The sequence below is a fragment of the Petromyzon marinus genome, unplaced genomic scaffold (genome assembly GCF_048934315.1).
Source record: "Petromyzon marinus isolate PM22_M1 ecotype Great Lakes invasive population unplaced genomic scaffold, UKy_Petmar_22M1.pri1.0 PM_G_Scaffold_14, whole genome shotgun sequence".
Taxonomy (NCBI): domain Eukaryota; kingdom Metazoa; phylum Chordata; class Hyperoartia; order Petromyzontiformes; family Petromyzontidae; genus Petromyzon; species Petromyzon marinus.
This window is the reverse complement of record NW_027422695.1, coordinates 2,079,550-2,151,638: the sequence shown is the minus strand read 5'-3', so window position 1 is coordinate 2,151,638 and position 72,089 is coordinate 2,079,550. Positions and strand designations below refer to the sequence as shown.

The window sequence follows — 72,089 nt, the reverse complement described above, 5'->3', positions numbered from 1 at the left end:
CAGAAGCAATATATACATGAACCAGAAGCCATATATACATGAACCAGAAGCCATATATACATGAACCAGAAGCCATAAATACATGAACCAGAAGCCATATATACATGAACCAGAAGCCATATATACATGAACAAGAAGCCATATATACATGAACCAGAAGCCATATATACATGATCCAGAAGCCATTTATACATGAACCAGAAGCCACATATATACATGATCCAGAAGCGATATATACATGAACCAGAAGCCATATATACATGATCCAGAAGCCATATATACATGAACCAGAAGCCATGTATACATGATCCAGAAGCCATATATACATGAACCAAGAAGCCATATATTCATGAACCAGAAGCCATATATACATGAACCAGAAGCCATATATACATGAACAAGAAACCATATATACATGATCCAGAAGCCATATATACATGAACCAGAAGCAATATGTACATGATCCAGAAGCCATATATACATGAACCAGAAGCCATATACACATGAACCAGAAGCCATATATACATGAACCAGAAGCCATATATACATGAACCAGAAGCCATAAATGCATGAACCAGAAGCCATATATACATGAACCAGAAGCCATATATACATGATCCAGAAGCCATTTATACATGAACCAGAAGCCACATATATACATGATCCAGAAGCGATATATACATGAACCAGAAGCCATATATACATGATCCAGAAGCCATATATACATGAACCAGAAGCCATGTATACATGATCCAGAAGCCATATATACATGAACCAAGAAGCCATATATTCATGAACCAGAAGCCATATATACATGAACCAGAAGCCATATATACATGAACAAGAAACCATATATACATGATCCAGAAGCCATATATACATGAACCAGAAGCAATATGTACATGATCCAGAAGCCATATATACATGAACCAGAAGCCATATACACATGAACCAGAAGCCATATATACATGAACCAGAAGCCATATATACATGAACCAGAAGCCATATATACATGAACCAGAAGCCATATATACATGAACCAGAAGCCATATACACATGAACCAGAAGCCATATATACATGAACCAGAAGCCATATATACATGAACCAGAAGCCATATATACATGAACCAGAAGCCATGTATACATGAACCAGAAGCCATATATACATGAACCAGAAGCCATATATACATGATCCAGAAGCCATATATACATGAACCAGAAGCCATATATACATGATCCAGAAGCCATATATACATGAACCAGAAGCCATATATACATGAACCAGAAGCCATTTATACATGAACCAGAAGCCATATATACATGAACCAGAAGCCATATATACATGAACCAGAAGCCATATATACATGAACCAGAAGCCATATACACATGAACCAGAAGCCATCTATACATGAACCTAGAAGCAATATATACATGAACCAGAAGCCATATATACATGAACCAGAAGCCATCTATACATGAACCTAGAAGCAATATATACATGAACCAGAAGCCATATATACATGGACCAGAAGCCATATATACATGAACCAGAAGCCATATATACATGAACCAGAAGCCAGATATACATGATCCAGAAGCCATATATACATGAACCAGAAGCCACATATATACATGATCCAGAAGCCATATATACATGAACCAGAAGCCGTTTATACATGTTCCAGAAGCCATATATACATGAACCAGAAGCCATGTATACATGATCCAGAAGCCATATATACATGAACCAGAAGCCATATATACATGAACCAGAAGCCATATATATACATGAACCAGAAGCCATATATACATGAACCAGAAGCCATATATACATGATCCAGAAGCCATATATACATGAACCAGAAGCAATATGTACATGATCCAGAAGCCATATATACATGAACCAGAAGCCATATACACATGAACCAGAAGCCATATACACATGAACCAGAAGCCATATATACATGAACCAGAAGCCATATATACATGAACCAGAAGCCATATATACATGAACCAGAAGCCATATATACCTGAACCAGAAGCCATATACACATAAACCAGAAGCCATATATACATGAACCAGAAGCCATATATACATGAACCAGAAGCCATATATACATGAACCAGAAGCCATGTATACATGAACCAGAAGCCATATATACATGAACCAGAAGCCATATATACATGATCCAGAAGCCATATATACATGAACCAGAAGCCATATATACATGATCCAGAAGCCATATATACATGAACCAGAAGCCATATATACATGAACCAGAAGCCATTTATACATGAACCAGAAGCCATATATACATGAACCAGAAGCAATATATACATAAACCAGAAGCCATATATACATGAACCAGAAGCCATATATACATGAACCAGAAGCCATATATACATGAACCAGAAGCCATATATACATGAACCAGAAGCCACATATACATGAACCAGAAGCCATATATACATGAACCAGAAGCCACATATACATGAACCAGAAGCCATATATACATGAACCAGAAGCCATATATACATGAACCAGAAGCCATATATACATGAACTAGAAGCCATATATACATGATCCAGAAGCCATATATACATGAACCAGAAGCAATATATACATGAACCAGAAGCAATATATACATGAACCAGAAGCCATATATACATGAACCAGAAGCCACATATACATGAACAAGAAGCCATATATACATGAACCAAAAGCCACATATACATGAACCAGAAGCCATATATACATGAACCAGAAGCCATATATACATGATCCAGAAGCCATATATACATGAACAAGAAGCCACATATATACATGAACCAGAAGCCACATATACATGAACCAGAAGCCATATATACATGAACCAGAAGCCATATACATGAACCAGAAGCCATATATACATGAACCAGAAGCCACATATATACATGATCCAGAAGCCATATATACATGAACCAGAAGCCATATATACATGATCCAGAAGCCATATATACATGAACCAGAAGCCATGTATACATGATCCAGAAGCCATATATACATGAACCAGAAGCCATATATACATGTTAACCAGAAGCCATATATACATGAACCAGAAGCCATATATACATGAACCAGAAGCCATATATACATGATCCAGAAGCCATATATACATGAACCAGAAGCAATATGTACATGATCCAGAAGCCATATATACATGAACCAGAAGCCATATACACATGAACCAGAAGCCATATACACATGAACCAGAAGCCATATATACATGAACCAGAAGCCATATATACATGAACCAGAAGCCATATACACATGAACCAGAAGCCATATATACATGAACCAGAAGCCATATATACATGAACCAGAAGCCATATATACATGAACCAGAAGCCATGTATACATGCACCAGAAGCCATATATACATGAACCAGAAGCCATATATACATGATCCAGAAGCCATATATACATGAACCAGAAGCCATATATACATGATCCAGAAGCCATATATACATGAACCAGAAGCCATATATACATGAACCAGAAGCCATTTATACATGAACCAGAAGCCATATATACATGAACCAGAAGCAATATATACATGAACCAGAAGCCATATATACATGAACCAGAAGCCATATATACATGAACCAGAAGCCATATATACATGAACCAGAAGCCATATATACATGAACCAGAAGCCATATATACATGAACCAGAAGCCATATATACATGAACCAGAAGCCACATATACATGAACCAGAAGCCATATATACATGAACCAGAAGCCATATATACATGAACTAGAAGCCATATATACATGATCCAGAAGCCATATATACATGAACCAGAAGCCATATATACATGAACCAGAAGCCATATATACATGAACCAGAAGCCATATATACATGAACCAGAAGCCACATATACATGAACCAGAAGCCATATATACATGAACCAGAAGCCATATATACATGAACTAGAAGCCATATATACATGAACCAGAAGCCATATACACATGAACCAGAAGCCATATATACATGAACCAGAAGCCATATATACATGAACCAGAAGCCATATATACATGAACCAGAAGCCATATATACCTGAACCAGAAGCCATATACACATGAACCAGAAGCCATATATACATGAACCAGAAGCCATATATACATGAACCAGAAGCCATATATACATGAACCAGAAGCCATGTATACATGAACCAGAAGCCATATATACATGAACCAGAAGCCATATATACATGATCCAGAAGCCATATATACATGAACCAGAAGCCATATATACATGATCCAGAAGCCATATATACATGAACCAGAAGCCATATATACATGAACCAGAAGCCATTTATACATGAACCAGAAGCCATATATACATGATCCAGAAGCAATATATACATAAACCAGAAGCCATATATACATGAACCAGAAGCCATATATACATGAACCAGAAGCCATATATACATGAACCAGAAGCCATATATACATGAACCAGAAGCCACATATACATGAACCAGAAGCCATATATACATGAACCAGAAGCCACATATACATGAACCAGAAGCCATATATACATGAACCAGAAGCCATATATACATGAACCAGAAGCCATATATACATGAACTAGAAGCCATATATACCTGAACCAGAAGCCATATATACATGAACCAGAAGCCATATACACATGAACCAGAAGCCATATATACATGAACCAGAAGCCATATATACATGAACCAGAAGCCATATATACATGAACCAGAAGCCATGTATACATGCACCAGAAGCCATATATACATGAACCAGAAGCCATATATACATGATCCAGAAGCCATATATACATGAATCAGAAGCCATATATACATGATCCAGAAGCCATATATACATGAACCAGAAGCCATATATACATGAACCAGAAGCCATTTATACATGAACCAGAAGCCATATATACATGAACCAGAAGCAATATATACATGAACCAGAAGCCATATATACATGAACCAGAAGCCATATATACATGAACCAGAAGCCATATATACATGAACCAGAAGCCATATATACATGAACCAGAAGCCATATATACATGAACCAGAAGCCATATATACATGAACCAGAAGCCACATATACATGAACCAGAAGCCATATATACATGAACCAGAAGCCATATATACATGAACTAGAAGCCATATATACATGATCCAGAAGCCATATATACATGAACCAGAAGCCATATATACATGAACCAGAAGCCATATATACATGAACCAGAAGCCATATATACATGAACCAGAAGCCACATATACATGAACCAGAAGCCATATATACATGAACCAGAAGCCATATATACATGAACTAGAAGCCATATATACATGAACCTGAAGCCATATACACATGAACCAGAAGCCATATATACATGAACCAGAAGCCATATATACATGAACCAGAAGCCATATATACATGAACCAGAAGCCATATATACCTGAACCAGAAGCCATATACACATGAACCAGAAGCCATATATACATGAACCAGAAGCCATATATACATGAACCAGAAGCCATATATACATGAACCAGAAGCCATGTATACATGAACCAGAAGCCATATATACATGAACCAGAAGCCATATATACATGATCCAGAAGCCATATATACATGAACCAGAAGCCATATATACATGATCCAGAAGTCATATATACATGAACCAGAAGCCATATATACATGAACCAGAAGCCATTTATACATGAACCAGAAGCCATATATACATGAACCAGAAGCAATATATACATAAACCAGAAGCCATATATACATGAACCAGAAGCCATATATACATGAACCAGAAGCCATATATACATGAACCAGAAGCCATATATACATGAACCAGAAGCCACATATACATGAACCAGAAGCCATATATACATGAACCAGAAGCCACATATACATGAACCAGAAGCCATATATACATGAACTAGAAGCCATATATACATGATCCAGAAGCCATATATACATGAACCAGAAGCAATATATACATGAACCAGAAGCAATATATACATGAACCAGAAGCCATATATACATGAACCAGAAGCCACATATACATGAACCAGAAGCCATATATACATGAACCAAAAGCCACATATACATGAACCAGAAGCCATATATACATGAACCAGAAGCCATATATACATGATCCAGAAGCCATATATACATGAACAAGAAGCCACATATATACATGAACCAGAAGCCATATATACATGAACAAGAAGCCACATATATACATGAACCAGAAGCCATATATACATGAACCAGAAGCCACATATACATGAACCAGAAGCCATATATACATTAACCAGAAGCCATATACATGAACCAGAAGCCATATATACATGAACCAGAAGCCACATATATACATGATCCAGAAGCCATATATACATGAACCAGAAGCCATATATACATGATCCAGAAGCCATATATACATGAACCAGAAGCCATGTATACATGATCCAGAAGCCATATATACATGAACCAGAAGCCATATATACATGAACCAGAAGCCATATATACATGAACCAGAAGCCATATATACATGAACCAGAAGCCATTTATACATGAACCAGAAGCCATATATACATGAACCAGAAGCAATATATACATGAACCAGAAGCCATATATACATGAACCAGAAGCCATATATACATGAACCAGAAGCCATATATACATGAACCAGAAGCCATATATACATGAACCAGAAGCCATAAATGCATGAACCAGAAGCCATATATACATGAACCAGAAGCCATATATACATGATCCAGAAGCCATTTATACATGAACCAGAAGCCACATATATACATGATCCAGAAGCGATATATACATGAACCAGAAGCCATATATACATGATCCAGAAGCCATATATACATGAACCAGAAGCCATGTATACATGATCCAGAAGCCATATATACATGAACCAAGAAGCCATATATTCATGAACCAGAAGCCATATATACATGAACCAGAAGCCATATATACATGAACAAGAAACCATATATACATGATCCAGAAGCCATATATACATGAACCAGAAGCAATATGTACATGATCCAGAAGCCATATATACATGAACCAGAAGCCATATACACATGAACCAGAAGCCATATATACATGAACCAGAAGCCATATATACATGAACCAAAAGCCATATATACATGAACCAGAAGCCATATATACATGAACCAGAAGCCATATACACATGAACCAGAAGCCATATATACATGAACCAGAAGCCATATATACATGAACCAGAAGCCATATATACATGAACCAGAAGCCATGTATACATGAACCAGAAGCCATATATACATGAACCAGAAGCCATATATACATGATCCAGAAGCCATATATACATGAACCAGAAGCCATATATACATGATCCAGAAGCCATATATACATGAACCAGAAGCCATATATACATGAACCAGAAGCCATTTATACATGAACCAGAAGCCATATATACATGAACCAGAAGCCATATATACATGAACCAGAAGCCATATATACATGAACCAGAAGCCATATACACATGAACCAGAAGCCATCTATACATGAACCTAGAAGCAATATATACATGAACCAGAAGCCATATATACATGAACCAGAAGCCATCTATACATGAACCTAGAAGCAATATATACATGAACCAGAAGCCATATATACATGGACCAGAAGCCATATATACATGAACCAGAAGCCATATATACATGAACCAGAAGCCAGATATACATGATCCAGAAGCCATATATACATGAACCAGAAGCCACATATATACATGATCCAGAAGCCATATATACATGAACCAGAAGCCGTTTATACATGTTCCAGAAGCCATATATACATGAACCAGAAGCCATGTATACATGATCCAGAAGCCATATATACATGAACCAGAAGCCATATATACATGCACCAGAAGCCATATATATACATGAACCAGAAGCCATATATACATGAACCAGAAGCCATATATACATGATCCAGAAGCCATATATACATGAACCAGAAGCAATATGTACATGATCCAGAAGCCATATATACATGAACCAGAAGCCATATACACATGAACCAGAAGCCATATACACATGAACCAGAAGCCATATATACATGAACCAGAAGCCATATATACATGAACCAGAAGCCATATATACATGAACCAGAAGCCATATATACCTGAACCAGAAGCCATATACACATGAACCAGAAGCCATATATACATGAACCAGAAGCCATATATACATGAACCAGAAGCCATATATACATGAACCAGAAGCCATGTATACATGAACCAGAAGCCATATATACATGAACCAGAAGCCATATATACATGATCCAGAAGCCATATATACATGAACCAGAAGCCATATATACATGATCCAGAAGCCATATATACATGAACCAGAAGCCATATATACATGAACCAGAAGCCATTTATACATGAACCAGAAGCCATATATACATGAACCAGAAGCAATATATACATAAACCAGAAGCCATATATACATGAACCAGAAGCCATATATACATGAACCAGAAGCCATATATACATGAACCAGAAGCCATATATACATGAACCAGAAGCCACATATACATGAACCAGAAGCCATATATACATGAACCAGAAGCCACATATACATGAACCAGAAGCCATATATACATGAACCAGAAGCCATATATACATGAACCAGAAGCCATATATACATGAACTAGAAGCCATATATACATGATCCAGAAGCCATATATACATGAACCAAAAGCCACATATACATGAACCAGAAGCCATATATACATGAACCAGAAGCCATATATACATGATCCAGAAGCCATATATACATGAACAAGAAGCCACATATATACATGAACCAGAAGCCACATATACATGAACCAGAAGCCATATATACATGAACCAGAAGCCATATACATGAACCAGAAGCCATATATACATGAACCAGAAGCCACATATATACATGATCCAGAAGCCATATATACATGAACCAGAAGCCATATATACATGATCCAGAAGCCATATATACATGAACCAGAAGCCATGTATACATGATCCAGAAGCCATATATACATGAACCAGAAGCAATATGTACATGATCCAGAAGCCATATATACATGAACCAGAAGCCATATACACATGAACCAGAAGCCATATACACATGAACCAGAAGCCATATATACATGAACCAGAAGCCATATATACATGAACCAGAAGCCATATATACATGAACCAGAAGCCATATACACATGAACCAGAAGCCATATATACATGAACCAGAAGCCATATATACATGAACCAGAAGCCATATATACATGAACCAGAAGCCATGTATACATGAACCAGAAGCCATATATACATGAACCAGAAGCCATATATACATGATCCAGAAGCCATATATACATGAACCAGAAGCCATATATACATGATCCAGAAGCCATATATACATGAACCAGAAGCCATATATACATGAACCAGAAGCCATTTATACATGAACCAGAAGCCATATATACATGAACCAGAAGCCATATATACATGAACCAGAAGCCATATATACATGAACCAGAAGCCATATACACATGAACCAGAAGCCATCTATACATGAACCTAGAAGCAATATATACATGAACCAGAAGCCATATATACATGAACCAGAAGCCATCTATACATGAACCTAGAAGCAATATATACATGAACCAGAAGCCATATATACATGGACCAGAAGCCATATATACATGAACCAGAAGCCATATATACATGAACCAGAAGCCAGATATACATGATCCAGAAGCCATATATACATGAACCAGAAGCCACATATATACATGATCCAGAAGCCATATATACATGAACCAGAAGCCGTTTATACATGTTCCAGAAGCCATATATACATGAACCAGAAGCCATGTATACATGATCCAGAAGCCATATATACATGAACCAGAAGCCATATATACATGAACCAGAAGCCATATATATACATGAACCAGAAGCCATATATACATGAACCAGAAGCCATATATACATGATCCAGAAGCCATATATACATGAACCAGAAGCAATATGTACATGATCCAGAAGCCATATATACATGAACCAGAAGCCATATACACATGAACCAGAAGCCATATACACATGAACCAGAAGCCATATATACATGAACCAGAAGCCATATATACATGAACCAGAAGCCATATATACATGAACCAGAAGCCATATATACCTGAACCAGAAGCCATATACACATGAACCAGAAGCCATATATACATGAACCAGAAGCCATATATACATGAACCAGAAGCCATATATACATGAACCAGAAGCCATGTATACATGAACCAGAAGCCATATATACATGAACCAGAAGCCATATATACATGATCCAGAAGCCATATATACATGAACCAGAAGCCATATATACATGATCCAGAAGCCATATATACATGAACCAGAAGCCATATATACATGAACCAGAAGCCATTTATACATGAACCAGAAGCCATATATACATGAACCAGAAGCAATATATACATAAACCAGAAGCCATATATACATGAACCAGAAGCCATATATACATGAACCAGAAGCCATATATACATGAACCAGAAGCCATATATACATGAACCAGAAGCCACATATACATGAACCAGAAGCCATATATACATGAACCAGAAGCCACATATACATGAACCAGAAGCCATATATACATGAACCAGAAGCCATATATACATGAACCAGAAGCCATATATACATGAACTAGAAGCCATATATACATGATCCAGAAGCCATATATACATGAACCAGAAGCAATATATACATGAACCAGAAGCAATATATACATGAACCAGAAGCCATATATACATGAACCAGAAGCCACATATACATGAACAAGAAGCCATATATACATGAACCAAAAGCCACATATACATGAACCAGAAGCCATATATACATGAACCAGAAGCCATATATACATGATCCAGAAGCCATATATACATGAACAAGAAGCCACATATATACATGAACCAGAAGCCACATATACATGAACCAGAAGCCATATATACATGAACCAGAAGCCATATACATGAACCAGAAGCCATATATACATGAACCAGAAGCCACATATATACATGATCCAGAAGCCATATATACATGAACCAGAAGCCATATATACATGATCCAGAAGCCATATATACATGAACCAGAAGCCATGTATACATGATCCAGAAGCCATATATACATGAACCAGAAGCCATATATACATGTTAACCAGAAGCCATATATACATGAACCAGAAGCCATATATACATGAACCAGAAGCCATATATACATGATCCAGAAGCCATATATACATGAACCAGAAGCAATATGTACATGATCCAGAAGCCATATATACATGAACCAGAAGCCATATACACATGAACCAGAAGCCATATACACATGAACCAGAAGCCATATATACATGAACCAGAAGCCATATATACATGAACCAGAAGCCATATACACATGAACCAGAAGCCATATATACATGAACCAGAAGCCATATATACATGAACCAGAAGCCATATATACATGAACCAGAAGCCATGTATACATGCACCAGAAGCCATATATACATGAACCAGAAGCCATATATACATGATCCAGAAGCCATATATACATGAACCAGAAGCCATATATACATGATCCAGAAGCCATATATACATGAACCAGAAGCCATATATACATGAACCAGAAGCCATTTATACATGAACCAGAAGCCATATATACATGAACCAGAAGCAATATATACATGAACCAGAAGCCATATATACATGAACCAGAAGCCATATATACATGAACCAGAAGCCATATATACATGAACCAGAAGCCATATATACATGAACCAGAAGCCATATATACATGAACCAGAAGCCATATATACATGAACCAGAAGCCACATATACATGAACCAGAAGCCATATATACATGAACCAGAAGCCATATATACATGAACTAGAAGCCATATATACATGATCCAGAAGCCATATATACATGAACCAGAAGCCATATATACATGAACCAGAAGCCATATATACATGAACCAGAAGCCATATATACATGAACCAGAAGCCACATATACATGAACCAGAAGCCATATATACATGAACCAGAAGCCATATATACATGAACTAGAAGCCATATATACATGAACCAGAAGCCATATACACATGAACCAGAAGCCATATATACATGAACCAGAAGCCATATATACATGAACCAGAAGCCATATATACATGAACCAGAAGCCATATATACCTGAACCAGAAGCCATATACACATGAACCAGAAGCCATATATACATGAACCAGAAGCCATATATACATGAACCAGAAGCCATATATACATGAACCAGAAGCCATGTATACATGAACCAGAAGCCATATATACATGAACCAGAAGCCATATATACATGATCCAGAAGCCATATATACATGAACCAGAAGCCATATATACATGATCCAGAAGCCATATATACATGAACCAGAAGCCATATATACATGAACCAGAAGCCATTTATACATGAACCAGAAGCCATATATACATGATCCAGAAGCAATATATACATAAACCAGAAGCCATATATACATGAACCAGAAGCCATATATACATGAACCAGAAGCCATATATACATGAACCAGAAGCCATATATACATGAACCAGAAGCCACATATACATGAACCAGAAGCCATATATACATGAACCAGAAGCCACATATACATGAACCAGAAGCCATATATACATGAACCAGAAGCCATATATACATGAACCAGAAGCCATATATACATGAACTAGAAGCCATATATACCTGAACCAGAAGCCATATATACATGAACCAGAAGCCATATACACATGAACCAGAAGCCATATATACATGAACCAGAAGCCATATATACATGAACCAGAAGCCATATATACATGAACCAGAAGCCATGTATACATGCACGAGAAGCCATATATACATGAACCAGAAGCCATATATACATGATCCAGAAGCCATATATACATGAATCAGAAGCCATATATACATGATCCAGAAGCCATATATACATGAACCAGAAGCCATATATACATGAACCAGAAGCCATTTATACATGAACCAGAAGCCATATATACATGAACCAGAAGCAATATATACATGAACCAGAAGCCATATATACATGAACCAGAAGCCATATATACATGAACCAGAAGCCATATATACATGAACCAGAAGCCATATATACATGAACCAGAAGCCATATATACATGAACCAGAAGCCATATATACATGAACCAGAAGCCACATATACATGAACCAGAAGCCATATATACATGAACCAGAAGCCATATATACATGAACTAGAAGCCATATATACATGATCCAGAAGCCATATATACATGAACCAGAAGCCATATATACATGAACCAGAAGCCATATATACATGAACCAGAAGCCATATATACATGAACCAGAAGCCACATATACATGAACCAGAAGCCATATATACATGAACCAGAAGCCATATATACATGAACTAGAAGCCATATATACATGAACCTGAAGCCATATACACATGAACCAGAAGCCATATATACATGAACCAGAAGCCATATATACATGAACCAGAAGCCATATATACATGAACCAGAAGCCATATATACCTGAACCAGAAGCCATATACACATGAACCAGAAGCCATATATACATGAACCAGAAGCCATATATACATGAACCAGAAGCCATATATACATGAACCAGAAGCCATGTATACATGAACCAGAAGCCATATATACATGAACCAGAAGCCATATATACATGATCCAGAAGCCATATATACATGAACCAGAAGCCATATATACATGATCCAGAAGCCATATATACATGAACCAGAAGCCATATATACATGAACCAGAAGCCATTTATACATGAACCAGAAGCCATATATACATGAACCAGAAGCAATATATACATAAACCAGAAGCCATATATACATGAACCAGAAGCCATATATACATGAACCAGAAGCCATATATACATGAACCAGAAGCCATATATACATGAACCAGAAGCCACATATACATGAACCAGAAGCCATATATACATGAACCAGAAGCCACATATACATGAACCAGAAGCCATATATACATGAACTAGAAGCCATATATACATGATCCAGAAGCCATATATACATGAACCAGAAGCAATATATACATGAACCAGAAGCAATATATACATGAACCAGAAGCCATATATACATGAACCAGAAGCCACATATACATGAACCAGAAGCCATATATACATGAACCAAAAGCCACATATACATGAACCAGAAGCCATATATACATGAACCAGAAGCCATATATACATGATCCAGAAGCCATATATACATGAACAAGAAGCCACATATATACATGAACCAGAAGCCATATATACATGAACAAGAAGCCACATATATACATGAACCAGAAGCCATATATACATGAACCAGAAGCCACATATACATGAACCAGAAGCCATATATACATTAACCAGAAGCCATATACATGAACCAGAAGCCATATATACATGAACCAGAAGCCACATATATACATGATCCAGAAGCCATATATACATGAACCAGAAGCCATATATACATGATCCAGAAGCCATATATACATGAACCAGAAGCCATGTATACATGATCCAGAAGCCATATATACATGAACCAGAAGCCATATATACATGAACCAGAAGCCATATATACATGAACCAGAAGCCATATATACATGAACCAGAAGCCATTTATACATGAACCAGAAGCCATATATACATGAACCAGAAGCAATATATACATGAACCAGAAGCCATATATACATGAACCAGAAGCCATATATACATGAACCAGAAGCCATATATACATGAACCAGAAGCCATATATACATGAACCAGAAGCCATATATACATGAACCAGAAGCCATATATACATGAACCAGAAGCCACATATACATGAACCAGAAGCCATATATACATGAACCAGAAGCCATATATACATGAACTAGAAGCCATATATACATGATCCAGAAGCCATATATACATGAACCAGAAGCCATATATACATGAACCAGAAGCCATATATACATGAACCAGAAGCCATATATACATGAACCAGAAGCCACATATACATGAACCAGAAGCCATATATACATGAACCAGAAGCCATATATACATGAACTAGAAGCCATATATACATGAACCAGAAGCCATATACACATGAACCAGAAGCCATATATACATGAACCAGAAGCCATATATACATGAACCAGAAGCCATATATACATGAACCAGAAGCCATATATACCTGAACCAGAAGCCATATACACATGAACCAGAAGCCATATATACATGAACCAGAAGCCATATATACATGAATCAGAAGCCATATATACATGAACCAGAAGCCATGTATACATGAACCAGAAGCCATATATACATGAACCAGAAGCCATATATACATGATCCAGAAGCCATATATACATGAACCAGAAGCCATATATACATGATCCAGAAGCCATATATACATGAACCAGAAGCCATATATACATGAACCAGAAGCCATTTATACATGAACCAGAAGCCATATATACATGAACCAGAAGCAATATATACATAAACCAGAAGCCATATATACATGAACCAGAAGCCATATATACATGAACCAGAAGCCATATATACATGAACCAGAAGCCATATATACATGAACCAGAAGCCACATATACATGAACCAGAAGCCATATATACATGAACCAGAAGCCACATATACATGAACCAGAAGCCATATATACATGAACCAGAAGACATATATACATGAACCAGAAGCCATATATACATGAACTAGAAGCCATATATACATGATCCAGAAGCCATATATACATGAACCAGAAGCAATATATACATGAACCAGAAGCAATATATACATGAACCAGAAGCCATATATACATGAACCAGAAGCCACATATACATGAACCAGAAGCCATATATACATGAACCAAAAGCCACATATACATGAACCAGAAGCCATATATACATGAACCAGAAGCCATATATACATGATCCAGAAGCCATATATACATGAACAAGAAGCCACATATATACATGAACCAGAAGCCATATATACATGAACAAGAAGCCACATATATACATGAACCAGAAGCCATATATACATGAACCAGAAGCCACATATACATGAACCAGAAGCCATATATACATGAACCAGAAGCCATATACATGAACCAGAAGCCATATATACATGAACCAGAAGCCACATATATACATGATCCAGAAGCCATATATACATGAACCAGAAGCCATATATACATGATCCAGAAGCCATATATACATGAACCAGAAGCCATGTATACATGATCCAGAAGCCATATATACATGAACCAGAAGCCATATATACATGAACCAGAAGCCATATATACATGAACCAGAAGCCATATATACATGAACCAGAAGCCATATATACATGATCCAGAAGCCATATATACATGAACCAGAAGCAATATGTACATGATCCAGAAGCCATATATACATGAACCAGAAGCCATATACACATGAACCAGAAGCCATATACACATGAACCAGAAGCCATATATACATGAACCAGAAGCCATATATACATGAACCAGAAGCCATATACACATGAACCAGAAGCCATATATACATGAACCAGAAGCCATATATACATGAACCAGAAGCCATATATACATGAACCAGAAGCCATGTATACATGCACCAGAAGCCATATATACATGAACCAGAAGCCATATACACATGAACCAGAAGCCATATATACATGAACCAGAAGCCATATATACATGAACCAGAAGCAATATATACATCAACCAGAAGCAATATATACATGAACCAGAAGCCATATACACATGAACCAGAAACCATATATACATGAACCAGAAGCCATATATACATGAACCAGAAGCCATATACACATGAACCAGAAGCCATATATACATGAACCAGAAGCCATATATACATGAACCAGAAGCCATATATACATGAACCAGAAGCCATGTATACATGCACCAGAAGCCATATATACATGAACCAGAAGCCATATATACATGATCCAGAAGCCATATATACATGAACCAGAAGCCATATATACATGATCCAGAAGCCATATATACATGAACCAGAAGCCATATATACATGAACCAGAAGCCATTTATACATGAACCAGAAGCCATATATACATGAACCAGAAGCAATATATACATGAACCAGAAGCCATATATACATGAACCAGAAGCCATATATACATGAACCAGAAGCCATATATACATGAACCAGAAGCCATATATACATGAACCAGAAGCCATATATACATGAACCAGAAGCCATATATACATGAACCAGAAGCCATTTATACATGAACCAGAAGCCATATATACATGAACCAGAAGCAATATATACATGAACCAGAAGCCATATATACATGAACCAGAAGCCATATATACATGAACCAGAAGCCATATATACATGAACCAGAAGCCATATATACATGAACCAGAAGCCATATATACATGAACCAGAAGCCATATATACATGAACCAGAAGCCACATATACATGAACCAGAAGCCATATATACATGAACCAGAAGCCATATATACATGAACTAGAAGCCATATATACATGATCCAGAAGCCATATATACATGAACCAGAAGCAATATATACATCAACCAGAAGCAATATATACATGAACCAGAAGCCATATACACATGAACCAGAAGCCATATATACATGAACCAGAAGCCATATATACATGAACCAGAAGCCATATACACATGAACCAGAAGCCATATATACATGAACCAGAAGCCATATATACATGAACCAGAAGCCATATATACATGAACCAGAAGCCATGTATACATGCACCAGAAGCCATATATACATGAACCAGAAGCCATATATACATGATCCAGAAGCCATATATACATGAACCAGAAGCCATATATACATGATCCAGAAGCCATATATACATGAACCAGAAGCCATATATACATGAACCAGAAGCCATTTATACATGAACCAGAAGCCATATATACATGAACCAGAAGCAATATATACATGAACCAGAAGCCATATATACATGAACCAGAAGCCATATATACATGAACCAGAAGCCATATATACATGAACCAGAAGCCATATATACATGAACCAGAAGCCATATATACATGAACCAGAAGCCATATATACATGAACCAGAAGCCACATATACATGAACCAGAAGCCATATATACATGAACCAGAAGCCATATATACATGAACTAGAAGCCATATATACATGATCCAGAAGCCATATATACATGAACCAGACGCAATATATACATCAACCAGAAGCAATATATACATGAACCAGAAGCCATATATACATGAACCAGAAGCCACATATACATGAACCAGAAGCCATATATACATGTGTAGTGTTGTAAGGACGAGCAGACTTCTTATGGAGGCACACTCTGTTTATTGTATTATTTCCTTATACAATGCTTAACACACACAGAGGGATATTCGGTCCCCTCACCCGATACCCTAGGGAGGTACAGCCTCCGGACCTGGCGGGACTCACACGTCTACCGCTAACCTCCTTGATACCTAAGGAGGTACAACCTCCGGACTTGGCGGGACTCACACGTCTACCGCTATCCTAGTCCTCCGGCTAGGACCTAGGGGAGGCTATCTGACCCACCGCTGGCCCGGTGGGTCCTGACCACTGGGTATGCCGAGCCCTAGCCCTTAGAAGGGCTGAAAGGCTGGTCCAGGGTCCTAGCTAGGCTTCAGCCCAGTCTTCTGTCTTCGTGCAGGGAGAGAACTCCTCGAGGTCCGTTGGGTCACCCGTCTTATACCCCTTCGTGGCCAGGTAGAACCAATCATACATTCCCACGTGGAACTGTCTGATTGGTTTGCACCAAACCCTGGCCACGATCCGTTTCACCTTGACTGACCCCAACCGTTGTACCCAGGGGTAATGCTGCACCGCCCTGGTGGCAACGCGGGTTACGCAACAGCGCATAGTTAACACCTCTACATCACCCCCTCCTTCGGAAGCTCCAGCCGTCCCGGCTGCAACAATGGGAAACTCCGAAATTACCAATGGTAGAAGAATTGTGAGTGTGCCTCACGAACAACAAGAACAATTAAACCCCTATAAATACCCCCCTTAACAACATAACGTATGTACAAGGCACTAGACATGCCAAAAAAACATTATAACAACCGGCGAGATTTCGCGTGCGTGCGTTTCGCGGGACCATCGTAGGGGATTGCAGGCTTTGTCGGCGGCACAAGGGAAGGAGGAGGATGAGCCAGAGCATCCGGTGGGCCTTTATGCATCTCCACGGGGACACCTGCTGCTCCACGGTCCATTGAGGCCGAACGTGGCCTGCATGGAGCCGTCACTCCCGCGTCATCTGCAGGAGGAATGACACGCCTGCGCTGCGGGTTAGGCACCAACGGGGCAACATCCGGCTCGTCGGACGCGTCGCACACTCGGCCCCCATGTCGTGTGTGTTGTGGAGGGACGCGTGGCGTGACGAAGGGTTTTAACCGAGAGGGGTGAACGCACCAGTGACGCCGTCCCCAGCTAATTTTAACACATTGGGGACGCAGGACTTCCACTACCTCAACCGGGCCTCGCCATGGTCTGAGGAGTTTGGCCGACGTGGACACCGGCACCTGGGGGCAGTGGAGCCATGCCCTGTCCCCCGGTGCCCACCGATGCGTGTACGACCGAGGGTCCCGCAGTCGCAAATTCGCCCTTTGGCGGGAAGCCGAATTTTCAATGGCGGCCTCCCGTGCCTCGGCCAACTTACGGAGGTTGAATCGCAAGTGGTCAACGAGCTTTGACTTTTGCGGTGGCTGTTCGATTTCCAGCCGAACGTCGGCGGGAGGAAAGGCATCCCTGCCGTACATTAGAAAGAACGGGGAAAATCCCGTCGCCGCGTGAGGTGCCATACGGTATGCGGCGAGGACCCCCGGAACCTGCAAGTCCCAATCGAGGTGGGATTCATCGACCTGATGGCATAACATAGCGGTGAGAGTTCTATGAAGGCGTTCCACCATGCCGTCGGTCTGGGGATGGTAGGGCGAAGTGCGCACTTTCTTAGTGCCCAACAGGCGGCACACATCAGTCAGCAAGGCTCCTGAAAAATGTCTTCCCTGATCGGTCAGCAACCGTTCTGGTGCGCCCTTGTCCAGGACGTAGCCTTGAACAAAGGCGTCCACAACGGCCGCCGCCGACTGGTTGGGGAGGGCCCAGGCCATAGGCCACCGTGTAAAATACTCTACCCCAACCAGAAGGTACTTATTACCCCGTGGCGTAGTAGGAAAAGGGCCCAAAATATCGAGAGCCACCAACTCATTTATACGAGAGACCGAAATGGGTTGCAGGGGTGGACATGCCGGTTTAGCCGGCGGTTTACGTTGCGCACACTGGGTGCATCCCAGCAAAATGTCAGTGACGTCGCGCAGCATGCCCGGCCAGAAAAATTGCAACCGCAACAACCCAATGGTCTTATGAACACCCAGGTGCAATAAACGCTCATGCGCCGCCCATACGGCCTTGCATCGCAAGGCGGATGGCACGACGATTTTATGTTGACACGAGTCAGCATCCCAATGCATCAACAAGCCACGCTTCATGACAAATGAATTAAATTTGCCCTGTCTTGGAACCGCATTATTCGCGTGGCGACGCAACCTCAATAATGACATGTCCTCGCCCTGGTGCCGACCCCATTTGGCCAAAGTTAGCCCCAGCAAATCGTCACTGGCCATTGGATCTGCATGATCCAACATCGGCGCTGAGGTGGCGGGAAGTGCGGCTGACACCGTTGTGAGAGGCGCGACCTGCGCAGGCAGTGGCGGCTTACAACGGCCCGAGCCCAAAAAACACGCACATTTTTGAGCCGGCGGAAGGCGAGACAACGCATCGGCATTCGTGTGTTGTGCACCCCTACGGTAAGTGACATTGAAATCGTAGTCCTGAAGGACTTCGAGCCACCGAGAAAGCTGCCCGGACGGTTGGTCAACCCGCAGAGCGTACTGTAAAGCCGAATGATCAGATCGCACGGTAAAATGCTGACCATACAGGTACGGCCTGTATTGCTGAATAAAAAAAACAATGGCCAGCAGCTCACGTCTGGTCACACAGTATCTTTGTTCAGCAAGAGACAAGACTCTGCTACCATAGGCAACAACCCTTTCAATGCCATCAACTTTTTGTGACAGAACACCCCCAATCCCCGTATTGCTAGCGTCGGTGTCCAACACGAATGGCACGGAAAAATCGGGGTACGCAAGGGACGGTGCCGCCACGAGCGCGTTCCGCAAGGAGTCGAACGCGGCCTGTTCTGCGTCCCCCCAAGGAAACGCCACCCCTTTTGACGTAAGGGCGTGGAGCGGCTTGGCAATCGTCGCGAAGCCAGCAACAAACCGGCGGTAGTACGACGCAAAACCAATAAAACTATGAACATTGCCCGCAGATGTAGGGGTCGGCCAATGTTGAGCACATTTGGTTTTTTCAGGGTCGGTAGAGATGCCCAAGCAGCTAACTATGTGGCCCAGATAGCGCACAGACTCACGCAGAAGATGACACTTCTGCGGCTTGAATTTCAAGTTAGCGGCCCGCATTTTCAAGAAGACAGCACGCAACCGTTCGATGTGTTCGCCGAACGTGCGGCTAAAGACGATGACGTCGTCAAGATAAATGAGACATGAGTCCCACTGGAGCCCAGCGAGGACCAGCTCCATGCGCCTCTGGAACGTCCTGGGGCCGAGTGGAGACCCATGGGCAATCTATTCAACTCGAAAAGGCCCTGTGGTGTCCGAAAAGCAGTCTTAGGTTTTGACGCTTCGTCGAGGGGGAGTTGCCCAAACCCCGACAGAAGGTCCAAGGTGGAGAAATAGTGCGCCCCTGCCAGGGCATCCAATGACTCGTCTATACGAGGGAGAGGGTAGGCGTCCGCTACCGAGATTTTATTTAGGCGCCGAAAATCAACGCAAAAACGGAGACTGCCATCGTGCTTTTTGACCAGCACTATTGGAGCACCCCAGGGACTAGTGGAGGGAGAAATTATATCGGCCTCCAGCATGTCATCCACAGCCGATTTAACATGCTGTTTCTCCGCCGGGCTAAGCCCAGCAGCTTGGTACAGCCAATATCAAATTTAGATTTACTGAAGATATCGGAAAATTCTCGCAGAAGAGCGCGCAATTTAATTCGCTGCGAATGAGACAGATCACCCGTGTCTGTGCAAAGCGCGTCCAACCATCTCTCATCCGATTCGGAAGGAGGTGGGACCTGCGGCGTGTCATGCACGTGTCCCACGACTCCGGTCCCCAACGGCACTGGGGTCGCGTGAGCGAGCACAGTTCCTTGTGGAATGACGGTTGTGGACAATCCGACATTCAAAACCTGCAAGAACGGCTCCCTGTCGGCTGCTACGAGGGTCTGTGCAGCCACCAAATCTAACCCCTTAGCAGCTGCGTTTGAAGGCCCCAGCAAAATGCCATGTGCCGAGGCCTCCGGGCTAGCGGTTTTTTAAGTTGCAAGGGCACGAGCATTTGTGTCCCTGGTGCAATGCGGACTGTGCTCGCGACAAACGCCTGCACCGAGGCACTAGCCATGCGCGGATGTGAGGGTGTGGGCAAGAACGCCATCCGCCGACCCGACGGGAGTTTGATGCAGCCTTGATCTACAAGGATCTTAATAGGCATTTTCGCGAGAAAATCAGTGCCTAACAAACACGGCACGGCAAGGGAGGAAGAGACCAAAATAGGCCCTGCCAATTTAATGTCTCCAATCAAAATTTGAGCCCGAATTTGCCCGATAATGCCCAGCGAACTGCCATTAGCGGCGAAACACGGGATAGAAACCCGTTCCAAGGGGCGGCATCGTACGGGCAGTATATTGTGAATCAAATCCGAAATGATCGTAGCTGACGCGCCAGTATCGACTAACACGCGAAATTCCACACCCTCGATTGATCCGACAACCACGGACGAACCTGCCGTCGCCGCGACTACCCTATGGGCCAACTCAGACCACTGCCCAGGTCTGAGTGGCCGCGAACAAACGCCAGAATACCCCCCATCACACGCCGAATCGCGAGCCCTTCTTATGGTGCGTTGCGGTGTGTATGGTGTGAATGAGGGCCGAGCGTGAGAGGCGTCGCGACTTGCCTGGTTTTGCCGCGATGCCGTGGACGTCCTGTAGTCCTGGCCCCGGGATGCGGAGGGGCGTTGTCGAGGCGCACGGCAGTCAGAGGAGATGTGGCCTCGTCGGCCACAGTTGAAGCACGTCACGTCGCCACGTGGAGAAGGCCGTCCCCGCTGCTGGTCGTTGCGGCGACCAGCGTGGTCGGACGATCGCCATGAAGGCCCGGTCGGGGGAGAACTCGGCGTCCCTGCTAACAGGCTCCGACGTCGAAGCCGAGGCGGCGATGGTCGATTCCGTGTGGAGCAGCAGATGTGCGTGGATGCACCGAGCGGCTCGTAGCGAGCACATACTGTCGTCATCCACCACTTGGATGACGATGCGCAGCTCGCGCGCCAGCTCCAGCATCTTCTGGAGAATGATGGCGTCGATGGCCTCGTCGTCCATGCGAGGGTAACCCACTCTTGCCATCGCCAGTAGAGCGGTCCGGAATGCCAACGGAGACTCTTTAGGGCGGCGTCGTCTGTCGTAAAATCGGCTGTGGACGTCGGATGGAGGCCCGTAGACGTCGGACATCCGTCGGAGGGCCGATTGAAGAGTCGCCCTTTTGTGCCTGGGGATGGTGAGGAGCGAGGCGAGAGCATCATCGTCCAGAGTGGCCGGTAGCGCTCGGAGCGCCTGTGCGTCCGACCAGCCCACCATCTCTTGGTGGCTCAGGAAGCGACGCTGGAACACCGTCCAGTCGCCCCCTTCAGATGTGAATTCCCGGAAGATGGGCAGGCATTGTTGGAGGGCGGACGTCGTCTCCTCCTCAGCTTGCACCGTCTCGAACCGGAGATCGGCGATTTCCCGGCCGATAGAGTCTACTGTACCGTGTCGGTACAGTGATGACGCGGCGTCCGCTGAGGAACTTGAATTCGCAGCGTCGCATGCTGATGACGTTGCGGGTTTTGATTGGCCCCCCGCGTTCCCTAGGATGCCCCTGGCTTCCGCTTCCGGCAGGATCACGTGGTTCTCCGGCGGGAAAATCAAAATGTCCGCCCCGGCCGATGGCGGGAACGTCTGCCGGCGGTTGACTCGGCCTGCCCGCGACCTCCAAGTTGATCTCGAGAATGGAGGCCGCGGCATGTAGGAGTTGAGCGAGACGGCCGTGTGCTGCCCTGAGTCCGTTCCCCATTGCAGGGGGAGCGACCGGCTGCTCAACCGGTGGCTGGGCGGCCGTCAACGCGGCAGCATTTTCAGTGGAGCTGGCGGTGCTTGCAGGTGAGACAGCGTTAACTACGTGGCCGGGAGTCCGAACCTTTCCCTGTACACCTTGGGGTGCGACAGGGATGTCCTCTGGCTCCCACATTATTTAACATCTATTTTGACCACGTAGTTCGTGAAGCCTTCAATAGCTGTACCGGGGGAATCTCCATATGGTACAGATATAATGGGAGGCTGATCGATGCCCGGGTGCGGTCAAGGGATGGCTCCCTATTGCTCAACCACGTTATGTATGCTGATGATTTGGTAATAGCTGCTCATTCAGAGGAGGAGTTGGAGACGCTGCTGCTGAGACTGGAGCGTGCCACTAAGAGATGGGGCCTTACCATCAGCCCCACCAAAACTAAGCACCTGCCTGGGTATTTTGTACCATCGGACACTCCACCCCCACAACTCCCAATCGGTGACGGGGCAGTTGTGGAGAGAGTGGAGAGTTTCCCATACCTGGGAAGTGTGCTTATGACCGGCTCCAGTTTAACAGCAGAGGTCTCACTCCGAATCAGTCGAGCAGCTACCTGTTCATCGGTTGCGTAACGCTGTGTGGACGCTACCTGGTCTGTCGCTCCGCACTAAGCTTCAGGTCTTCTCGGCCACGGTCATTCCCTCCCTTCTCTACGCTTGCGAAACGTGGACTCCCCTAATGGGACATCTTCGCCGGTTAGAAACATTTAGGCTGGCCTGCCTACGATCCATCCTGGGTTTAACCAGACTGGATTGTGTGAGGAGCTCACAAATTCTTGAAAGATCTGGGCAAGGTCCCATTGGTGAGCTCCTCCGGCGGGCAAGGCTGCGATGGCTGGGTCATGTATCCCGCATGCCCAGCCACCGCATGCCGAAACAGCTTTTGTTTGGCCGGATCGAGGGGGCTAAACGGGCGCGGCACGGCTAGAGAAGAGATGGAGTGATGTGGTACAGAAGGACGTGGAGATGAGTGGACTTGCCGATGACTGGTACCAGCGGTGTCAAGATCGGCCTCTGTGGAGGAGGCTCGTGAAGGACGCTACTGGGCAGTTGGAGGTAGTCGCCCTCCAACAACAACGGAGGGCGGAGGAGCGACGCTCACAACACCGAGCGGAGCGCCGGGTGGCTAAAGCACAGCAGGTTGGCATAGTAGGGGGCACAGGTGGTGCATCAGCCAGTCATCTCAGTCAGCCGACCCGTGGCACCTGGGTCTGCCCCGTGACCTCCTGCCAGCGGGCGTTCGACACTCCACGTGGCCTCAAGGTGCTCATGTTCTGGCACAAGCGTCGTGGTGATGTCACCGCCACTTAGTGGCGAATGGCGGTTGTTGTTGTTGTGTGATGGTGGTGGTTCAAGTGAGTGTTGTGTGATGGTGATGGTGGTGATGATGTTCAAGTGAGTGGTGTGTGATGATGTTCAAGTGAGCGGTGTGTGATGGTGGTGATGTTGTTCAAGTGAGTGTTGTTGTGATGGTGGCGGTGGCACCGACCTTGCCGATGAAGGCTGCCATGTCTCTGGGCAGCACGGTCTCTCCCAGGCGGAGTGATCCGGGACAATCGCCGCACGGCGGTGACGGCCGTGACGGCGATGACGGCGGTGGTTCAAAGCGCAGCAACGTCGCATCGTAGTCCTGCAGTGCAGACACTGCAGCCTCACCACAGTCTCACCACAGCCTCACCACAGTCTCACCACGGCCTCACCACAGCCTCATCGCAGTCTCACCACAGTCTCACCACAGCCTCACCACAGTCTCACCGCAGCCTCACCACAGCCTCACCACAGCCTCACCACAGTCTCAGCGCACGTCATCTCATTACACCGCATCGTCCGTGTCACTGTGGGTGGTGTCACTGTGTCACAGTCGAGCGGCAATATCTTTTCATCGGTTGCGTAACGCTGTGTGGAAGCTACCTGGTCTGTCGCTCCGCACAAAGCTTCAGGTCTTCTCGGCCACGGTCATTCCCTTCCTTCTCTACACTTGCGAAACGTGGACCCCCCAAATGGAACATCTTCGCCGGTTAGAAACATTTAGGCTGGCCTGCCTACGATCCATCCTGGGTTTAACCAGGCTGGTTTGTGTGAGGAGCTCACAAATCCTTGAAATGCGATGGCTGGGTCATGTAGCCCGCATGCCCAGCCACCGCATGCCGAAACAGCTCTTGTTCGGCCGGATCGAGGGGGTTAAACGGGCACGGCATGGGCTAGAGAAGGGATGGAGTGATGTGGTACAGGAGGACGTGGAGATGAGTGAACTTGCCGATGACTGGTACCAGCGGTGTCAAGATCGGCCTCTGTGGAGGAGGCTCGTGAAGGACGCTGCTACTGGGCAGTTGGAGGCAGTCGCCCTCCAACAACAACGGAGGGCGGAGGAGTGACACTCACAACAATGAGCGGAGCGCTGGGTGGCTAAAGCATAGCAAGTTGGCACAGTCAGTCGACCCGTGGCACCTGGGTCTGCCCCGTGACATCCTGCCCGCAGGCGTTCGACACTTTACGCGGCCTCAGGGTGCACATAGCCTGGCACAAGCGTCGTGGTGACGTCACCGCCACTTAGTGGTGAATGGCAGTTGTTGTTGTTGGTGTCACTGTGGGTGGTGTCACTGTGGGTGATGTCACTGTGGGTGGTGTCACTGTGGGTGGTGTCACTGTGGGTGATGTCACTGGGTGATGTCACTGTGGGTGGTGTCACCGTGGGTGGTGTCACCGTGGGTGGTGTCACCGTGGGTGGTATCACTGTGGGTGATGTCACTGTGGGTGGTGTCACTGTGGGTGGTGTCACTGTGGGTGGTGTCACTGTGGGTGATGTCACTGTGGGTGGTGTCACCGTGGGTGGTGTCACCGTGGGTGGTATCACTGTGGGTGGTGTCACTGTGGGTGGTGTCACTGTGGGTGGTGTCACTGTGGGTGGTGTCACTGTGGGTGATGTCACTGTGGGTGATGTCACCACCTCACCTGGTCCTCCTCCCCCCCGCCCTGCTCCGTGTAGTCGGTGGCCGCGTCTCCGCGCGGCTCCGCGAGGCTCCACCTGCCCACTTTGTCTCCATGGCGACGCCGTTTCAACGCCAATGCCAAGAGAAGGGAACCTAGAACGCCTGTGCGGGGGTCACGGGGTCACGAGGTCGGAGCGGGGGTCGTGGGTCAGGATGAGGTGTGGGGGCAGGGCAGGGTCACGGGGTCGGAGCGGGGTCGTGGGTCAGGATGAGGTGCTGGGGTCACGGGGTCGGAGCGGGGGTCGTGGGTCAGGATGAGGTGCGGGAGGAGGGCGGATGAGGAGAGGGAGGAGGGGGAGGAGGAGGGAGGAGAAGGAGGAGTGAGTGAGTGAGGAGTGAGTGAAGGAGAAGGAGGAGTGAGTGAGTGAGTGAGTGAGGAGTGAGTGAGGGAGGAGGAGGAAAAGGAGGAGTGAGTGAGTAGTAGGAGTGAGTGAGTGAGGAGCTGACCCAGTAAGATCACCATGGCCGAGACGGCGCTGGCGGCTCCGCTGGCGGCGCTGGCGTGGAGGCAGCGGCCGCGGCGGTCGCACGCGGCGCAGAGCGCCACTTGCAGCTGCCGCACGGCGCTCAGCGGCGGCGTGCCCGAGTCCCCGACGAGCAGCGCCACCCAGTGGAGCCCCTCCGCCAGCGACGACTTGGCCAGCAGCTGCGAGCTGTTGCCTGCGTCGCCGCCGCCGCCGGGGGGACGCAGCACGTGGACAGACGCGGAGCCGTCGGAGGTGCCGGGGGGAGGGGCAAGGAAGTAAACAACAACAACAACATTATTCTTGGTTCTATTCGGTAAAGTCACCACGTAGGTAAAAAATAAAACAACAAAAATCACGACGTTTTGGCCACAACACAAGTGGCCTTCATCAGGTGAAGGGACCGCACTCCAACGCTGTCCTCATGACAGCACGGTCCCTTCACCTGATGAAGGCCAGTTGTGTTGTAGCCGAAACGTCGTGATTTTTGTTCTTTTAATTTTACCTACGTGACTTTACCGAAAAGAACCAAAGAGCATGGATCCTTGCAGTCACGAAAGCTTCAAATCTAGAAACAATATTCTTGGTTCTTTCGGTAAAGTCACCACGTAGAAAGGGAAACAATAAAATAATTTAAAAATAAAACAATGAAATTCTCACGACGTTTCGACTGCAGCACAAGCAATCATCGTCAGGTGTGGAAACCACAGCAAGAAAAAACACAGCAAGAAAATTTCGAATGTTCTCGCTGTTTTTCACACCTGACGATGATTGCTTGTGTTGCAGTCGAAACGTCGTGATAATTTTATTGTTTTATATTTTTATTATTTTATTGTTTCCCTTCTACGTGGTGGTGACTTTACCGAGAGAAGCAAGAATATGAATCCCTGCAGTCACGAAAGATTTAAATGAAAACAACAACAATGGCAAGCGTCACGGAAATTAGTTTGTCAATGTAAATGACGACAATGACAACGACGATGATTTAAATTTCGATTTAAAGCTTTCGTGACTGCAAGGATTCATCTTCTTTGGTTCTTTCGGTAAAGTCACGTAGAATGAGAATAAAATAATAAAATAACACAATGAAATTCTCATGACGTTTCGGCCACAACGCAAGCAGCCATCTTCAGGTGAAAGGTACAGAACTGTCGGGACGACAGAGCTTCAATGAACGATGTTAAGATTCGTAGCGACTTTTAAGCTGGTTGGGAGAATTGAGGCACCTTGACAAAGGTGTTTACATATCAAATAGCTGAGGGATTAGCTTGTGACTGGTCACAGGAATGGCTATGTTAAAGTCAAAACCTACACATCCACAGAAGCAACTAGTAATTTAGCATTGAAACAGCTAAGGGATTAGCTTGTGACTGGTCACAGAAATAGATGTTAAAGTTAAGGCCTACACATCCACAGAGCTTCAATGAACGCTGTTAAGATTCGTAGCGACTTTAAGCTGGTTGGGAGAGGTGAGACACCTTGACAAAGGGGTTAGCTTGTGCAAATAGCTGAGGGATTAGCTTTTGACTGGTCACAGGAATGGCTATGTTAAAGTCAAAACCTACACATCCACAGAGGCAACTAGTAATTTAGCATTGAAATAGCTAAGGGATTAGCTTGTGACTGGTCACAGAAATAGATGTTAAAGTAAAGCCCTACACATCCACAGAGCTTCAATGAACGCTGTTAAGATTCGTAGCGACTTTTAAGCTGGTTGGGAGAGGTGAGGCACCTTGACAAAGGGGTTAGCTTGTGCAAATAGCTGAGGGATTAGCTTGTGACTGGTCACGGAAATGGCTATGTTGAAGTCAAAACCTACACATCCACAGAGGCAACTAGTAATTTAGCATTGAAATAGCTAAGGGATTAGCTTGCGACTGGTCACAGAAATAGATGTTAAAGTCAAAGCCTACACATCCACAGAGGCACCTCGTACATGGACGCCAAAGGGGGCTGCAACAAATCAACTGTCATACAGTAAACCGATGCGAAAAACCTAATTCTAAATTACATCAATATAATAAATGTTCTCAATATATTCTTCAATAAGCTGAGCTATTAACATTAACTGGGTATACACTACACTATATAATGAATACCATATAGTAAACCAATAAAAACTAAAATATAAACTACCTCAATGATATATCACAATGTTATATGGTGAAAAAACGGGTGGATTCTTACCTTCCACTTCAGCACCACAGACAGCTACGAGCCCCGTTCAGACGGACGAGTCCACCCATGGTTGGAGTGGAGGAGGAAGGAGGGGAGAAACAGCTGCGAGGCGCTGTTATACTCCATGTTATAAACCATACCATTAACTGTGGTGTGAGAGGTATTAAGAGTCAGTTCCAGCGAAAGAGCTGCGGTCTGAAGGTCCTCGTAAAATACAATTAATTAAGAACCGAAATGGTTTAAAACATATTTCCAATGGTTACTAAGCCAGAATCCATCTTCTCGGTTGAAATTGTCTCTGTGTTTGTATATGTGGATGGCCTCATTAAGGAATCTCTCATGGTAGCCGGTTGGTTTGCAAAGAACCTCTGTCTGGGAGAAGTCAATGTCATGTGAGCCCACTGAATTATAACAGTGATCTGCCACGGCAGAGGAGTTCGTTCTACCGTGTTTCAAGACTGCTTTATGTTCGCGGATGCGGTCCGAGATATGTCGTTTGGTTTCTCCAATGTAGCTACTACCACAGAGGCACTTTAGTTTATAAACGCCCGGGTACTGTATGTCTGGAACAGCATCTTTTACAGATGGAACCAGATCACGGATTTTATGTACTGTGTTGAATCGGACCTGGATCTTGTGTTTATTCAGGTTTTTGGAGATCTTTTTAGTGACCCCTGCAATGTAGGGTAAGGTGATGGTTTTGAGTGGCTCCACAAGAGGATCCTTCTTCCTGACTGGAGTGATGGCTTTGCGGATTGTGTAGTCGGAGTAACCATTAGCTCTGAGAGCCTGGTGTACGTGCTTGAGTTCACTGCTTATGTGTTCCTGGTCGGAAATGCATTGTGCTCTATGGTATAGAGTCTTGATGAGTGAGTTCTTCTGGGATGGATGGTGGTGGGAATTCGGTTTCAAGTAAGCATCTGTATGGGTAGCTTTCTTGTAGACAGAGTGGCTCATTGAACCATCAGGTCTCCTTTTAATTAAGACATCCAAAAAGGGTAGTTTGCCATCTTTTCGACCTCCATGGTAAATCTGATGGCTGGGTGTATGGAATTGATGTGGTCGCGGAATTGGTCTAGAGCAGGCTGGCCATGTGGCCAGATGACAAAAGTGTCATCCACGTACCTCTTCCATAAGGTCGGGCGTAGAGTGGCAGTCTGGATGAAGTCAGTTTCGAATTTTTCCATGAATACATTGGCTACAACCGGAGATAGGGGGGAGCCCATTGGGGTACCCTCAGTTTGTTTGTAGAAAGTTCCATTCCAGGTGAAGTATGTGTTGGTTAAGCAATGTCTCACCAGGGGGGGTACAGCAGTGTGCAGTCCTTGATGAACCAGGTCTTCAATGATAGCGATGGTGTCAGGTACCGGAACTTTGGTGAACAAGGACACCACATCAAAACTGACAAGCAGGTCGTCTGGGGACAGGGAAATGCCTTTGATTATCGATACCAAGTGAGTGGAATTTAGTACCGCAGAGGTGGTTTTTCCAATGAAAGGTCGTAGTATATCAGAAAGAAAATGTGCCAGTTTATAGGTGGGGGAGTTGATAGTAGAAACGATGGGACGAAGGGGTGTATCTTTCGATTTAAAGCTTTCGTGACTGCAAGGATTCATCTTCTTTGGTTCTTTCGATAAAGTCAGGTAGAATGAGAATAAAATAATAAATTGATAAAATAAAATAACACAATAATATTCTCACGACGTTTCAGCCACAACACAAGCGGCCTTCATCAGGTGAAGGGACGAGACTGTCTGGAGGACAGCGCTGGAGTGAAAAAAGCCACGCTCAGATCGCGACCTTTAAGCTGTGTGAGAAGAAACAAAGCGCCTTGACAAAAGAATTAGCATAGAATTTAGCATTGAAATGGCTGAGTGATTAGCTTGTGACTGGTCACAGAAATGGCTATGTTAAAGTTAAAGCATACACATCCGCAAAGGCACCCCTTTACAAAGGAATTAGCATAGAATTTAGCATTGAAATAGCTAAGTTAAAGCATACACATCTGCAGAGGCACCCCTTGACAAAGGAATTAGCATAGAATTTAGCATTGAAATACCTGAGGGAGTAGCTTGTAACTGGTCACAGAAATAGCTGTTAAAGTCAGAGCATACACATTCACAGAGGCACCTAGTACAAATCAAACAGGAGAATTTAGCATTGAAATAACTAGGCGAATTTAGCATTGAAATAACTGAGTGATTAGCTTGTGACTGGTCACAGAAATGGCTATGTTGAAGTCAAGGCCTACACATCTGAGCTATTCACAGTAACTGGGTATACACTTCAATATATAATGAATACTACATAGTGAACCAATAAAAAAACTAAAATATAAATTACCTCAATGTTATCAATAAACTCTATATATTCTCAAATCAGCTAAGCTACCAACAATAAGTCGTTATATATCACAATGCTATATGGCGAAAAAAATGGGTGGATTCTTACCCTCAACTTTAGCAACATGGATAGCTACGGGCCCCGGTCAGACGGACGAGTTCATCCATGGTCGGAACAGAGGAGGGGGAGAGAGACAGCTGCGAGGCGCTGTTATACTCCATGTTGTAAACCATACCATTAACCGTGGTGTGAGAGGTATTAAAAGTCAATGTCAGCGAAAGAGCTGCGGTCTGAAGGTCATCGTAAAATACAATTAATTAAGAACGGAAATGGTTTAAAACATCTTTCCAATGGTTACTAAGCCAGAATCCATCTTCTCGGTTGAAATTGTCTCTGTGCTTGTATATGTGAATGGCCTCATGAACGAATCTCTCACGGTAGCCGGTTGGTTTGCAAAGAACCTCCTTCTTGGAGAAGTCAATGTCATGTGAGCCCACTGAATTATAACAGTGATCTGCCACGGCAGAGGAGTTCGTTCTACCGTGTTTCAAGTCTGCTTTATGTTCGCGGATGCGGTCCGAGATATGTCGTTTGGTTTCTCCAATGTAGCTACTACCACAGAGGCACTTTAGTTTGTAAACGCCCGGGTACTGTATGTCTGGAACAGCATCTTTTACAGATGGAACTAGATCACGGATTTTATGTACTGTGTTGAATCGGACCTGGATCTTGTGTTTATTCAGGATTTTGGAGATCTTTTTAGTGACCCCTGCAATGTAGGGTAAGGTGATGGTTTTGAATGCCTCCACAAGAGGATCCTTCTTCATGACTGGAGTGATGGCTTTGCGGATTGTGTAGTCGGAGTAACCATTAGCCCTGAGAGCCTGGTGTACGTGCTTGAGTTCACTGGTAATGTGTTCCTGGTCGGAAATGCATTGGGCTCTATGGTATAGAGTCTTGATGAGGGAGTTCTTCTGGGATGGATGGTGGTGGGAATCCGGTTTCAAGTAAGCATCTGTATGGGTAGCTTTCCTGTAGACAGAGTGGCTCATTGAACCATCATGTCTCCTATTAATTAAGACATCCAAAAAGGGTAGTTTGCCATCTTTTTCGACCTCCATGGTAAATCTGATGGCTGGGTGTATGGAATTGATGTGGTCGCGGAATTGGTCTAGAGCAGGCTGGCCATGTGGCCAGATGACAAAAGTGTCATCCACGTACCTCTTCCATAAGGTCGGGCGTAGAGTGGCAGTCTGGATGGCGTCAGTTTCAAATTTTTCCATGAATACGTTGGCTACAACCGGAGATAGGGGGGAGCCCATTGGGGTGCCCTTAGTTTGTTTGTAGAAAGTTCCATTCCAGGTGAAGTATGTGTTGGCCAAGCAATGTCTCACCAGGGGGGGTACATCAGTATGCAGTCCTTGATGAACCGTGTCTTCAATGATAGCGATGGTGTCAGGTACCGGGACTTTGGTGAACAAGGACACCACATCAAAACTCACAAGATCCAGGTCCGATTCAACACAGTACATAAAATCCGTGATTTAGTTCCATCTGTAAAAGATGCTGTTCCAGACATACAGTACCCGGGCGTTTACAAACTAAAGTACCTCTGTGGTAGTAGCTACATTGGAGAAACCAAACGACATATCTCGGACCGCATCCGCGAACATAAAGCAGACTTGAAACATGGGAGAACGAACTCCTCTGCCGTGGCAGATCACTGTTATAATTCAGTGGGCTCACATGACATTGACTTCTCCAAGACGGAGGTTCTTTGCAAACCAACCGGCTACCATGAGAGATTCGTTCATGAGGCCATTCACATATACAAGCACAGAGACAATTTCAACCGAGAAGATGGATTCTGGCTTAGTAACCATTGGAAAGATGTTTTAAACCATTTCCGTTCTTAATTAATTGTATTTTACGATGACCTTCAGACCGCAGCTCTTTTGCCAGCATTGACTCTTAATACCTCTCACACCACGGTTAATGGTATGGTTTACAACATGGAGTATAACAGCGCCTCGCAGCTGTCTCTCTCCCTCTCCTCTGTTCCGACCATAGATGAACTCGTCCGTCTGAACGGGGCCCGTAGCTATCCATGTTGCTAAAGTTGAGGGTAAGAATCCACCCATTTTTTCACCATATAGCATTGTGATATATAACGACTTATTGTTGGTAGCTTAGCTGATTGGAGAATATATAGAGTTTATTGATAACATTGAGGTAATATATATATATATATTTAAGTTTTTTATTGGTTCACTATATAGTATTCATTATATATTGAGGTGTATACCCAGTTACTGTGAATAGCTCAGATGTGTAGGCCTTGACTTCAACATAGCCATTTCTGTGACCAGTCACAAGCTAATCACTCAGTTATTTCAATGCTAAATTCGCCTAGTTATTTCAATGCTAAATTCTCCTGTTTGATTTGTACTAGGTGCCTCTGTGAATGTGTATGCTCTGACTTTAACATAGCTATTTCTGTGACCAGTTACTAGCTAATCACTCAGCTATTTCAATGCTAAAAAACATTCTATGCTAATTCCTTTGTCAAGGGGTGCCTCTGCAGATGTGTATGCTTTAACTTAGCTATTTCAATGCTAAATTATATGCTAATTCCTTTGTCAAGGGGTGCCTCTGCAGATATGTATGCTTTAACTTTAACATAGCCATTTCTGTGACCAGTCACAAGCTAATCACTCAGCCATTTCAATGCTAAATTCTATGCTAATTCTTTTGTCAAGGCGCTTTGTTTCTTCTCACACAGCTTAAAGGTCGCGATCTGAGCGTGGCTTTTTTCACTCCAGCGCTGTCCTCCAGACAGTCTCGTCCCTTCACCTGATGAAGGCCGCTTGTGTTGTGGCCAAAACGTCGTGAAAATATTATTGTGTTATTTTATTTTATCAATTTATTATTTTATTCTCATTATACGTGGCTTTACCGAAAGAACCAAAGAAGAAGGGGTGTATCTTCTTTGTGTATCTTTGGGAGGCCATATAATCTTGGTGGTCTGGCAGCAGAGGGTTTCAATGAGAACTGTTTGGTCTGATCAATTAATGCTGTTGACTTTAACATAGCCATTTCCGTGACCAGTCACAAGCTACACACACGTACACACACACACGCACAAGCTAATCCCTCAGCTATTTGATAAGTAAATCCCTTTGTCAAGGTGCCTCACTTCTCCCAATCAGCTTAAAAGTCGCTACAAATCTTAACAGCGTTCATTGAAGCTCTGTGGATGTGTAGGCCTTTACTTTAACATCTATTTCTGTGACCAGTCACAAGCTAATCCCTTAGCTATTTCAATGCTAAATTACTAGTTGCCTCTGTGGATGTGTAGATTTTGACTTTAACATAGCCATTCCTGTGACCAGTCACAAGCTAATCCCTCAGCTATTTGATATGTAAACACCTTTGTCAAGGTGCCTCAATTCTCCCAACCAGCTTAAAAGTCGCTACGAATCTTAACATCGTTCATTGAAGCTCTGTCGTCCCGACAGGTCTGTACCTTTCACCTGTGGCCGAAACATCATGAGAATTTTATTGTGTTATTTTATTATTTTATTATTTTATTCTCATTCTACGTGAACTTACCGAAAGAACCAAAGAAGACGACAATGATGACGACGTTGATGATGACGACGATGACGACAATGATGACAATGGCGACGATGACGACGACGTTCATAATGACGATGATGACGGTGATGACGACGACAACAATGACGATGACGACATCGATAATGACAATGACGACGACGTTGATGATGACGACGATGACGACAATGATGATGACAATGACGACGACGCCGAGCGCCATCTCCCGAGCGGTGCATTCCCCCCCCCCCCCCGGCCGCGCTCACCGTCGACCTGGCGGAGCGTCCAGTCGTCGTCGCCGCCGCCGCCGGGCGCCAGCCGGAAGCGGAAGGGGCGGCCGTTGGGGTCCTCGTCGGCGTCCGAGGCGACGACGGCGACGCCGGTGCGGGGACACGCGGCGGTCCCACGCGGCCACACGGCGGCCGTGGGGGCGTTGTCGTTGACGTCGCTCAGCAGCAACTCCAGCGTGGCGGTGCCGCTCGCGACGGGGGAGCCTGCTCCACCGTCGCAACGTGCGCACGCACGCACACACACACACACGTACACACACGCACGCACACACACACACACACGTACACACGTACGCACACACGTACACACGCACACGTACACACACACACACACGTACACACACACGCACGCACACACACGTACACACACACACGTACACACACACACACACGCACACACACACATGTACACACACACGCGCACACACGTACACACACGTATACACACACGCACGTACACACACGTACACACACGCATTTACACACACGTACGTACACACACACACGCACGTACACACACACACGCACACACACGCACGCACAACACACGTACACATGCGCACACCACACACGTACGTACACACACACGCACGCACACAGGCACACACACACGTACACACGTACGCACACACGTACACACACACGTACGCACACACACACGTACACACACACACGTACGCACACACGTACACACACACGTACACACACGTACACACACACACGTACACACACACACGCACACACATGTACACACACACACGCACGCACGCGCACACACGTACACACACGTATACACACACACGCACGTACACACACGTACACACACGTACACACACACACGCAGGTACACACACGTACGTACACACACACGCACGCACACACACGTACACACACACACGCACGCGCACACACACGCACGCACAACACACGTACACACGCCACACACCACACACGTACGTACACACACACGCACGCACACACACGTACACACACACGTACACACATAAAATGTAGTGAGGTGGGTCACTAGGGGGCGTAGCGTTGGTTACACAGAGGGGAATTGTGGGTGCAGTAGCCCTCTCTGCCAGCAGGGCATGCAATGTCATGGAACGGGACCTAGGGGGCGTAGTGCTGGTGGCTGTCAGAGGACGTAGCAGCCCGGCTAGCTTGCAGGGCACGTGATAGGCCAAAGATGACAGATGGGACATGTGGGGCACGGCCCAGACACCTTCTGGTAGGTTTCAGAAGGGGGCGTGGCCGAGGGCGTGGCCAGGCCACGCCGGGGGCCATAAAAGGGAGGTCCCGAGGCCGGGTCGGGGCCGTCTGCTGGAGTGGAGTCCTCGCTGCCGCGCCTTCCCCTGGGTCCTCGCTCTTCACGCTCGGCATTGTGGGTCAGGCAGCATGCTGAGCGTCCTGACCCGTCTGCAGTGATCCCATGTGTGAACAGAGTGTCTAAAAGTGTAGAACAAACGTGTGTGTGTGTGTGCCTCCTACTACCAGCGTCTCAGAAGTGACCCTCTACACACGTACACACACACGTACACACACGCACGCAGCGACGGCAAGCGTGGCTGTGAGCGAGGGCGTGGCCGCGGGCCCTGCTCCCCTGTAACCCCGCACCGTCGTCAGTCACCAGGAACGTGGCTGTGTAGACGTTGCGCTGCACAAGAGGCGACTCGCGGTCGAGCTCCGCCGCCGTGCTCACCGCGCCGTCGGCCGCGTCGATGTCAAGCCAGTCGCCCGGCACCCGCAGCTTGCGGTAGCTGCACGCACGCACAAAGATCCCCCAGGTAGCCTCGACGGACTGTCGCGGCGAGTGCTGTTAGTGGCGAGTAGGCAGACACCTGCACACAGACGAAGATTCCCCACCGTGTAGCCTCAACAGGATGTAGGGGCAAGTGCTGTTAGCGAGTAAAGTGTAGTGTATAGTGTAGTGTATAGTAGTGTAGTGTATAGTAGTGTATAGTGTAAAGTAGTGTATAGTGTCGTGTATAGTAGTGTAGTGTATAGTGTAGTGTGAAGTGTAGTGTGTAGTGTATAATATTGTATAGTGTTGTCTAGTGTCACGCCATGAACAGACTGTGGTAACTTACCTGCAGTAGCAGACATACATCAGCAGGGGGTGGTATGTGGGCTGCTAGGGTTCCCCAGACCCCAAGAGGGGGTGGGCTGGGGGAATATTCCAGGATCCCCCAGAACATTCTGGAAGGGAGGCATGGCCAGGGGCGGAGAGACCCTGGAGGGTTATAAAAGCCGGACCCTTGAACGGGTTCGGCAGTCATCCCCAAGCCGAAGACTGAAGACCGCCGGGCTTAGAGTAGGACCCTGGGAACCCCCAGACCCGACGTCCTTGTGAGGGCAGGGACTTAGTGGGACAGTGGTCGGACCCTGGGAAACCCCAGACCCTACGTCCTTGTAAGGGCCGAGACTTAGTAGGACAGTGGTTGGACCCTGGGTACCCCCAGACCCGACGTCCTTGTGAGGGCAGGGACTTAGTGGGACAGTGGTCGGACCTTGGGTACCCCCAGACCCGACGTCCTTGTGAGGGCAGGGACTTAGTGGGACAGTGGTTGGACCCTGGGTACCCCCAGACCCGACGTCCTTGTGAAGGCAGGGACTTAGTGGGACAGTGGTCGGACCCTGGGTACCCCCAGACCCGACGTCCTTGTCAGGGCAGGGACTGAGTGGGACAGTGGTCGGACCCTGGGTACCCCCAGACCCGACGTCCTTGTGAGGGCAGGGACTTAGTGGGACAGTGGTCGGACCCTGGGAACCCCCAGACCCTACGTCCTTGTAAGGGCCGGGACTTAGTAGGACAGTGGTCAGACCCTGGGTACCGCCAGACCCGACGTCCTTGTGAGGGCAGGGACTTAGTGGGACAGTGGTCGGACCCTGGGTACCCCCAGACCCGACGTCCTTGTGAGGGCAGGGACTTAGTGGGACAGTGGTCGGACCCTGGGTACCCCCAGACCCGACGTTCTTGTCAGGGCAGGGACTGAGTGGGACAGTGGTCGGACCCTGGGTACCCCCAGACCCAACGTCCTTGTCAGGGCAGGGACTGAGTGGGACAGTGGTCGGACCCTAGGTACCCCCACACCCGCTGTCCTTCTAAGGTCCGGGACTGAGTGGGACAGTGGCCAGGACCCGAGGACCTTGGCTGGGTCGGGTCAGGATAGCCTCCCCTAGGGCCCCTAGCCAGAGGGCTGAGAGTGGTCCCAGTGTTCGGAGGCACGATAGCCCGGAGGCCAAACCTCCCCAAGCAGCGGGTGAAAGGGGCCGTTACCCCTCAGTGTTAGGGACCTTGTATTGAGTTATTGTCAAATAAAAGTGTTGCCTCAAGTACCGGCTCTCCCTCGTCTTTGGGCTCACTACACTCGTACAGCACTAACCAGTAGTGTATTGGAGAGCAAATCCACGACATTTCCTATCTGAGTACCGTGACATTTCACCAGTAATTACGACAACGACACCCAGCTTCATCAGGTGACAGCCACATTGGCGGAGAAGTCTTCCTCCTGTTTAGGTTGTTGTGGTTGTTGTTGTGGTTGTTGTTGTGGTTGTTTTGCTTGTTGTTTTGGTTGTTGTGGTTGTTGTGGTTGTTGTTGTGGTTGTTGTTTTGGTTGTTATCCGCTTGGCGGGGAGTTGTCCTCACCGCAGGCTCTGCTTCTGTGCGGTGTCCGGGTCCCGTGCCACAAGCGTGGTGACGGCACTGCCCAGGGCGAGGCCTTCGGCCAGCATCACCTGCTGTAGCCGCGGCTCAAACAGCGGAGCCTCGTTCTCATCCTCAACACTCACCTGCCGGAGAGAGACGCGGCGCACGGGGAGACAAGCTGTGGGGGGGAGAGACGCGGCGCACGGGGAGAGACACGGGGAAAAACATGGAGATAGGTACGGGGAGAGACACGGGGAGAGATGCGGGGAGAGATGCGGGGAGAGACGCGCACGGGGAGAGACACGGGGAAAAACATGGAGATAGGAACGGGGAGAGACACGGGGAAAAACATGGAGATAGGTATGGGGAGAGACGTGGGGAAAAACATGGAGATAGGTACGGGGAGAGACACGGGGAAAAACATGGAGATAGGGACGAGGAGAAACACGGGGAAAAACATGGAGATAGGTACGGGGAGAGACACGGGGAAAAACATGGAGATAGGTACGGGGAGAGACACGGGGAGAGATGCGGGGAGAGACGCGCACGGGGAGAGACATGGGGAAAAACATGGATATAGGAACGGGGAGAGACACGGGGAAAAACATGGAGATAGGTACGGGGAGAGACACGGGGAAAAACATGGAGATAGGCACGGGGAGAGACACAGGGAAAAACATGGAGATAGGTACAGGGAGAGACACGGGGAAAAACATGGAGATAGGTACAGGGAGAGACACGGGGAAAAACATGGAGATAGGTACGGGGAGAGACACAGGGAAAAACATGGAGATAGGTATGGGGAGAGACACGGGGAGAGATGCGGGGAGAGATGCGGGGAGAGACGCGCACGGGGAGAGACACAGGGAAAACATGGAGATAGGTACGGGGAGAGACACGGGTAAAAACATGGAGATAGGTACGAGGAGAGACGCGGGTAAAAACATGGAGATAGGTACGGGGAGAGACACGGGGAGAGATGCGGGGAGAGACACGGGGAGAGGTCGGGGGTGGCGGCTTTTCTGCAGGAATCTTTGTTCGTGGCGGGAGAATCCCAGCAGCTGTGAAGCTCTTGAGCAGCTTGCAGGTGTCCAGAGCCGGGTGCGGGTGGCACGGAAAGACCGTGGGGGGGCCGTGCGTGGGCCATGTGGGGGCCGTGGGGGTCACTCACCGTGACGGTGGCGGTACTCTCTGGAGGGGGCCGCATGGTTTTCACGAGCGGCTCCTCGTTATCCACGAAGACGATGAGTTGGTATGACGATGACGTCTCAAAGTCTAAGGGCTGCGGCGTACACGCACATGTACACACACACACGTACACACGTACACACATGTACACACACACACACGTACACACACACACGTACACACGTACACACACACGTACACGTACACACACGTACACACACACACGTACACACGTACACACACACGTACACACACACACGTACACACGCACATGTACACACACACGTACACACGCACACGTACACACACACGTACACACGTACACACACACACGTACGTACACACGCACACGTACACACACACGTACACACGCACGTACACACGTACACACACGTACACACGTACACACACGTACACACGCACACGTACACACACACGTACAAACGTACACACACGTACACACGTACACACACACGTACACACACGTACACACGCACACGTACACGCACACGTACACACGCACACACACACGTACACACGTACACACACACACGTACGTACACACGTACACACACACGTACACACGCACGTACACACGTACACACACGTACACAAACGTACACACGTACACACACATACACCCGCACACGTACACACACACGTACAAACGTACACACACGTACACACGTACACACACACGTACACACGTACACACGTACACACACACGTACACACGTACATACGCACACACACACGTACACACACGCACACACGTACACACACGGACACACGCATGTACACACGGACACACGTTCACACACACGCACGCACACGTACAAAAGGCAAAGATCCCCCGTATAGCCTTAGCAGACCGTTTGGCCAAGTGTTGTTAGCGAGCACCTATGAAGGCTGGAATGGCACACGTGGGGGTGGGGAGCCAGCACCACGCCCGTCCGCCTTTGTCTCCCCAGTGCTGGCGACGTTGACGTTCGGACCCCGTGCCCCCCCCCTCACCCCCCACTGGACGTCTGTGAAAAAATACCTCCCTAGCTGCCTCCATCTTCTCCCTTCCCATCCTCCCCTCCCTCCCCTCCTTCCCCTTCCTTCCCACCCCCACTTCCTTCCATCCCCCTCTCCCCTCCCCATCCTCCCCTCCCTCCCCCACCTCCTTCCATCCCCCCCTCCCCTCCCTCCGTCCCTCCCTCCCTCCCCTCCTTTCCCCCCCTCCCCTCCCCTCCCTCCCCTCCCTCCTTTCACCCCCTCCCCTCCCTCCCACGCGTTACCTTGACAACGACGATCCTGCCATTGTTGGTGCCGGGGTCGGTCTCCACGACAAACAGGTCGCCGGGGTCTCCCGCCCCCCACTCCCCCCCCCTGCCCCCCCCCCCCCGCGGAGGGAATAGCGGACACGCCAAGCCGCCGTGCCGGCCTCGTCCGAGTCGATCACTGAGAGGGGCGGCATCATCACCGGCACCCCCACGGCGTTCTCACGGACCGTGCCGAACCACTACGGCGATGAAGATGCCGAGAGAAGGGGGCGGACAAGGGGGGTGACGTTGTTGTTGTTGTATACCGCCTATGGTGCAGTGTTGAGTCTATGGCGCAGTGTTGAGTCTATGGTGCAGTGTTGAGTCTATGGTGCAGTGTTGAGTCTATGGTGCAGTATTGAGTCTATGGTGCAGTGTTGAGTCTATGGTGCAGTGTTGAGTCTATGGTGCAGTGTTGAGTCTATGGGCAGTGTTGAGTCTACGGTGCAGTGTTGAGTCTATGGTGCAGTGTTGAGTCTATGGAGCAGTGTTGAGTCTATGGTGCAGTGTTGAGTCTATGGTGCAATGTTGAGTCTATGGTGCAGTGTTGAGTCTATGGTGCAATGTTGAGTCTATGGTGCAGTGTTGAGTCTATGGTGCAGTGTTGAGTCTATGGTGCAGTGTTGAGTCTATGGTGCAATGTTGAGTCTATGGTGCAGTGTTGAGTCTATGGTGCAGTGTTGAGTCTATGGGGCAGTGTTGAGTCTAAGGGCAGTGTTGAGTCTATGGGCAGTGTTGAGTCTATGGTGCAATGTTGAGTCTATGGTGCAGTGTTGAGTCTATGGTGCAGTGTTGAGTCTAGAGTGCAGTGTTGAGTCTAAGGGCAGTGTTGAGTCTATGGTGCAGTGTTGAGTCTATGGTACAGTGTTTAGTCTATGGAGCAGTGCTGAGTCTATGGTGCAGTGTTGAGTCTATGGAGCAGTGTTGAGTCTATGGTGCAGTGTTGAGTCTATGGTGCAGTGTTGAGTCTATGGTGCAGTGTTGAGTCTATGGTGCGGTGTTGAGTCTATGGTGCAGTGTTGAGTCTATGGGCAGTGTTGAGTCTATGGTGCAGTGTTGAGTCTATGGTGCAGTGTTGAGTCTATGGTGCAGTGTTGAGTCTATGGTGCAGTGTTGAGTCTATGGTGCAGTGCTGAGTCTATGGTGCAGTGTTGAGTCTATGGGCAGTGTTGAGTCTATGGTGCAGTGTTGAGTCTATCGTGCAGTGTTGAGTCTAAGGGCAGTGTTGAGTCTATGGTGCAGTGTTGAGTCTATGGTGCAGTGTTGAGTCTATGGTGCAGTGTTGAGTCTATGGTACAGTGTTTGGTCTATGGTGCAGTGTTGAGTCTATGGTGCAGTGTTGAGTCTATGGTGCAGTGTTGAGTCTATGGTGCAGTGTTGAGGTTGGGTGGTGGTGACGGTGTGAGTGTGGGTGGTGTGTGGTGGTGGCGGTGGTGGTGCCGGCGTGCCATACGGTTCTTCTCGTGAACTCGGGGGTGATGTCATTGATGTCGGTGATGGTGACGATGGCGGTGGCCGTGGTCGAGAGTCCGATGTTGGCGTCTCCCTCCATGTCCGAAGCCATCACCACCAGCGAAAAGTGCGCCACTCTCTACACAGAGCGGACACTCCCACACCGTCACCCCCCGGCACACGCACGGAGTGGGTTTGTAGCGCAGAGCGGTAACCGCTATACATGGCGTGCACAGAGAGACAGAGACACACACACACAGACACACACACAGACACACACACAGACACACACACAGACACACGCACAGACACACACAGACACACACCTTACACAGACAAACACACAGTAGAGACAAACACACAGACACACACAGACACACACCTTACACAGACAAACACACACTAGAGACAAACACACACACACAAACACACACACAGACACACACATAGACATATACACAGACACACAGACACACACAGACACAGACACACACACAGACACACACAGACACAGACACACACAGACAAACACCTCACAGAGACACACACACTAGAGACAAACACACACACAGACACACACACAGACACAAACACAGACACACACAGACAAACACCTCACAGAGACACACACACAGTAGAGACAAACACACAGACACACACACACACAGACACACACAGACACACACAGTAGAGACAAACACACAGACACACACACAGACACACACACAGACACACACACACAGACACACACACACAGACACACACAGACACACACCTCACACAGAGACACACACACAGTAGAGACAAACACACAGACACACACATAGACACAAACACACAGACACACACATAGACACAGACAAAGATCCCCCATATAGCCTTAACAGACTGTAGGGGCAAGTGCTGTTAGCGAGCACCTATGAAGGCCGGAACGGTACACGAGGGGGTGGGTGGCCAGCACCACGCCCGACCGCCTTTGTCTCCCTAGTAGCAATGTTTACACACCGCACCAGGTACTCATTTGAGGCCGAGTCGACCTAGGGGGGCCCGGGACCGGTTCAGACAATCGTCACACGAACGTTGTGTCCGTGATGTGCGGCAGAAGCCAGATTAAACGATGCAGAAAACTGCATCAGTGCACAAAATGTACCGTATTTGTTTTGCTTTACAGATACAACAACAGTCAGATGTTCTAGACACAGACTCATACAGACACACACACACAGACACGCACAAACACCTCACAGAGACACACACACAGTAGAGACAAACACACAGATACACACACAGACACACACACAGTAGAGACAAACACACAGACACACACATAGACACACACACAGACACACACCTCACAGAGACACACACAGTAGAGACAAACACACACACAACAACAACCGCCATTCGCCACTAAGTGGCGGTGACGTCACCACGACGCTTGTGCCAGGCTATGTGCACCCTGAGGCCACGTGAAGTGTCGAACGCCCACTGGCAGGAGGTCACGAGGCAGACCCAGGTGCCACGGGTCGACTGACTGAGATGACTGGCTGATGCACCACCTGTGCCCCCTACTGTGCCAACCTGCTGTGCTTTAGCCACCCGGCGCTCCGCTCGTTGTTGTGAGCGTCGCTCCTCCGCCCTCCGTTGTTGTTGGAGGGCGACTACCTCCAACTGTCCAGTAGCGTCCTTCACGAGCCTCCTCCACAGAGGCCGATCTTGACACCGCTGGTACCAGTCATCGGCAAGTCCACTCAGCTCCACGTCCTCCTGTACCACATCACTCCATCTCTTCTCTAGCCCGTGCCGCGCTAGCTTAGCCCCCTCGATCCGGCCGAACAAAAGCTGTTTCGGCATGCGGTGGCTAGGCATGCGGGCTACATGACCCAGCCATCGCAGCCTTCCCCGCCGGAGGAGCTCACCGATGGGACTTTGCCCAGATCTTTCAAGGATTTGTGAGCTCCTCACACAATCCAGTCTGGTTAAACCCAGGATGGATCATAGGCAGGCCAGCCTAAATGTTTCTAACCGGCGAAGATGTTCCATTAGGGGTGTCCACGTTTCGCAAGCGTAGAGAAGGAGGGGAATGACCGTGGCCGAGAAGACCTGAAGCTTAGTGCGGAGCAACAAACCAGGTAGCTTGCACACAACGTTACGCAACCGATGAAAAGATATTGCCGCTCAACTTATTCGGAGTGAGACCTCTACTGTTAAACTGGAGCCAGTCATAAGCACACTGCCCAGGTATGGGAAACTCTCCACTCTCTCCACAACTGCCCCATCACCGATTGGGAGTTGTTGGGGTGGAGTGTCCGATGGTACAAAATACCCAGGCAGGTGCTTAGTTTTGGTGGGGCTGATGGTAAGGCCCCACCGCTTAGTGGCATGCTCCAGTCTCAGCAGCAGCGTCTCCAACTCCTCCTCTGAATGAGCAGCTATTACCAAATCATCAGCATACATAACGTGGTTGAGCATTCGGGAGCCATCCCTTGACCGCACCCGGGCGTCGATCAGCCTCCCATTATATCTGTACCATATGGAGATTTCTCCGGTACAGCTATTGAAGGCTTCACGAACTACGTGGTCAAAATATATGTTAAATAATGTGGGAGCTAGAGGACATCCCTGTCGCACCCCAAGGTTAACAAGGAATGGCTCTGACTGCCGGCCACGTAGTTTTACCCGGGCCCGCTCACCATCATGAAGGTCCTTAATGATCGTGAGCAGAGGGTCAGGTACTCCAAAAGCACGAAGAACAACCCAGAGCCCAGGCCTACTGATGGTATCATAGACCTTGACAGAGATGTAGGTCTTTTTGGAATCCCTACAACTCTGCTGTAGCAGACGGACAGAAAATATGGCATCTGTGCAGGACCGCCCTTTCCTGAAACCGCATTGGGGCTCCGCAAGCCTCTCCTCAGCGTGCCTGGCAAGGCGATGTTGAATAATCCTTGCCAGGACCTTTCCTGGCACACTGAGGAGTGAGAACCCGTCCAGTGGTCCAGACTGTTGTTATGATGTCATATAGGGCAGTCTGTGCACAAACGCCGCTCTCCCTCAGCATTTCGCTTGGGAGATCATCTCTGCCCGCTGCCTTTCCTGGTCTCAGACTCCGGATCGCCTTCAGTACTTCCTCAACAGATGGCACCTCAGCCAGCCACTCACAGGGGGTGACTTCTTCCAAAATTTGAGGCACCACAGCCTCAGCAGGGTCATCCTCACTTTGTGCCACGATGTTTTCCTGGCTGAGGGATTTTCCCTCCCCCAGGACATCACAGAAATGCTCAGCAAATCTGCAAACCTGTTCCTGGGGGTCAGAGATTGGGTCACCGTTTTTTCCCCTAATGATGGTAATACGTGTGGCGCTGCAGATTATTTTTTTGGAGTTAAATAGACACACACACACAGACACACACACACAGACACACACACAGACACACACACACAGTAGAGACAAACACACAGACACGCACACACAGACAAACACACAGTAGAGACAAACACACAGACACACACATAGACACAGACTCACACAGACACACACCTCACAGAGACACACAGACACACACAGTAGAGACAAACACACAGACACACACATAGACACACACACAGACACACACACAGACACACACAGACACACACCTCACACAGACAAATACACACTAGAGACAAACACACAGACACACACATAGACACAGACACACACAGACACACACACACAGACACACACACACACAGACAAACACACACTAGAGACAAACACACACACAGACACACACATAGACACAGACTCACACAGACACACACCTCACAGAGACACACAGACACACACAGTAGAGACAAACACACAGACACACACATAGACACACACACAGACACACACACACACACAGACACACACAGACACACACCTCACACAGACAAATACACACTAGAGACAAACACACAGACACACACATAGACACAGACACACACAGACACACACACACACAGACACACACACACACAGACAAACACACACTAGAGACAAACACACACAGACACACACATAGACATAGACACACACAGACACACACACACAGACACACACAGATACACACACACAGACACACACAGACGTGATACCCACCTCTCGGTCCAGCCGGACAGTATTGGTGATGATGCCTGTGAATCTGTCGATGGTGAACACGCGGTGTGCAGTCATCATTGGAACCTGCAACACTATATGGTAGCGAATCGCTCCGTTGAGCGTCAAGGGGTCATCCATGTCACTCGCCACCACCCTCATCACGAAAGTGCCTGACACGGCCGGAGGGAGAGGGAGGGGAAGGAGTGAGTGTTTGTGAGTGTATCTGTGTGTATGTGTGTGTGTCTGTGTGTGTCTGTATGTGTGTGTGAGTGTGTGAGTGAGTGTGTGAGTGTGAGTGTATGAGTGTGTGTGTATGTGTGAGTGTGTGTATCTGTGTGTATGTGGGGAGCGGTAGTGTAGCGATTAGCGCGCTGCGCTATGAAACTGGCGACCCGGGTTCGATTCCCGCTCACGGCCAACACCAGTGACGATTATCTGAACCGGTCCCGGGCCTCCCCTAGGTCGACTCAGCCTCAAATGAGTACCTGGTGCGGTGTGTAAACATCGTCACTAGGGAGACAAAGGCGGTCGGGCGTGGTGCTGGCCACCCACTCCCTCGTGTACCGTTCCGGCCTTCATAGGTGCTCGCTAACAGCACTTGCCCCTGCAGTCTGTTACAGGCTATTTGGGGGATCTTTGTGTGTATGTGTGAGTGTGTGTATGTGTGAGTGTATGTCAGTGTGTGAGTGTGAGTGAGTGTGTAAGTGTGTATGTGTGAGTGTGTATGTGTGTGTGTGAGTGTTTGAGTGTGTATGTGTGAGTGTGTATGTGTGTGAGTGAGTGTGTGAGTGTGAGTGTATGTGTGTGTATGTGAGTGAGTGTGTATGTGTGAGTGTGTGTATCTGTGTGTATGTGTGAGTGTATGTGAGTGTGTGAGTGAGTGTGAGTGAGTGTGTAAGTGTGTATGTGTGAGTGTGTATGTGTGAGTGTTTGAGTGTGTATGTGTGAGTGTGTATGTGTGAATGAGTGTGTGAGTGTGTGAGTGTGTATGTGTGAGTGTGTATGTGTGAGTGTGTATGTGTGTGTGTGAGTGTGTATGTGTGTATGTGCCGGATGGGCAACTCTGTCGTGGACATTGCTGTGGGGGGAGGTCCAATTTCGATTGGCTCCTCCCCTCATGGCGTCTGAGTCCACCACAGGGGCTAAACGTGGGCTCTGGATGGGTGCGAGGGGCTGGTAACCCCTCCACCTTCAATGAATTACCACTAAACTACAACTGAAATATATAACTAATAAGCTTGTGCCGGAGGCCCCGGGGGGCCAGGCGTCTATGACGTCTCCTGGCCAAACCCCAATTGGCGGAACCAGGAGATTGAATATCTACCCTCGGGGCTCCTCCAGAAACAACGAAAAACCACTACGGGTGGCCACGTGGAATGTTCGAACGCTCACTGCGGAGGAGAGGCTGCCACTCCTCTGTCGGGAGCTGGGCCGGTACCGCCTGGATCTATGTGGCATTCAGGAGGTCCGGTGGACCGGTTCTGGCTCCTGCCACCATGAGGGTTGGACAGTCCTCTACTCGGGGCACCAGACTGCCAAACAACAGGGTGTGGCTATTCTTTTGAACAAAAGAATGAAGGGGGCGTGGGAGCGTGGCGGTGAGGTGTGGGAAGCTGTAAGCCCCAGGCTACTTTGGGCTCGCCTTCCCATCAACCGGAGGCGAGGAATGGTGGTTGTGGTTACTTATGCCCCCACCGAAGATGAACATCCGTGGAGGGATGCAGGCAAAGCCGATGAGTCAGATGCCTTCTATGAACTCCTGTCACAGGTGCTGGCTAAAGTGGCCCCTCGGGATAGAGTCATCATGTCTGGTGACTTCAATGCCCGAGTTGGTCATGATACTGGCACCTGGTCTGGAGTGATTGGAGGGCATGGGCCAGATCAGCTCAATAACAACGGTAGGAGGCTGCTAGATTTTTGTGCAGCCCATGGGCTTGTAATTACCAACACGCTGTTCCGGCATCGGCGCATCCACACAACATCATGGATGCATGCCGGGTCCAAGCAAGAACAGCTGCTGGACTACATAGTGACGGACGAGCGGATGCGAGCCCATGTCCTTGACACCAGGACCTACCGTGGAGCTGATCTGCCCTCTGACCATCGACTAGTCATCTGTAAGATGCGCCTGCCATTCTACCACTCCGGAGGTGGGTGTACACCCAGGACCCCATTACGACCTAAAGTGGCCTGGTCTCAGTTATCTGATGAAAGTTGCAAGCGAGAATTTCATCATCGCTTGCGGCTGGGATTGGCATCGTTCCCGACTCCTCCTGATGTCGAGGGTAAATGGGCGAGGTTTAGGACTGTGACTCATGCAGCTGCAATGGCTGCTTTGGGTACGCGGTCCAGACCTCCCCAGAGATCCTGGCTGACAGAGGAGGTGTTCAGGATGGTTGAGAAAAAGCGACAGGCCCACTGTCATCGGCTACAGAATCCCACGTCAGAGAATGAGGAGGCTTACCGCAGCCTTCGCTCGGAGGTTCGGAGAGCCGTGAGGCGCTGCAAGGATGGGTGGTGGTCGCGGGTTGCTGAGGAGATGGAGTCTGCTTCAGTGGCCCGTGATCACAAATCTCTATTAAACTCCATCAAAACAGTAACCTGCAGCGCCACACCTATTACCATCATTAGGGGAAAAAACGGTGATCCAATCTCCGACCCCCAGGAACAGGTTTGCAGATTTGCTGAGCATTTCTGTGACGTCCTGGGGGAGGGAAAATCCCTCAGCCAGGAAAACATCGTGGCACAAAGTGAGGATGACCCTGCTGAGGCTGCGGTGCCTCAAATATTGGAAGAAGTCACCCCCTGTGAGTGGCTGGCTGAGGTGCCATCTGTTGAGGAAGTACTGAGGGCGATCCGAAGTCTGAGACCAGTAAAGGCGGCAGGCAGAGATGATCTCCCAAGTGAAATGCTGAGGGAGGGCGGCGTTTGTGCACAGACTGCCCTATATGACATCATAACAACGGTCTGGACCACTGGACGGGTTCCGCAGGATTGGAAGGATGCCCTGGTGGTCCCTCTCTTTAAGAAGGGGGACCGCACAGACTGTAACAACTACAGGGGCATCTCACTCCTCAGTATGCCGGGAAAGGTCCTGGCAAGGATTATTCAGCATCACCTTGCCAGGCACTAGAGGCTTGCGGAGCCCCAATGCGGCTTCAGGAAAGGGCGGTCCTGCACAGATGCCATATTTTCTGTCCGTCTGCTACAGCAGAGGTGTAGGAAATTCCAACAAGACCTACATCTCTGCTTTATTGACCTGGTCAAGGCCTATGATACCATCAGTAGGCCTGGGCTCTGGGTCGTTCTTCGTGCTTTTGGAGTACCTGACCCTCTGCTCACGATCATTAAGGACCTTCATGATGGTGAGCGGGCCCGGGTAAAACTACGTGGCCGGGAGTCAGAGCCATTCCCTGTACACCTTGGGGTGCGACAGGGATGTCCTCTGGCTCCCACATTATTTAACATCTATTTTGACCACGTAGTTCGTGAAGCCTTCAATAGCTGTACCGGGGGAATCTCCATATGGTACAGATATAATGGGAGGCTGATCGATGCCCGGGTGCGGTCAAGGGATGGCTCCCGAATGCTCAACCACGTTATGTATGCTGATGATTTGGTAATAGCTGCTCATTCAGAGGAGGAGTTGGAGACGCTGCTGCTGAGAATGGAGTGTGTCACTAAGAGGTGGGGCATTACCATCAGCCCCACCAAAACTAAGCACCTGCCTGGGTATTTTGTACCATCGGACACTCCACCCCCACAACTCCCAATCGGTGATGGGGCAGTTGTGGAGAGAGTGGAGAGTTTCCCATACCTGGGCAGTGTGCTTATGACTGGCTCCAGTTTAACAGCAGAGGTCTCACTCCGAATCAGTCGAGCGGCAATATCTTTTCATCGGTTGCGTAACGCTGTGTGGAAGCTACCTGGTCTGTCGCTCCGCACTAAGCTTCAGGTCTTCTCGGCCACGGTCATTCCCTCCCTTCTCTACGCTTGCGAAACGTGGACCCCCCTAATGGAACATCTTCGCCGGTTAGAAACATTTAGGCTGGCCTGCCTACGATCCATCCTGGGTTTAACCAGACTGGATTGTGTAAGGAGCTCACAAATCCTTGAAAGATCTGGGCAAGGTCTCATCGGTGAGCTCCTCCGGCGGGCAAGGCTGCGATGGCTGGGTCATGTAGCCCGCATGCCCAGCCACCGCATGCCGAAACAGCTTTTGTTCGGCCGGATTGAGGGGGCTAAGCGGGCGCGGCACGGGCTAGAAAAGAGATGGAGTGATGTGGTACAGGAGGACGTGGAGCTGAGTGGACTTGCCAATGACTGGTACCAGCGGTCTCAAGATCGGCCTCTGTGGAGGAGGCTCGGAGGGCGGAGGAGCGACACTCACAACAACGAGCAGAGCGCCGGGTGGCTAAAGCACAGCAGGTTGGCACAGTAGGGGGCACAGGTGGTGCATCAGCCAGTCATCTCAGTCAGTCGACCTGTGACATCTAGGTCTGCCCCATGACCTCCTGCCAGCGGGCGTTGGACACTTCACATGGCCTTAAGGTGCATATGGCCTGGCACAAGCGTCGTGGTGACGTCACCGCCACTTAGTGGCGAATGGCAGTTGTTGTGTGAGTGAGTGTGTGTGTCTGTGTGTACCTGTGATTGTGTGTGAGTGAGTGTATGTATGAGTGAGTGTGTGTGAGTGAGTGTATGAGTGAGTGTGTGAGTGTATGAGTTAGTGAGTGTATGAGTGAGTGTATGAGTGAGTGTATGAGTTAGTGAGTGTATGAGTGAGTGTATGAGTGAGTGAGTGTGTGAGTGAGTGCATGAGTGAGTGAGTGAGTGGTTGCCATGGCGACATCATCGTCATCATCCTCGCCATCGTTGTCGTCATCATCATCGTCATCATCATCATCGTCGCCATCGTCATCATCATCGTCATCATCGTCATCATCGTCATCGTTATCATCGTCATCATCGTCATCGTCATCATCATCGTCATCATCATCATTGTCGCCATCGTCATCATCATCATCGTCATCATCATCGTCGTCATCGTCATCATCGTCATCGTCATGATCGTCGTCATCATCGTCATCATCGTCATCATCATCATCACCATCATCGTCATCATCACCATCATCGTCATCATCATCAACACCATCATCGTCATCATCGTCATCATCATCATCATCACCATCATCGTCATCATCATCATCATCATCGTCATCATCGTCATCATCGTCAGCGCACCTTGCGGGGATCCTTCGACGACGCTGCTGTGAAAGACTTCCTTGGCGAACGTGGGACGGTTGTCGTTGACGTCAATGACATCAACGACGAGGTCCACTGGCTTCTCCAGATGACGCCCACTCGTGTCCACAGCGTAGCACTTGAGCTGCAGTCACAACACTGTGGTGTAGTAGTGTATAGTGTAGTAGTGTATAGTGTAGTAGTGTATAGTGTAGTGTATAGTGTAGTAGTGTATAGTGTAGCATAGTGTAGTGTAGTAGTGTATAGTATAGTAGTGTATAGTGTAGTAGTGTATAGTGTAGTAGTGTATAGTAGTGTAGTGTATAGTGTAGTGTATATAGTGTAGTAGTGTATATAGTGTAGTAGTGTATATAGTGTAGTAGTGTATAGTGTAGTAGTGTATAGTGTAGTAGTGTATAGTGTAGTAGTGTATAGTGTAGTAGTGTATAGTGTAGTAGTGTATAGTGTAGTAGTGTATAGTGTAGTAGTGTATAGTGTAGTAGTGTATAGTGTAGTAGTGTGTAGTGTATAGTGTATAGTGTAATATAGTAGTGTAGTAGTGTATAGTGTAGTGTATAGTGTAGTAGTGTATAGTGTAGTGTATAGTGTAGTGTATAGTGTAGTATAGTGTAGTGTAGTAGTGTATAGTATAGTAGTGTATAGTGTAGTAGTGTATAGTGTAGTAGTGTATAGTAGTGTAGTGTATAGTGTAGTGTATATAGTGTAGTAGTGTATATAGTGTAGTAGTGTATATAGTGTAGTAGTGTATAGTGTAGTAGTGTATAGTGTAGTAGTGTATAATGTAGTAGTGTATAGTGTAGTAGTGTATAGTGTAGTGTATAGTGTAGTATAGTGTAGTGTAGTAGTGTATAGTATAGTAGTGTATAGTGTAGTAGTGTATAGTGTAGTAGTGTATAGTAGTGTAGTGTATAGTGTAGTGTATAGTGTAGTGTATATAGTGTAGTAGTGTATATAGTGTAGTAGTGTGTATAGTGTAGTAGTGTATAGTGTAGTAGTGTATAGTGTAGTAGTGTATAGTGTAGTAGTGTATAGTGTAGTAGTGTATAGTGTAGTAGTGTATAGTGTAGTAGTGTATAGTGTAGTAGTGTATAGTGTGGTAGTGTGTAGTGTATAGTGTATAGTGTAGTATAGTAGTGTAGTAGTGTATAGTGTAGTGTAGTGTATAGTGTAGTGTATAGTGTAGTGTATAGTGTAGTGTATAGTGTAGTGTATAGTGTAGTATAGTGTAGTATAGTAGTGTATAGTGTAGTGTATAGTGTAGTGTATTAGTGTATAGTGTAGTGTATAGTGTAGTAGTGTATAGTGTAGTGTAGTAGTGTATAGTATAGTAGTGTATAGTGTAGTAGTGTATAGTGTAGTAGTGTATAGTAGTGTAGTGTATAGTGTAGTGTATAGTGTAGTGTATATAGTGTAGTAGTGTATATAGTGTAGTAGTGTATATAGTGTAGTAGTGTATATAGTGTAGTAGTGTATGGTGTAGTAGTGTACAGTGTAGTAGTGTATAGTGTAGTAGTGTATAGTGTAGTAGTGTATAGTGTAGTAGTGTATAGTGTAGTAGTGTATAGTGTAGTAGTGTATAGTGTAGTAGTGTGTAGTGTATAGTGTATAGTGTAGTATAGTAATGTAGTAGTGTATAGTGTAGTGTAGTGTATAGTGTAGTAGTGTATAGTGTAGTGTATAGTGTAGTGTATAGTGTAGTGTAGTAGTGTAGTGTATAGTGTAGTGTATAGTGTAGTGTATAGTGTAGTATAGTAGTGTAGTAGTGTATAGTGTAGTGTATAGTGTAGTGTACAGTGTAGTAGTGTATAGTGTAGTGTATAGTGTAGTGTAGTAGTGTATTGTGTAGTAGTGTATAGTAGTGTATAGTGTAGTAGTGTATAGTGTAGTAGTGTATAGTGTAGTAGTGTATAGTGTAGTAGTGTATAGTGTAGTAGTGTATAGTGTAGTAGTGTATTGTGTAGTAGTGTATAGTGTAGTAGTGTATAGTGTAGTAGTGTCTAGTGTATAGTGTATAGTGTAGTGTATAGTGTAGTGTAGTAGTGTAGTGTATAGTGTAGTGTATAGTGTAGTGTATAGTGTAGTATAGTAGTGTAGTAGTGTATAGTGTAGTGTATAGTGTAGTGTACAGTGTAGTAGTGTATAGTGTAGTGTATAGTGTAGTGTAGTAGTGTATTGTGTAGTAGTGTATAGTAGTGTATAGTGTAGTAGTGTATAGTGTAGTAGTGTATAGTGTAGTAGTGTATAGTGTAGTAGTGTATAGTGTAGTAGTGTATAGTGTAGTAGTGTATAGTGTAGTAGTGTATAGTGTAGTAGTGTATAGTGTAGTAGTGTATAGTGTAGTAGTGTATAGTGTAGTAGTGTATAGTGTAGTAGTGTATAGTGTAGTAGTGTATAGTGTAGTAGTGTATAGTGTAGTAGTGTATAGTGTAGTAGTGTATAGTGTAGTAGTGTATAGTGTAGTAGTGTATAGGTGTAGTGTATAGTGTAGTGTATAGTGTAGTGTATAGTGTAGTGTATAGTGTAGTGTATAATGTAGTGTATGGTGTAGTGTATAGTGTAGTGTATAGTGTAGTGAAGTAGTGTAGTGTAGTAGTGTAGTGTATGGTGTAGTGTAGTAGTGTAGTGTATAGTGTATGGTGTAGTAGTGTATAGTGTAGTGTAGCGTGAGTGGTCCGTACCCGATACTGAGCGATCACCTCCCGGTCCAGGCTCCTGGTGACTGAGACTCTCCCCGTCACGGTGTCCATGACGAACAACCCCACGGGATGCTGGTCGGCGCCGTCCCCCAGCAAGGCATAGCGGATGTCCACCCCGGTGGTGTTGGACTTCACCTGTTGGGGTGCCGTGACGAACGTGGGGCGGCGATGATGCTGTGACGGCCGCTCCTACGCTGGACTTCTTTCAGCGCTCTCACGCTCACCTCACCCTCGACTCTCGACACTGCCCCACAGACCTCCCACGGCGGCGTGCGGATGTCTCGGCTGTCCGCGTCTCGTCGATTCGTTGACCTTTCCCTGGACTCTGCGCCACCGCCAGAAGCGTTTCTGTCACCCCCCACCATGCCCCCTACTGAGCGTGGCAGAAAAGAGCTTCCCGGCTCTACAGATTCCTCCTCCTCCCCCTCCTCCTCCTCTACCTCCTCGTCTCTCTGGTACAGCTCCACCACCTCCACCTTCTCCACGCGTCCTAACCCTAGGCTAGGGTTAGTTTAGGGCTAGTTAAGGGTTAGTTTAGGGTTAGGTTACGGAAAGTTTAGAGTTAGTTCATGGTTAGGTTAGGGTTAGTTGAGGGTTAGTTTAGGGTTGGGTTAGGTTAGAGTTAGTTAATGGTGAGGTTAGGGTTAGTTGAGGGTTATGTTAGGGTTAGTTTAGGGTTAGTTTAGGGTTAGTTGAGGGCTAGTTTAGAGTTAGTTAATGGTTAGGTTAGGGTTAGTTGAGGGTCATGTTAGGGTTAGTTTAGGGTTAGTTGAGGGCTAGTTTAGAGTTAGTTAATGGTTAGGTTAGGGCTAGTTGAGGGTTATGTTAGGGGTAGGTTAGGGCTAGGATGAGGTTATACGACAATAAGAATGAGAACGCGCCACGTCCGTCATGCAGCGCACCTGCACCAGCAGCTTGGGGAAGGGCCCGCGGTCATTCTCGGGCACGGACACCTTGGGGATGAGCCAGGTCCGTCTCCAGCGACGACGACTCGTACCTTGGCCTGGCTGCTGGAACCTCACCACCACCTCCTGCTCCTCCTCCTCCTCCACCTCCTCCTCCTCCTCCTCCTCCTCCTCCACCTCCTTCTCCACCTTCTCCTCATCTCTCTCCTCCAGCTCCACCACCTCCACCTCCTTCTCCACCTCCTTCACCTCCTCCTCGTCTCTCTCCTCCTCCCCCTCCTCCTCCACCTCCTTCTCCACCTCCTCCTCGTCTCTCTCCTCCTCCTCCTCCGCCTCCTCTACCTCCTCCTCCACCTCCTTCTCAACCTCCTCCTCCATCTCCTCCACCTCCTTCTCCACCTCCTCCTCGTCTCTCTCTTCCAGCTGCACCACCTCCACCACCTCCACCACCTCCACGCGTCTCTCCCCGCTCTCTCCCTGTGCGGGGTGCGGTGAAGACGACACCAAACGTCATCGTGAGCGAGGCCACTTCATTCCTTTTGTCGGCTGGTGGAGGGATCTTAACGACACGGAATTTGGCCAGATAGTGACGCGTGTGTGTACGTGTGTGTGTATGTATCCGGCAAAACAACCCCCTACCTCCTCGCGGTGCCGGACGGGCAACTCTGTCGTGGACAGTGCTGTGGGGGGAGATCCAATTTTGATTGGCTCCTCCCCTCATGGCATATGTGTCCACCACAGGGGCTAAACGGGGGCTCTGGACGGGTGCGAGGGGCTGGTAACCCCTCCACCTTCAATTAATTACCACGAAACCACGAATTAAACTGAAATATGTAACTAATAAGCTTGTGCCGGAGGCCCCGGGGGGACAGGCGTCTATGACGTCTCCTGGCCAAACCCCAATTGGCGGAGCCAGGAGATTGAATACCTACCCTCGGGGCTACTCCAGAAACAACGAAAAGCCACTACGGGTGGCCACGTGGAATGTTCGAACGCTCACTGCAGAGGAGAGGCTGCCACTCCTCTGTCGGGAGCTGGACCGGTACCGCCTGGATCTATGCGGCATTCAGGAGGTCCGGTGGACCGGCTCTGGCTCCTGCCACCATGAGGGGTGGACAGTCCTCTACTCGGGGCAGCAGACTGCCAAACAACAGGGTGTGGGTCTTCTTTTGAACAAAAGAATGAAGGGGGCGTGGGAGCGTGGCGGTGAGGTGTGGGAAGCTGTAAACCCCAGGCTACTTTGGGCTCGCCTTCCCATCAACCGGAGGCGAGGAATGGTGGTCGTGGTTACTTATGCCCCCACCGAAGATGAACATCCGTGGAGGGATGCAGGCAAAGCCGATGAGTCAGATGCCTTCTATGACCTCCTGTCACAGGTGCTGGCTAAAGTGGCCCCTCGGGATAGAGTCATCATGTTGGGTGACTTCAATGCCCGAGTTGGTCATGATACTGGCACCTGGTCTGGAGTGATTGGAGGGCATGGGCCAGATCAGCTCAATAACAACGGTAGGAGGCTGCTAGATTTTTGTGCAGCCCATGGGCTTGTAATTACCAACACGCTGTTCCGGCATCGGCGCATCCACACAACATCATGGATGCATGCCGGGTCCAAGCAAGAACATCTGCTGGACTACATAGTGACGGACCAGCGAATGCGAGCCCATGTCCTTGACACCAGGACCTACCGTGGAGCTGATCTGCCCTCTGACCATCGACTAGTCATCTGTAAGATGCGCCTGCCATTCTTCCACTCCGGTGGTGGGTGTACACCCAGGACACCATTCCAACATAAAGTGGCCTGGTCTCAGTTATCTGATGAAAGTTGCAAGCGAGAATTTCATCATCGCTTGCGGCTGGGATTGGCATCGTCCCCGACTCCTCCTGATGTCGAGGGTAAATGGGCGAGGTTTAGGACTGTGACTCATGCAGCTGCAATGGCTGCTTTGGGTACGCGGTCCAGACCTCCCCAGAGACCCTGGCTGACAGAGGAGGTGTTCAGGATGGTTGAGAAAAAGCGACAGGCCCACTGTCATCGGCTACAGAATCCCACGTCAGAGAATGAGGAGGCTTACCGCAGCCTTCGCTCAGAGGTTCGGAGAGCCGTGAGGCGCTGCAAGGATGGGTGGTGGTCATGGGTTGCTGAGGAGATGGAGTCTGCCTCAGTGGCCCGTGATCACAAATCTCTATTTAACTCCATCAAAAAAGTAACCTGCAGCGCCACACCTATTACCATCATTAGGGGAAAAAACGGTGATCCAATCTCGGACCCCCAGGAACAGGTTCGCAGATTTGCTGAGCATTTCTGTGAGGTCCTGGGGGAGGGAAAATCCCTCAGCCAGGAAAACATCGTGGCACAAAGTGAGGATGACCCTGCTGAGGCTGCGGTGCCTCAAATATTGGAAGAAGTCACCCCCTGTGAGTGGCTGGCTGAGGTGCAATCTGCTGAGGAATTATTGAAGGCGATCCGGAGTCTGAGACCACGAAAGGCAGAGATGATCTCCCAAACGAAATGCTGAGGGAGGGTGGCGTTTGTGCACAGACTGCCCTATATGACATCATAACAACAGTCTGGACCACTGCATGGGTTCCGCAGGATTGGAAGGATGCCCTGGTGGTCCCCATTTTAAGAAGGGGGACCGCACAGACTGTAACAACTACAGGGGCATCTCACTCCTCAGTGTGCCGGGAAAGGTCCTGGCAAGGATTATTCAGCATCGCCTTGCCAGGCACGCTGAGGAGAGGCTTGTGGAGCCCCAAAGCGGTTTCAGGAAAGGGCGGTCCTGCACAGATGCCATATTTTCTGTCCGTCTGCTACAGCAGAGGTGTAGGGAATTCCAACAAGACCTACATCTCTGCTTTATTGACCTGGTCAAGGCCTATGATACCATCAGTAGGCCTGGGCTCTGGGTCGTTCTTCGTGCTTTTGGAGTACCTGACCCTCTGCTCACGATCATTAAGGACCTTCATGATGGTGAGCGGGCTCGGGTAAAACTACGTGGCCGGGAGTCAGAGCCATTCCCTGTACACCTTGGGGTGCGACAGGGATGTCCTCTGGCTCCCACATTATTTAACATCTATTTTGACCACGTAGTTCGTGAAGCCTTCAATAGCTGTACCGGGGGAATCTCCATATGGTAAAGATATAATGGGAGGCTAATCGATGCCCGGGTGCGGTCAAGGGATGGCTCCCTATTGCTCAACCACGTTATGTATGCTGATGATTTGGTAATAGCTGCTCAGTCAGAGGAGGAGTTGGAGACGCTGCTGCTGAGACTGGAGCGTGCCACTAAGAGGTGGGGCCTTACCATCAGCCCCACCAAAACTAAGCACCTGCCTGGGTATTTTGTACCATCGGACACTCCACCCCCACAACTCCCAATCGGTGATGGGGCAGTTGTGGAGAGAGTGGAGAGTTTCCCATACCTGGGCAGTGTGCTTATGACTGGCTCCAGTTTAACAGCAGAGGTCTCACTCCGAATCAGTCGAGCGGCAATATCTTTTCATTGGTTGCGTAACGCTGTGTGGAAGCTACCTGGTCTGTCGCTCCGCACTAAGCTTCAGGTCTTCTCGGCCACGGTCATTCCCTCCCTTCTCTACGCTTGCGAAACGTGGACCCCCCTAATGGAACATCTTCGCCGGTTAGAAACATTTAGGCTGGCCTGCCTACGATCCATCCTGGGTTTAACCAGACTGGATTGTGTGAGGAGCTCACAAATCCTTGAAAGATCTGGGCAGGTTCCCATCGGTGAGCTCCTCCGGCAGGCAAGGCTGCGATGGCTGGGTCATGTACCCCGCATGCCCAGCCACCGCATGCCGAAACAGCTTTTGTTTGGCCGGATTGAGGGGGCTAAGTGGGCGCGGCACGGGCTAGAGAAGAGATGGAGTGATGTGGTACAGGAGGACGTGGAGCTGAGTGGACTTGCCGATGACTGGTACCAGCGGTGTCAAGATCGGCCTCTGTGGAGGAGGCTCGTGAAGGATGCTACTGGGCAGTTGGAGGCAGTCGCCCTCCAACAACAACGGAGGGCGGAGGAGCGACGCTCAGAACAACGAGCGGAGCGCCGGGTGGCTAAAGCACAGCAGATTGGCACAGTAGGGGGCACAGGTAGTGCATCAGCCAGTCATCTCAGTCAGTCGACCCGTGGCACCTGGGTCTGCCCCGTGACCTGCCAGCGGGCGGTCGACACTTCATGTGGCCTCAGGGTGCACATAGCCTGGCACAAGCGTCGTGGTGACGTCACCGCCACTTAGTGGCGAATGGCGGTTGTTGTTGTTGTGTGTATGTGTGTGTGTATGTGTGTCTGTGTGTGTGTGTCTGTGTGTGTGTGTCTCTGTGTGTGTCTGTGTGTACGTATGTGTCTGTGTGTATGTGTGTATGTGTGTGTGTCTGTGTGTGTCTGTGTGTATGTGTGTGTATGTGTGTGTGTCTGTGCGTATGTGTGTGTGTCTGTGTGTGTCTGTGTGTGTGTGTCTGTGTGTATGTATGTGTGTGTGTCTGTGTGTATGTATGTGTGTGTGTATGTGTGTCTGTGTGTGTGTCTGTGTGTATGTGTGTGTATGTATGTGTCTGTGTGTATGTGTGTATGTATGTGTGTGTGTCTGTGTGTGTCTGTGTGTGTGTATGTGTGTCTGTGTGTGTCTGTGTGTATGTATGAGTGTGTGTCTGTGTGTATGTATGTGTGTGTTTGTATGTGTGTGTGTGTCTGTGTCTGTGTGTGTCTGTGTTTGTGTGTGTGTCTGTGTGTAAGTATGTGTGTGTGTCTGTGTGTGTCTGTGTGTGTGTATGTGTGTCTGTGTGTGTTTGTGTGTATGTATGAGTGTGTGTCTGTGTGTATGCATGTGTGTGTGTTTGTATGTGTGTGTGTGTCTGTGTGTCTGTGTGTGTGTCTGTGTGTATGTCTGTGTGTGTCTGTGTGTGTGTGTCTGTGTGTGTGTCTGTGTGTGTATGTCTGTGTGTGTGTGTGGTTAGTGCGCTGCTCTACCAACATAACGACCCGAGTTTGATTCCCGCTCACAGCCAACACCCAGTGACGATTATTTGAACCGGTTCTGGGCCTCCCCTAGGTCGACTCAGCCTCAAGAGAGTACCCGGTGTGATGTGCAAACATCATTACTGGGGAGACAAAGGCGGTCGGGCGCGGTGCTGGCCACCCACCCCCTCGTGTACCGTTCCGGCCTTCATAGGTGGTGCTGCTACTTGCTAACAGCACTTGCCCCAACAGTCTGTTAAGGCTACACGGGGGACCTTTGTCTTTGTATCACCACCCGGAAGTCACGGAGCTTTTGAGGCTCCGAGCCACGTGGGGATCCACAACAGCGTCAGGTGGTGCCACTCACAGGTGAGACTCGGGGATATGTGATTTCTAATCGATAGCCATCCGTCGGTTAACCCATCGCAACTGCTGAGTCTATCACGCGACTTCCTCCTTCCAGCGAGCCTTTGACGCTTCACGTGGCCTCAAAGTGTACACAGTGTGTACGTATACACAATAATGTCCACGTTGTTGTTGCTGAGTTCACGCACTCAAGGGAGGGGGCAATGGAAAATGAATCTAAATCAACTTAAACTCCATCCCCATGACCTCATCGGCATGAAGTGCCAGCGGGAGGTGTACCTCGCTAGTGACGTCATGTCACCAAGGTATTCACACTCCCCCAACCCCGTCCACGGCGCTCTTGAGCGTGACGTCACCTCCGCTTGGGTCACTGCCGATATTAATCCAGTGGCAATCCTTATTTGGGCAAAGCTTCGCCCAGTGACTGGCGGTTCATTAACATAATGTAGCCGTTGAAGCCGTCGAGAGTTGATTGCGAGGCGTTCAGCAGCCACGCCCCATCCCTCGACATATGGGCTAGGCTCATTAACATAATTAATTCTGTTACAGAGCCGCTCGTGGGAAGGGCGTGTCTCTTACCCTGGAAGTGACGTCATGTTACCTGTTTACCCGCGTGACGTCGCGAAGTAAGAGGAGGCTGCCGATCCGCGCTTGCACTGAAATCCGAGGTGAGAAATTCTCATGGTGGTGGTGGTAGTTGTTGTTTACCAAGGTAGAGCCTCGCTCTCTCTCGTAGAGATGTCAGTTGAGTAGCAGCGAGCATGGGAATCGATGTCCAGGTTGGAACTTTACAGCGCGGGGCCTAGCCACGCGGGGCCTTGCCTCCTGCCCTCACCTGATTGCATTCACTTTAATTATCTCGCTTAAGTTTAATTTGTCTTCACCCGGCTCGCCACTTTGTAACTTTGTTTTATTGTAAATATTCACGCAGTTTTTATTTTCGTTCTTTTGTTAGCAGGCCAAGCCCGCTTGAGCTGCTATACCGCTCTTGTTATCAGAAGCGACCTGCCCACAACACCACAAGGTGAGGCTTTGTCAACGTGTGTGAATGTTTTGACTTAAAACTTTGGTGACTGCAGGAATGAATATTCTTGGTTCTTTCGGTAAAGTCACGTAGATAGAAAATAAAATAATAAAAATACATGAAAAAATAAAACAATAAACCCACGACGTTTCGATCGCAACACAAGTGGTCTTTATCTTATTGAATTTAATCTGTTATTTTTATTTTCTATCTACGTGACTTTACTGAAATAACCAACAATACGTGTATCAATGTAGCTATCGGTCAAAGACGCTAAGCGCGTGCCGCTGTTGACTCTGAATGTGTGGAGGGGAACACCTTCACCACGGGGAGAGAGAGACAGAGACACGGATAGCCTCGGCTATGTTGATTGATCCTCGATTCATTACTTGGTGGAGTGAGGAAGAATTAATGCTGAGCAGATGAAGGTGGCCAGGCATGGTTCTGGTCACACCACCACCACCTGTTTACTCATGGCAGTGTGTGATAGTGTCAAGTTTGTGTTTGCAGTAAAGTCTATTAACTCTGTTAAACATGGAGGTTATATCAAAACAATAGTTTATTTTTGTTTTCCTCTGGAACTCTTTATACGAATGGAAACAAGAGGTGAACACAGCACACACATGCAGCTGAAGTCGGATCTGTTCATCCCAGCGTTCAAGGACATAGCCTGGATTTACACCTCTAAGTTGCGATTGAACATTAATTAATTCATTTCTGCATAACAGCAATAGTATTGTTTTCAACACCCTTTGCTATGTCAGCCGAATTTAGCTTTCGTAAATATTCCTTTTGTAGTCAGCCAAAATTGTGTGCTTAGAGTTTTGGGTTAACATTCATCTTAAAGATATGAAGGCTTCCAGGCAGATTAATGACATTTTCCCTCTCACTGTGTGCCATAGCAGCCCGTGGAGAGAAACCCTTCAGGTGCACTCTGTGTGGGAAGGCGTTTGCACGTTCATCAAATCTGATGAATTTGGGAAACTTTTCATTACATCATGAATATATTAATAAGTATAGACGTGTAAGTCTCGTGTGCATTCCTCTGTGCCTGACGTGTAGATGTTGTGGATATTCTTTTTTTTCTGTCTGCAGCTGACGCTTCCTCTGCAGAATTGGTCTGATGGAGCAAAGGCACTCAGCGCAGCTCGGTACGACAAGTCAACAATGCGACCAGCGTGCATACAGCACGGATCGGACTGGAAATTTGACACGGCACCAGAGAACTCACACAGGAGAGAAACCCTTTAAATGTACTGTGTGTAACAAGGCATTTGCATGGCCATCAGTTTTTCAGAACCACCAGAGAACACACACGGGAAAGAAACCCTTCAGGTGCACGATGTGCGGGATGTCGTTTACACAGTCATATAATCTTGTAAAACACCAGAGAACACACGGGAGAGAAACCCTTCAAGTGCAGTGTGTGCGTGAAGGCATTTGCACAGTCATCTGATCTTGTAAAACACCAGAGAACACACACGGGAGAGAAACCCTTCAAGTGCAGTGTGTGTGGGAAGGCATTTTCAGATTTATCTACTCTTAAAAAACACCAGAGAACACACACGGGAGAGAAACCCTTCAGGTGCAGTGTGTGTGGGAAGGCATTTTCAGATTCATTTGCTCTTAAAACACACCAGAGAACACACACGGGAGAGAAACCCTTCAAGTGCAGTGTGTGTGGGAAGTCATTTTCACGGTCATCTGCTCTTAAAACACACCAGAGAACACACACGGGAGAGAAACCTTTCAGGTGCACTCTATGTGGGAAGGCATTTTCAGATTCATCTCATCTTCAAAGACACCAGAGAACACACACGGGAGAGAAACCCTTCAAGTGCAGTGTGTGTGGGAAGACGTTTTCAGATTCATTTGCTCTTAAAACACACCAGAGAACACACACGGGAGAGAAACCCTTCAAATGCAGTGTGTGTGGGACGGCATTTTCATGGTCATCAGCTCTTAAAACACACCAGAGAACACACGGGAGAGAAACCCTCCAAGTGCACTGTGTGTGGGAAGACATTTTCACATTCATCTACTCTTAAAAAACACCAGAGAAGACACACGGGAGAGAAACCCTTCAGGCGCAGTGTGTGTGGGAAGGCATTTTCAGATTCATCTACTCTTAAAACACACCAGAGAACACACACGGGAGTGAAACCCTTCAAGTGCAGTGTGTGTGGGAAGGCATTTTCACGGTCATCTGCTCTTAAAACACACCAGAGAACACACACAGGAGAGAAACCTTTAAGGTGCAGTGTGTGTGGGAAGACATTTTCAGATTCATCTACTCTTACAAAACACCAGAGAACACACACTGGAGAGAAACCCTTCAAGTGCAGTGTGTGTGGGAAGGCATTTTCACGGTCATCTGCTCTTGAAAAACACCAGAGAACACATATGGGAGAGAAACCCTTCAAGTGCAGTGTGTGCGGGAATGCATTTGCACATTCATTAAATCTTCAAGTACACCAGAGAACACAGAAGCATCAGAAGATCCACAAGGAGTGGAGTCTGAAATCAGCTTGTGAAAGTCAAAGTGCCGCAATGAGCCCATCCCTCATGAAACAAGAACCGGACGAAAATCCCAGCTTGGACACTTTTAAAGGTATCGAGGTGAAATATGAAGAGGTGATGGTGAAGAGGGAAGAAGTGATGGTGAAGAGCAAAGAAGTGAAGGTAAAATGTGAAGATGATTCAACTCCAAAATCGGACCTTCACATCGATGGAGGCAACGTAAAGCAGGAGGAGAATTCTGACTGTGAGGCAGAGCGAGGCAACTCCCAGCAGTTTATGGAAGTGGAGGTGTGGGTGGACTTCCTCCGAGACAATACAAAGCCAAGTGGAGACCCGGTAGATGTGTAAGCTTGAGATGATGTCGCTCCAATAGATGCACCTTTGGCACAGGCCTTTAATGACAAGAACGTGAAGTTGGACACTCAGTTGCTAGGTTCAACCTGCAGAGTAAGAGCGGCCAGTCTTTGTGGACCTGTGGGTTGGGTAGATCTCTAACCAGGAGCGAGAGACAATACGCCCCCCAGCATTCACTATGTTATAATTGCATTTACACGGTGCTTGCTTTATCGCCTCGGCAACTCGGAGTTTTGTGTCGTACCTCGTCTGAAACACTCGAAGAGCATCCCCAAGTAGCAGCTGCCCCTGTGTGGCACAGGGTGGTGGCCCTGCACCGGCCTGCATGTGGACAAGAGCCTGTCAGTAGGGGGCGATGATTGATGCGTCATCTCGGTTGTGTAGTTTGTAGGCAATCTTGATTCGAAGCTTTCGTGACTGCAGGAATCCACACTCTTGAGTTCTTTCAGTAAAGTCACCACGTGGGTAGAAACATAACAGATCACGGCGTTTAGATCACAACACAAGCAATCGTCATCAGGTGGGACAACCACAGCAAGAGAAACTGCTGAAGTAGTAGGCGCCTACTCCAGCAGTTTCCTCTTATTGTGCTTGTCCCACCTGATGACGATTGCTTGTGTTGCCATCGAAGTGCCGTGATCTATTATTTGTAGCGTAATGTTTAGAATTTGCTACATTGTGACCCAGACGCCAGCATGCAACGGCCTACTCGTTTTGAATGACGCAACAATAGTACGTTGTACATACACTGTTAAGCAGACGGTGCGTATTTGTAAAATAACTTCTTGTTAATACGATGTAACGTGATGCAGTCAATTTCGCTGCAGTAATTCAATGTTGTTAATATGCCCGTCAATGATTTAGAATTAATACTTGTCTGATTGTGCGCGTACATGTAACATTTTTTTCTGAGGGTCAAACATTGAATAAGTGATGTTAGGACAAAGTGTGTGTGTGTTTTGGAAGTAACCTGTACAGAGAACTCGGGTGAGACCCGTTGTTCTTGTGATACAGGTCAAAGGGTACTTTTGTGTTTCACGAAGCGTCTGCCTCTGGAGCAACTCATCGTCTTTGAAATAGGAAGCACGCTCGGATCATTCATCAGTTACAAGGCATACCACTTGAAAGTTACACGTATAGGAGGAGGTACATTCTCTACAACACGAATTGTAGTTTTGTCTTACGTGTTGACGTAGATTTTGTCTAACTGGGACTAGAAATGCTCCTTGCTGATTCACGTCTGGATGTTCGTAACCATCGGTTGAAGCAAACCCCACTGCTGTTGTTGAGATGCTGTACACCAATAAGGGTCCAACACATTGACGGCCTTCAGGCCAGGAAAGTCACAACATTTGCACACGAAGGACGCATTCACGCAAGTACCCCATGCTCCGTTTTGAAGTTTTAAAATGAAACATCTTTGAATTGTGTTGTGTTTTGAATTAGATGATTTTATTTCCTCATTAAAAGCTTGTATCAATTTACATCTGGAAGACTTCATTGAAAAGGACATTCCGTGTGAATTTTCTCTCGTCATTAAGTAGATGGCCTTGCCGGGGGTTTGGTTCAATGTGGACACAAACAGGGTACATACACAGTGTATACACACACAGTGTGCACAGTGTACACACACACAGTGGCACACAGTGACACTGCACACGCAGTGTACACACTGTCACAGTGTACACACACACAGTGTAAACTGTGTGTGTGTACACTGTGTGTGTACACACACACAGTGTACACACTCAGTGACACACAGTGACACAGTGACACAACAACCGCCATTCGCCACTAAGTGGCGGTGACGTCACCACGACGCTTGTGCCAGGCACAGTGACACACACACAGTGACACAGCGACACACAGTGTATACACATAGTGTACACACACAGTGTACACACACAGTGTATACACAGTGTACACACACACACAGTGTACACACACACAGTGCACACACACAGTGACACAGTGACACATAGTGTGCACACACAGTGACACACAGTGACACAGTGACACACAGTGTACACACACAGTGTACACACAGTGACACAGTGACATAACAACCGCCATTCGCCACTAAGTGGCGGTGACGTCTCCACGACGCTTGTGCCAGGCACAGTGACACACAGTGACACACAGTGACACACACAGCGACACACAGTGACACAGTGACACAGTGTATACACACAGTGTACACACAGTGTATACACACGCAGTGTATACACAGTGACACAGTGTACACACACAGTGTACACACAATGTATATACGTACACACAGTGTACATACACACACTGTACACACACAGTGTACACACACAGTGACACAGTGTACACACACAGTGTACACACACACAGTGTACACACACACACAGTGTACACATACACAGTGTACACACACACAGTGTACACACACACAGTGTATACACAATAATGTCCACGTTGTTGCTGAGCTCACGCACCCAAGGGAGGGAGCAATGGAAAATGAATCTAAATCAACTTAAACTCCAACTCTGTGACATCACCACTCTGCATTACCTCATCGGCGTGAAACGCCAGGGGGAGGTGTACCTCGCTAGTGACGTCATGTCACCAAGGTATTCCCCCGTCCACCACGCTCTTGAACGTGACGTCACCTCCGCTTGGGTCACTGCCGTTATTGGTCCAGTGGCAATCCTTATTTGGGCAAAGCTACGCCCAGTGACTGGCGGCTCATTAACATAATGTAATTCTTTGAAGCCGACGCGAATTTATTGCGACGGGTTCAGCACCTACAATATATCGAATGGTACATTAACATAATTTAATCATACTCTAATTTGTTTACGGAGCTGCTCATTGTGGGAGGAGCGTGTCTCGTACTCCGGAAGTGACGTCATGTCACCTGCTGCCGCGTGGCGTCACGAGGTAACAGGAAGCTATCGCTTCCTGCACTGAAATCCGAGGGGAGAAATTCTCATTGCGATTGTGGTTGTTGTTGTGGTGGTGGTGGTTGTTGTTTACCAAGGTAGAGCCTCGCTCTCTCTCGTCGGGATGTCAGTTGAGTAGCAGCGAGCATGGGAATCGATGTCCAGGTTGGAACTTTACAACGCGGGGCCTAGCCACGCGGGGCCTTGCCTCCTGCCCTCGCCTGATTGCGTTCACTTTAATTATCTCGCTTAAGTTTAATTTGTCTTCACCCGGCTCGCCACTTTGTAACTTTGTTTTATTGTAAATATTCACGCAGTTTTTATTTTCGTTCTTTTGTTAGCAGGTCAAGCCCGCTTGAGCTGCTATACCGCTCTCGTTATCAGAAGCGACCTGCCCACAACAACACAAGGTGAGGCTTTGTCAACGTGTGTGAATGTTTTGACTTAAAACTTTGGTGACTGCAGGAATTAATATTCTTGGTTCTTTCGGTAAAGTCACGTAGATAGAAAATAAAATAACAGATAAAAAAAACTATTTAAATAAAGCAAAAAACCCACGAGGTTTCGATCGCAACACAAGTGGTCTTTATCTTATTAAATTTAATTTGTTATTTTGATTTTCTATCTACGCGACATTACTGAAAGAACCAACAATACATGCGTCAATGTATCTATCGGTCAAAGACGCTAAGCGCGTGCCGCTGTTGACTCTGAATGTGTGGAGGGGAACACCTTCACCATGGGGAGAGAGAGACAGAGACATGGATAGCCTCGGCTATGTTGATGATCCTCGATTCATTACTTGGTGGAGTGAGGAAGAATTAATGCTGAGCAAATGAAGGTGGCCAGGCATGGTGCTGGTCACCCCACCACCTGTTTACTCATGGCAGTGTGTGACAGTGTCAAGTTTGTGTTTGCAGTAAAGTCTATTAACTCTATTGAACACGGAAGTTATATCATAACAGTAGTTTACTTTTGTTTTCCTCTGGAACTCTTTATAAGAATGGAAACAGGAAGTTAACACAGCACGCACATTCAGCTGAAGTCGTAACTGTTCATCCCAGCATTTAAGGACATCTGAGCCTGGATTCACACCTCTAAGTTGCGATTGAACATTAATTTATGCATTTCTGCATAACACAAATAGTATTGTTTTCAACACCCTTTGCTATGTCAGCTGAATTTAGCTCTTATAAATATTCCTTTCGTAGCCAGACAGCCGAAATTGTGTACTTAGAGTTTTGGGTGAACATTCATTTTGAAGATACGACGGCTTCGAGGCATGTTTATGACATTTGCCCTCTCATTGTGTGCCATCACAGCCCGTGTGAGGAATTTGGGAAACTTTTTCACTGCATCATGAATATATGAATAAGTATAGACGTGTAAGTCACGTGTTACTGTGTATATATGCATTCCTCTGTGCCTCGATACTGACGTGTAGATGGTGTGTATATTCTTATTTTCTGTCTGCAGCTGACGCTGGTCTGATGGAGCAAAGGCACTCACCGGATCGGACTGGAAATTTGACACAGCACCAGAGAACTCGCACAGGAGAGAAACCCTTCAAGTGCAGTGTGTGTGACAAGGCATTTTCACCGTCATCTGCTCTTAAAAGACACCAGAGAACACACACGGGAGAGAAACCCTTCAAGTGCAGTGTGTGTGGGGAGGCATTTTCACAGTCATTTGCTCTTAAAAGACACCAGCGAACACACACGGGAGAGAAACCCTTCAAGTGCACTGTGTGTGGGAAGGCGTTTGCAAATTCATTTGCTCTGAAAAAACACCAGAGAACACGCACGGGAGAGAAACCCTTCAAGTGCACTGTGTGGGAAGGCATTTGCATGGCCATCAGTTCTTCAGACCCACCAGAGAACACACACAGGAGTGAAACCCTTCAAGTGCACTGTGTGTGGGAAGGCATTTGCATGGGCATCAGTTCTTCAGACCCACCAGAGAACACACACAGGAGAGAAACCCTTCAAGTGCACTGTGTGTGGGAAGGCATTTGCACGGCCATCAGTTCTTCAGACCCACCAGAGAACACACACATGAGAGAAACCCTTCAGGTGCACCTTGTGCAGGAAGTCGTTTGCACATTCATCAGTTGTTCAGACCCACCAGAGAACACACACAGGAGAGAAACCCTTCAAGTGCAGTGTGTGTGGGAAGGCATTTTCACAGTCATCTGTTCTTGTAAAACACCAGAGAACACACACAGGAGAGAAACCCTTCAAGTGCACTGTGTGTGGGAAGGCGTTTGCACAGTCACCACATCTTAAAGTACACCAGAGAACACACACAGGAGAGAAACCCTTCAGGTGCATTCTGTGCAGGATGGCCTTTGTACATGTGTCACATCTTCAAATACACGAGAGAACACACACGGGAGAGAAACCCTTCAGGTGCACTCTGTGCGGGATGATGTTTGCACAGTTGCCACATCTTAAAGTACACCAGAGAACACACACGGGAGAGAAACCCTTCAGGTGCACTCTATGCGGGATGGCGTTTGCACGTTCATCAAATCGTCAAAGACACCAGAGAACACACATGGGAGATAAACCCTTCAAGTGCACTGTGTGTGGGAAGGCGTTTTCACAGCAACAACATCTTCAAGTACACCAGAGAACACAGAAGAATCAGAAGATCCACAAGGAGTGGAGTCTGAAATCAGCTTGTGAAAGTCAAAGTGCCGCAATGAGCCCATCCCTCATGAAACAAGAACCGGAGGAAAATCCCAGCTTTGACACTGTAAAGGAACCGAGGTGAAATATGAAGAGTTGATGGTGAAATGTGAAGAGGTGATGGTGAAGAGCAAAGAAGTGAAGGTAAAATGTGAAGATGAAGATTCAACTCCAAAATGGGACCTTCACATCGATGGAGGCAACGTGAAGCAGGAGGAGAATTCTGACTGTGAGGCAGAGTGAGGCAA

General features: G+C 47.2%; 2 protein-coding genes and 1 pseudogene across 2 annotated transcripts; 1 reads left to right on the top strand and 2 right to left on the bottom strand.

Moving 5' to 3' along the window:
- Positions 1-22,957: 22,957 nt before the first annotated feature.
- On the bottom strand, positions 22,958-42,719 carry LOC142910245 (cadherin-2-like). Its single transcript, XM_076059950.1, has 9 exons — positions 42,666-42,719; positions 41,241-41,351; positions 40,070-40,212; positions 38,038-38,180; positions 36,394-36,621; positions 27,975-28,187; positions 27,490-27,629; positions 26,023-26,167; positions 22,958-22,998 (listed from the first exon to the last, which is right to left on the bottom strand). Exons 1-9 carry the CDS (start codon positions 42,717-42,719, stop codon positions 22,958-22,960), a joined length of 1,218 nt encoding a protein of 405 aa, XP_075916065.1.
- Positions 42,720-43,895: 1,176 nt separating this feature from the next.
- LOC142910198 (cadherin-4-like) lies at positions 43,896-57,091 on the bottom strand. Its single transcript, XM_076059885.1, has 5 exons — positions 57,006-57,091; positions 56,086-56,238; positions 53,387-53,531; positions 48,143-48,312; positions 43,896-44,155 (listed from the first exon to the last, which is right to left on the bottom strand). Exons 2-5 carry the CDS (start codon positions 56,152-56,154, stop codon positions 43,910-43,912), a joined length of 630 nt encoding a protein of 209 aa, XP_075916000.1. The 5' UTR covers positions 56,155-56,238; positions 57,006-57,091; the 3' UTR covers positions 43,896-43,909.
- A 7,619-nt stretch (positions 57,092-64,710) lies between these two features.
- Positions 64,711-72,089, top strand: part of LOC142910244 (uncharacterized) — a 16,278-nt pseudogene continuing 8,899 nt past the window's right edge.

What these genes read in the sequence shown, in the direction of transcription:
- LOC142910245 (XM_076059950.1), bottom strand. Translation starts at nt 42,719, where the DNA reads ATGCCGCCCCTCTCAGTGATCGACTCGGACGAGGCCGGCACGGCGGCT. An exon ending in GCACAGAAGCAGAGCCTGCG is followed by an intron (nt 38,181 to 40,069) that starts GTGAGGACAACT and finishes GCGTGCGTGCAG; the next exon opens with CTACCGCAAGCTGCGGGTGC. An exon ending in GCGGGGGGGAGGAGGACCAG is followed by an intron (nt 26,168 to 27,489) that starts GTGAGGTGGTGA and finishes TCTGCACTGCAG; the next exon opens with GACTACGATGCGACGTTGCT.
- LOC142910198 (XM_076059885.1), bottom strand. Translation starts at nt 56,154, where the DNA reads ATGGACACCGTGACGGGGAGAGTCTCAGTCACCAGGAGCCTGGACCGG. An exon ending in AGGTGATCGCTCAGTATCGG is followed by an intron (nt 53,532 to 56,085) that starts GTACGGACCACT and finishes TTGTGACTGCAG; the next exon opens with CTCAAGTGCTACGCTGTGGA. An exon ending in CGTCGAAGGATCCCCGCAAG is followed by an intron (nt 48,313 to 53,386) that starts GTGCGCTGACGA and finishes CGGCCGTGTCAG; the next exon opens with GCACTTTCGTGATGAGGGTG.